The sequence below is a fragment of the Leuciscus leuciscus genome (assembly GCF_965113295.1).
Source record: "Leuciscus leuciscus genome assembly, chromosome: 4".
In the NCBI taxonomy this organism is placed as follows: domain Eukaryota; kingdom Metazoa; phylum Chordata; class Actinopteri; order Cypriniformes; family Leuciscidae; genus Leuciscus; species Leuciscus leuciscus.
Genome location: NC_138728.1, coordinates 11834166 through 11906254, shown reverse-complemented (window position 1 = coordinate 11906254; position 72089 = coordinate 11834166). Strand labels below are relative to the sequence as shown.

Genomic DNA, 72089 nt, shown 5'->3' with positions numbered 1-72089 from the left:
TTGTTAGATTTTTTATTATATTATTATACAATATTATTAATTTAATTAAAAAGCGCTTTTAAAGGCCAGTGAAAGCGTAGGCTACTGTCAGTTAAGTCCTATTTGGACGCTAATATTGTTTCTCATGGGCTCGTACGGTATTTTAAACATTTACAGGGGTAAGTCTGTGATTTTAGTGCCGTCCGAATACATAATATCAGTGTTTTTCCTCACCCAACCCGCGTAAAAATCCCTGGCCAAATAAGTACCTACTGTTTTTTGACAAACAGGTCGTGTGGCGATTTAATTGCCGTCTGAATCCACATCTCTGAGTTTACAAGAAGAGATTCAAAATTCAATGTTTAAATCCTTTTTGATCTCTGCCAAACACCGTACCTAAGATGCACACTTTTATTACTGAAATGCTGGAAAGTATTTACAAGAACAATATTTCATCGCAGCTCCACCTCAGTGAACAAAAAATGGGAAAGAGAAGAAAGCACATAAAAATTTGAAATGGTTATTATGGCAGCAATATATGATACAATTTAAAAATATGTAGGCTAGGCAATTTATCTGTTCAATAAAATACATTACTCCCCTGTTGATTTAATAAAAATGACATCTCACTTTTACAACATTTCCAATCTCCGAAAAGCTAAGCCGATGTTGATTCTTGTTTTATTACGAGCTCTATCACATTCTCTTTTTTCCAGCAGGCTCTCCACTGTTCTGCGTTTTTTTTTTTAAACGGGTGATTCCCTTGAGATTCGAGATTTAGGTGATCCATGTCTCGCTCGTTGTAACAACTAACATATAGCACTCCCACGCCATACTCGCATCAAAGTAGCCTGAGCAACTTTAATAATCGAGACACACACGGGCAAGTGACGTATGTACGCAATTTCCCATTAAAACCATCCCAACAGTCTAAATTATAAACACTTATAATAGGCTTACCATAGTGAATCAGGGTAAGACAAAAACAAGTTTGGAAAAAGGATTGATGATTTATTGATTTAAATACTATTTAAAAATTAGTTAATCTTGAACAAAAAAAGTTGCAAAGTGTACCTTTAAAATGGCAGTGACTACACCTAACAATGCTGTGCTCCTTTCCTTATATAAGAAAAAATCATAAAATATGCATTAATCTTTTATGAAGTGGTGGTCTCTTTTTTTTCTGAGAACAGAACATTTATTTTTGAACTCAAAAACATTGCAGTTTTGACAAACTATTTGCAATTTCTTTCTATTCTCTACAGATGATTCTGAGGGAGGTGGACTCCTTACTCTATGTGGACACCGATGTCCTCTTCCTGCAGCCTGTAGAGCTGATCTGGGACATGTTGGCGCTCTTTAACTCCACTCAGTTAGTAGCTATGGCACCAGAGCACGAGGAGCCACGGATTGCCTGGTACAGTCGCTTCTCCCGGCATCCGTATTATGGAAGAACTGGGATCAACTCTGGTGTCATGCTGATGAATTTGACCCGGATGCGAAGGGCACATTTCAAGGTGAGGTCAGCTATTCCTATTCATCTCAATAGCAGGAACACATGAAGAACTTCATGACCTGGAGGCCGCCATCTTTGCTTCATAGGCAAACCAATCATGTGAGCTGGAAATGTCATGTGACATTCTATATTACTATATTAAAACTCCTGGCAGCAAACAGGTGGAAAAATATATTTACAATATAATTCAAAATGATATGATTATTAATATAACAATATAAAATACAGATAAAATAATAAAAATCAATATAAAGATATGTATTTTAAGTTTGGGGTCGGTAAGCTATTTCGAAATATTTTTGAAAGAATTCTCTTGTGCTCAACAAGGCTGCATTTATTTGATCTTTCTTTTGTGTGTGGTAAAAACAGGAATATTGTGAAAAAATTATTACAATTTAGTAACAGTTTCTATTTGAATATATTTTAAAATGTAACTTATTAATGCGATGGCAAAGCTGAATATTCAGCATCACTACTCCCGTCTTCAGTGTCACATGATCATTCAGAAATCATTCTAATATGCTGATTTGGTGCTCAAGAAACATTTCATTTTATTATCAGTGTCGAAAACAGTTGTGCTGCTTAATATTTTAGTGAAAACCATGATACATTCTTTTCAGGACACCGAATAGAAAGTTCATCAAACTTTTTATTTTATTTTGTTTTTTATAGAAACACTTTTGTAACATTGTAAGCCCAGGTTTCACAGACAAGCCAAGTCCCAGACTAAAATTAATGTTTGCTGTTTCAGTTACTGCTCTTAAATTCCTCTTAAAATATGTCAGTGACTCAGTGCCATTGTTTTGTCTCAAGATCCACACCAGTAATGATTTCTTCTAAGGCATGTTTATTAAAGCTACTTAAATGTCCTAATTAAACTAAGGTCTAATCCTGGCTTAATCTAAGCCCTGTCTATGAAACTGGGCCTTAAAGGGATAGTTCACCCCAAAATTACATTTTGTCATTTACTTACCCTCAACTTGTTCCAAATCTGAATGAGTTTCTTTCTTTTGTTGAACACAAAATAAGATATATTTAAAGAATGCTGGTAATCAAACAGTTCAAGTTCTTATCAGTTCTTATCAAGACTTCCATAGTAGGAAAAAAAAATACTATGGAAGTCATGGCTACCATCAACTCTCTGGTTACCAACCTTCTTTAAAATATATTTTGTGATCAGCAGAAGAAAGAAATTCATATATATAATGTTGTAATTCCATTTTAGTCCAGAAGAGGACGCCAACTGTCTTTTTTTTCTTGGCCTTTACTTGACTCTGTTTTTCTTTTCTTTTTTACTCTTAATGGACAGAATGACATGACCTCTGTTGGTCTTCACTGGGACGAGCTTCTCATGCCTTTATTGCAGAAATACAAGCTTAACATTACCTGGGGTGATCAAGACCTGATTAATATCATCTTCCATTACAATCCAGGTAAGCCTATCTGGATGTCTTCTATTTCTTGTATCTTTATTACCTTTCAAGTCTCTGTAACAGATGTGTGTTCTCCCAGAGATGGTATTTACCTTCCCCTGCCACTGGAACTATCGTCCTGACCATTGTATCTACGGCAGCAACTGCATCCCGGCTGAAGAAGAGGGTGTTGTCATTTTGCACGGCAACAGAGGAGTGTTTCACAGTGACAAACAGCCTGCCTTCAAGGCTGTGTATGATGCTTTCAAACATGTGAGTTACTGTATGATTTTAGAGGAGTTTAACACTAACGGAAGAATGGAAGTTTCTTAACCTTTTGTTGAGTTCCAACCAACGTGTATTTCCAAAGCTAATGAATCACTCTTCTTTACTTTTTCTGGCAGTACACATTTGGAGAGGATCTCGTAAAATCATTCTTGTTGCCGCTGGAAGTGGCCCTGAATGGAACCACACACACATACTGTGGGAAAGTTAGTTATTTCTTTACCAGAGGACTTGGAAAGTATGTAAAGAGGATCCAGAGAAGGACTCCACCTGGTGGCTGAGATGTGATACTGTCACTGTAGCTGAATAACCCAATAACGACAGAAATGTATTCTGGGAGACTGGATAAGAACGTCACCGCCTTTCCAGTCGTATCTGTGCAATGTTAGTGGTGAACGTTCAGTTCGAAACCTTGAAGCTGATGTAGGACGTGCTGAATGATGAAATGTGCATTTAAACCTTTCAAATTGCCATTGTCATTTCACTTTTTTTATCCTGGTTAAAGGGACAGTCAACAAAAAAGGGAGATTGACATCATTTATTCACCTAAATGTCATTCCAAACTTCCTTTCCAGGAACAAATGAGGCGAATTGACGTTCCTCACACTGTATGACTTCTGAAGACTTTTTAGACAAAAACTCACTTTTATGATTGTTTTGTAGTGCTTTTTGGATGTGCTGTTCCTTTAAGAGTGTTATTGAATGTACTGAAAGATGTAATAGCATTAATTGGAAAATACTTGAAAATGTAAATATTCATTTTACATAATGTTCATATGAAATAAAACTATATATGTCTTTAATCAGATTTAGACTTTTTTACTATCAATATCATTCTCCACTGAAGAATTACATCAGTAAGGATATATTTAAGGACATATATTTTTTAATATATGCTGAAGTGGACATTTCACAAGATTTTGCATTTATGATGTGATGCATATTCATGAAAAAAAAAAGTGTAGGGAAAAAATCGACTGGATCTTAATGAAGGGCACTTATTTCATATGGAGACTAAATATAATATACTATCAAAATTGTAAATGTTTTGGATTTTATCTTTAAATACAACTTTCCTCCACCAGGGTGCAGCATTTATTCAGGTTTTTACAAACACAGATAGTGTCTTGGAATGATTACCGTGGCTTTGTTCTGTGATAACATCACACAGCAGTAAATACTGAACAACTTCCTAACAACAACAGCTTGATACAGACTTTTTCAAGTGAACAGTTGAGGGAATCTAAAAACACGCCTCAAGATAAATTCTTGGAGTATAAGAAAGGAGGAAATAACCCCCTGGAAAATCTATAATGGGATCATGGATTAAAATATCATTACTTGGCAAACCTTAAAGCAGTAGATGTCAATGACACGGGAAGACCTGATTCATTTCTAATCCAGAAATAGTGCTGCATAAAGACCATTTGAAGCATCAGCAACCTGTGCTTGAAGGTCGAGGTGACTTCACAGACTAATAGGACACAATGAGACATAGTTACATCTCATGGATCAATGTGTAGCAACAAATAAACCATGTCTGGACCACCTGAGGCACAAGAGCTGATTTACAAGGATGTTCAGGTCAAAGGCTAAACTTGATACAGCAATAATGAGGGTATGTCGGGGGTCTTCCTCTTAATATGACAACCTGGATGATGGTACTATGAGTCTATTTTCCAACATTTAAAAGAGAAAATGAGTGAGGATTAATCTGCATCAAGTTTCAATTCACCTCTTGCATGAAAATAAACAATATTACAGGCCTCACTGGGAGATAAAACACTTTTAAAATGAAAATATTACCAGTCTACCAGTATTCATTCATTTAGATTTTTACTTCTTCATTTAATATTTTTTATACTTACCCATTTTTTATTAGTTGAAGTTGACAAGTTTTTTTGATCAAACTAATGTTAACAAAGATTAAAAATACTGTAATAATTGTGTTGCCCATTGATAGTTAATGCACAAACCAACTTTAACTAATAGGACCTTATTTTAAAGCATTTTCATTATATATATATATATATATATATATATATATAAATACTTTAATATGTTGAGTTATTACAAATGATGCAACCCAGTTCAATTACTGAATAGTCTAAACAAACTCCATTTATAGGGGTCTCCTTTCATAGTGTGGCATTATACTATTTACATCCATGTTCACTCTTAATCGCTTCAGTTCAGGGACAGGAGAGGCATAGAGGCTAAAACAAAAGAAATGTGTTGGTCTATTGTCTCATCTGTGTGTCCTCCATCAAACACTCCCTGTCTGAATCAGACCCTCGTTTACAATGGATCCTCTATCTTTGCTTTCCTTTCCATCGTTTCTCCCTTGGACAATATTTACCTCAAGTGGCAACAAATAGATGTTTTTTTTCCCTGCTCAACAGAAAAGCAGCCTCTGGTTTGGTGAAAGACACCTTATCTCTCGCTCCTATTTCCCCCCAGTGAGTTTTTCAATTAGGTAATTACAGCCATGTGAAAGGAGACTCGGCAGAGAGCCCCGCTGCTTTGTGGGAGCACCTGTCCCCCACAGACGCCAATTACCTGGCACGTGAACCATCTCCATTGTGTGGCCGTTCGGAGGGGTCCGAGTCTGCAGGACGTGCAAACCAGCCAATACGCCATCTAATCAATGAGCAAGCGGTGTCTGGGAAACGGGCACAGAGAAAGAGAAATAAACGAGCAGGTTGCTTTTCTCACTTGCTTATGCATTTGTATTCAAATTGGAAAGCCACAATCCCACAGTGAAGCTTGGAAACACATTTCATGACTGATATCAACATTATGCTATGAATTTATCACAATATTTGCTATAGGCTAAACACTGCTTTGGCGTCATAGTCTTAAAGAAACAGTTTAATGAAATGAAAACATTTACTTACACTAAAGTCACCCCAAACCTGTATGAATTTCTTTCTTTTTTTCCCCCGACAAGAAAATATTGAAAAACAGATAATGCAGTACTAATTTAATTCTAAATCAGTGGTCTTCAACCTTTCTGACGACAATATTTGAAAGACCACTAGCCCTTGTTTTCAAAACTTATTACCACACTTAGTTTCTGTAAATCAAAAGAGGAATATTATTACTGTTGTTATTAAAATAATCAAATTCCAGTTGTTTTAGGAGCTGAATGTTTATCAGTGATCAGTTTCTTCCTGAAATATTTTAGAGCTTATCTTGTAAAAAAAAAAAAATATATATATATATATTCTTTATAAAAATGTCCATGGAGTTTTTATTACTTAACATGACTTTAACAATTCTATGTTCATATATATATATATATATATATATATATATATATATATACACACACACTCACCTAAAGGATTATTAGGAACACCATACTAATACTGTGTTTGACCCCCTTTCGCCTTCAGAACTGCCTTAATTCTACGTGGCATTGATTCAACAAGGTGCTGAAAGCATTCTTTAGAAATGTTGGCCCATATTGATAGGATAGCATCTTGCAGTTGATGGAGATTTGTGGGATGCACATCCAGGGCACGAAGCTCCCGTTCCACCACATCCCAAAGATGCTCTATTGGGTTGAGATCTGGTGACTGAGGGGGCCATTTTAGTACAGTGAACTCATTGTCATGTTCAAGAAACCAATTTGAAATGATTCGAGCTTTGTGACATGGTGCATTATCCTGCTGGAAGTAGCCATCAGAGGATGGGTACATGGTGGTCATAAAGGGATGGACATGGTCAGAAACAATGCTCAGGTAGGCCGTGGCATTTAAACGATGCCCAATTGGCACTAAGGGGCATAAAGTGTGCCAAGAAAACATCCCCCACACCATTACACCACCACCACCAGCCTGCACAGTGGTAACAAGGCATGATGGATCCATGTTCTCATTCTGTTTACGCCAAATTCTGACTCTACCATCTGAATGTCTCAACAGAAATCGAGACTCATCAGACCAGGCAACATTTTTCCAGTCTTCAACTGTCCAATTTTGGTGAGCTCGTGCAAATTGTAGCCTCTTTTTCCTATTTGTAGTGGAGATGAGTGGTACCCGGTGGGGTCTTCTGCTGTTGTAGCCCATCCGCCTCAAGGTTGTGCGTGTTGTGGCTTCACAAATGCTTTGCTGCATACCTCGGTTATAACGAGTGGTTATTTCAGTCAAAGTTGCTCTTCTATCAGCTTGAATCAGTCGGCCCATTCTCCTCTGACCTCTAGCATCAACAAGGCATTTTCACCCACAGTACTGCCGCATACTGGATGTTTTTCCCTTTTCACACCATTCTTTGTAAACCCTAGAAATGGTTGTGCGTGAAAATCCCAGTAACTGAGCAGATTGTGAAATACTCAGACCGGCCCGTCTGGCACCAACAACCATGCCACGCTCAAAATTGCTTAAATCACCTTTCTTTCCCATTCTGACATTCAGTTTGGAGTTCAGGAGATTGTCTTGACCAGGACCACACCCCTAAATGCATTGAAGCAACTGCCATGTGATTGGTTGATTAGATAATTGCATTAATGAGAAATTGAACAGGTGTTCCTAATAATCCTTTAGGTGAGTGTATATATATGAACATAGAATTGTTCTATGTTATATTATATGGAATATATATATTCAAGTCAATATTTCTTAAGAAATCACACTTTTAAAGTTAGGCTGCATCAGTTGTTGAAGGGGTGAATTAAACTTTTTTGATGTTGTTGTTGTAATTTTAATGATTATTTCATCTTATTTTAAATCATTCAAGGTCATCTTGAGGTTTGAGGCCCTTTTGAAAGGTTGCTGTGGCCCCTTGGTTGAGAATCACTGAACTAAAATATCAAACTTCTGATTTGCCAAAGTGTTAATGTAAATGCATTTGGTTCTCAAGCATTTATTGGAAGCAAACAGACAGAACTACAAAAATATGTGGGATGTGAAATCATTACACTTGTGTCTCATTAATAGTATTATTCATACAACAATGACAAGAAATGAATTTGAATGGGTTTCCCAAAAGGTCTGTCCCATTTACTTGCTCTCGGGAAACACAGCCCAGATCAGTACAGTACAAACCCCCTTTAAATCTCACCAACAGACCAGCCTGACAAGGTTCGAAGACCAGCAAACCTTTTAGAGGAGAGTTTGGCTGAATAACTTCAGAAGCATTAATAAAGTCATTGAAATATCTGTCCATATATCTATTCATCCATCCATCCATATACATTTGGAGTGGAATTGTTATCTAGAATCATAAATAGTCATGAGATTTTTTATTTTTTTTATTTGATAAATATCAGCATTTACAGTTTTCAGTGAAAAATCATTATAGGTTGACCACTGAACATTTACTTATTAACTAAAATCTTATTAACTAGCAGTAAGCCTTTAAAATTAATAATAGTAATTTTTTTAAATAAGGACTAAATGAGAGTGGACAATCACCAATAAGTGGAAGAAATGACCAACAATCAACAGGAAACAAGATAAAATAAAAGACAAGACAAATCAACCTGCATCTCTTACAGTGGAAAACAACCTTAAACAAAACGAAAAATACAAGAAATATGATTAAGCAGTTTCCTGCAATATGTCTCAAAAATGTCAGTATTCATCACCCTGCTACTGAATTAATGTATGTGCTTATGGTGACCTGAATAAAGATCTTCTCTCTTACTGTATTTGGAGCAAGAGACGCCTTGTCTCCCAAGTGAGCCAATTTACGCTGGAGTCCACTTCATTGTGTGCCGTATCGATTCAGTCTGAACTCTTTTTCCTGATAAAGAAAGCCAATGAGCTGGATGCAGATGTCTGCGGGGTGAGATGCAAGGAAATCTCATTCAGGAAATGAAAGCGAAACTCAACCTGTGGGCTTCAAAGTGGCAAAACATGTCAGTCAGCTGTCCTTGCCCAAAAGGCAGTTCAAAGCATTTTTTTTAGGTGGATGTCAATGAAGAGAAGCATGTGTGTGATTACAGTCTGCAACAAACCCATCATCATGTATATGTTACACTAATGGAAATAATTTTTTGTTGGGAAAAAAAAGAGGACCATTCCTTCAGGATGCTATAGTCATGGGTGCTGTGGCTGGTACCTGAGCAGAGGAAAATACCAAGGGCATCTTCGGGGAGACAGATACACTTTGATCTGAGTTAGAGCTGAGAGACACTAGGTCTGACAGGTTATATAACTTTCGCTTTTGTGGCTTAGTTCGTGACTGACTGCGTGTTGGGGCTGGGAGAATGGAAGAAGAAAAGGGAGGAAAATCCTAATCAAGATTAGAAGTAAAATATAAACATGTAAATAGTAATGAACGGATACAAATGTGATGTTTATGTCCTTGCTAAGTTAAAGTAAATCAAAAAGAATATTTTTTGGTATATTGAGTATAATATTCTCAGAAAAATGGTACACAAGCTGTCCCTGGGGCAGTACCCTTTCAGAAGTTCATTTTTGTACCTTATTTACCCCTCAAGGATGCATATGAGTACCGATATGTATAATTACCTGAAATGCATAATAGTACCTAAATGGTGCATATTAGTACCTTATTGTTGGGTGTTGCCAAAGTGACAGCTGTTGTATAATTTTTCTGAGAGTGAAGCATATCACACCGCAGGACCCTGCTATCACTTTCCCAAACATCAAACTACCAAATGGTTTTCAAACCATTAAACCTTGAATGCACTTTGGTAAAAGCAACATCATTTAAACTCTGTAAAGCGAATGGTGTTATGAACACAAAGTCTAATCATGTCTGATTTCAGCTGTGGATCCATGTGAGCGATGGGGAGGTAACGAAAGTGCTGTGCTTGCCAAAACGGTGAGCATTTGTGTGATTCATAGGATCATTTAAAAGAAAAAAACACTGCAAAATGTGCACGTGCTCTCAGAGACTCGGACCCTTTCCATCTTCACGTTAGGCAAAGGTAATTAAACTGTCACGTTTGCATTGCAAAAAATGCAGGAGTCACCACATTCCCCTAACGTCGAGGAATATCTGTCACTGGTGGATGACTTCTAAATGGTCCATTTCCTTATCTGAACCTTTGATTTGTGCGAAGACCCGTGTCAATAAAGCCCTCCTCCGCCTCTGATGTTGTCTCAAAATGAACATCTCCAATTAGACACAAGCAATCATTCATTTGATGGCTTACCGTTTACGTTCATTGTTGCAATATGTGCGAATGTGTGTGAGATAATTTGTTATACCTTGAGGGAAATCTAACTCTTAATCACTGCATGAGAATAATTACGCCTCCTTTGTGTTTATGCTGATAAACTCATCATAATTTGGCACTGGCAACTAAGGCTTCATCAAATTTTAGACAAGACAGATTAAAAACAGATAAAACCACAACCCGAATCATAAAAAAAAAGGGTACGCACGAAGAATAATGAATTGTCATTCAAAACACTTGAGTTAGCGGTTAGCGCTAGCTTAGCTTTGTATTTAGATCTTTTTTTCCTCAATGCGATTGACTCAAGCACACAAACAATAACATGAGACTTTGAGGGGCTTTCTGTGTTCGTTTGTGCCGGGATATACGAATTCTGAAAGGCCTGTGTAGGCCTTTGTTTCCGTACTACGCGCTACTATGCCGTCTCCCCACTCATTAAATTATACATGAATAGGAAACAATTGAGCCATAATTGATAGGCCTCTCCGTTCATTCTCCTCACAGACACACTTTATCAGCCACGTAGTGACAAAAATCACAAAGGCTGTCTTCTCCGCCACCTTTTCAGTTCATTCAGACTTGGACTGGTACCATTGTTCTGGCCTGGGGCTGATAAGGCACTGATAATGTTAACCGGTTATCACATTTGCAGAAAAGAGGGCAAAATAAAAGACCCAAGACAGCCGGCGAATTAGCGACTTTGATGAATCGTCGGTTTGAACACGAGAGATTAGCATACTGATTGGACTGATTATTTGTAATTGCGGTTGGAAGTGAAAGCGGGCCGCACCGGATCGTGCTGGTTTCTGTTATAACCAGCTGAAATCATGAGCTTTGTAATGATGTTGAATTAATCTTTCTTATCCTCCTCGCCGGGTTAATATTATTGCAAATCAGGGGTTTTATTTGAAAAATTGAATTGTGAAACTGCAACAGACGTTTTTTTTTTTGAGTACACACTTCACAAGCTTCTGCGAGGTGGACACATGGCAGAGTCTGAAGGGGCGGACGAGACGCACGATAAGGGAAATCTACGTGAATTTGTGCAAGTGCTTTCACCTGAGGTAGAGCAAGTGTCCTTCAAAGCCATCTGTTAGCATTTGCAGCAGCTAATTAATTTGTCCTTCACCGGATGTGTCGGTACAGCCAGGAGAATACAGATCCTGACAGATGCTGAACACTAGACAGTCCTGACGCCCGGGAGATTCCATGCACCGTCTAGAGGATATCGAGACACGGAGCAAGATTAATCAATCACGATAGTGCATGAAGTTGTTTTGACGAAAGAGACACACAAGCTGAGGTAAAGCCGGGCCTTCCGCATCGGGTACATTTGCATAATATTACATTTCTTACGCAGCTGACTAGTAGCAATCATTTCTTTGTAAGTTCAAGATGATTGATGTTTGGTATTGATGCCCCCATCATCTCAGATACCACTAGAGAATCTGGCCAAGAACATTATCATATATTACTTTCTTTAAACAAGCTATAGCTCTGCCTGCAGTACAAACCAGTGTAGATTGCTTCCCAGAATCCATTTATAAACCCTTCCATCTCCAGTACTTCAAAAAGACCACGGCAGATAACACTAGAGACAATGGAAAGAGGAAAAATAATGTCTGCTGTTCAACACTGCAAGTTGTTGGAAGAGTTCCGTGTCTCAGTGGAATTTAGCAGCGGTTCGTTTGTAAGGAGCGATTCTGAAACACCTACATTTTCATATTAGTGCTAACATCTAATATATATTTAATCGATCAAATTAATTAAATGTGTTAATTATGGGTGATATTTACCATTGTGCATCAGTTAGGTCCTCAAATGCATAGACTCACCCAGGAATGAAACAAATGGCAGGATTCAAAATAGCATAGGCCTACTATTTATGCCATGTCTTTATATGACAGAAATAGTAAAAGTATACCATTTCGAATTCAGCCATTGTCTTCATTAGTGAGTCACTGATTCATTAATTCACCAAAGCCTGAAATCATTACTTAATCATCTCATTTTAATAGAAAAGCTGGGACAAAAATGAACCAAAATATAATAATAATAATAATAATAATAACAACAACATCTAGGAAATATAACTATAGAATAGTAAAATATAACTATACAAGCATATTTATAATATAACAGTATAAATTGTTCATAAAGATTGATGTTTCTAATGCTGCGCATACATAAATACTTTTACTGTAAAATAAAAGTTTCAGCATATCTCCAAACAATGGTATAACCTGCATGAAACCTCTTACATGAACACTTTCGAATAAGGAGAACAGGCTGAATTATGCAATTCAAAGAGAAATCGTTAGAAAATTAGAGGTGAAAACTCAGGTCTAGCTCACTGGAGTCAAAGCATAATTCTGTTTTGGTGGAATATCACATTCAGAATAAGGAACATATGGTTCACAAGACCCCTGCAAGTCTCTTCCCAATATTTATGCAAACGCACACACATACGCTAGTTCTCAATCTCTGTATGTAGGTCTTGCTATATTTGTTCCAGTTTTGCTTTCCACAGCACTTTTTCTGAATAATTACTCCCTTTCGAGTCATGAGCAATACTCGCAGCAAGCTCACTGGTTCTTAGAAAGAAAGTGTATTGAGGTCAAAGAAAGCCTGGAGATTAGATCTATGCAGATACATGATTACATTTTGCATTTATGAAACGAGACTTACACAAATGGATAAAAAGTGTGGAAGAATTCAAGGACCTTCCATACATCCCCAGGCCTGGAATTGTTTTGAGTGAACAGCTGTTCTCAAAAGACATTTACTCTAATGAACGGTACATCATCATTATTGCAGTGCACTGCAGGCTGTTGTTGCATGTAGGAAGTTAAAGTGAGAAGAAAAAAAAACCTCTTCTAATTTACTCTAATAGGAAGTAAAAATGTTGAATACAATAACAGTCTACGCCTCAACCATTAGTTCAACCAGTTTAAAAGGCACCTTCTTTTATTTCTGACAGCCTGAGGTCATGAAACATAAAAATGATTACGACGTTAAACAATCTCTGCTTACATGCTTTTAATGCATTATCTAATAATAAAATGAGCAACGGAATAGAGTCATCATCTTGCCTTAAGCCAGTGATGAACCAACGTCTTGCTGGAACAAAATGCAGGTATCAATTATGAAGCTCATTTACTAGCATGACTGGCATTATCAGATTCTCAGTTGATAAGAAACAAACTATACGGCTCATAAAAACACAGTCACTCTATAAGCTAGATAAAGAGATGAACAGTTTATAAAATATAGGTTTAATTTGGAAAAATACCTGTTTATCACAGATTTTCAAATGGTAGGGGAATGTAGCATGATCCACTAAAACCAGCAGATTTTCCAGAAAACGTACCTATATACAAACTATATGTATGATGAAAGATATGCCGCTCCTCGAATAGAAAAAAAAAAAAAAAATCCATTTATAGTCCCATGATGGAGCAGGTAGCCACTACAGGTGCAAAAACACACATGAGTCTTATGTGCCCTAAATCCTTCTCTTTTCACTGGGTTTTGCTTCCCTTTTTGCAGCCATTTTTGCAATTATAACCAACAAGGTCAAGTACCACATGTGTAGCTTATTACATGAACTATGGCTATGATTAGAGCATTCTGGGAAATGAAGTGTTCTTATATAATGGTCCATAAAATAAAAGGTAATTTAGTAAATATAAAGAAATACATAGGCTATAGATTAATTACAACATTTTGAGGAAGAAATTTCAAACATTTATTCGTATTCATATCATCAAATGTGTCTGGAAATACCCCATGTGTGTATGATAACATTTATCATAGCGTTAACATGATAACATTAAAAAATATAGAAACTACATTTAACCCTTAAATGTATACCTCGGATCTTTAGTGTTCCAGGACATCATTCACTACCCTCCTCCTCATTAATTTTTTTTAAGTTAGACATCAACCTTCTTAGTATTCCTCAATCAATTCATTATAAACAATATAACGAGAAAATAAAATATTTTTAAAAAAGCCTATTTTACCATTCATTTAAAAAAAATAATTACATAGGGTCGCTAATGACCCGAAGTGTGTAACAGTGTAAGTATACTTTTTCTGATCAGCAATAGTTGAATCTTTGATGACTGAATACGTGCAGTTCACCTTTATTCCACAAGGTGGCAATGTCAGATACACAAATGATGAAGTGACGTTTCACTCATAGTTACCACAGGCAGAAAACAAAAGAATAGGCAGTATCATCAGCAAAACTTGAAATGCTTCAGCAATTTATTTCAGAGCAAGTACTGAACGCAATCAAATATTGTGTCACTGTCACTTGATGGTGGATCTGGCGAAGAAGCTGTCAGCGATCAAAATATTGATTTTAAAGATGTTGAAATTGATAGTTTTGAGAATATGTTTGAGATTGTGAATATGAGACTGGGAAATGACCTCTGACGAGGACAGTGATGATGGTATAAAACATCTGCTCAAACTGAAACCTTCCAAGCTCCAAAAGGTAACAAAATATGCTTTATTTTATTCTTCTGTAATTGTAACTCTAATTTCAGGAGAGTTTTATATTATCGCAAAAGGTAGAGTTCCATCTGTGTAAATTTAGTTCTGGGTCGCTAAAGACCCGAATATGTAATAATGATTGGCGAAACATTCATGCATTTTAGGGTTAAAACAGTCTTTTTTTTTCTACTTGAAATAGACCTCTAATTGTACTTCTTTAAAGTTGTTTCAAAATTCTACATGTTTGTGATTCATTCAATTTAATTGGAATTTAAAAGGCATTGTTAATTCAATAAATCCTGTTAAAGTTTTAATATGTGACATGGGACCCTCTCGGCTGCCCATTAGCTTGCATCCTATGGAGCCTCTTTTATTTTTTAATTAAAATAAAAGCTTTTCCAAGTCATATATGCACTGATCTCATCTTCACTCCTAACACAAGAAGTTACTCAAGAACACTCCACTTAGCACAACAGTCTGGAGCCGCAAAGTAATGTGGCGCCAAAGTAGGCCTATGTTCAATACATTGGATCCAATGCAACAAGTCTCATTTGCAGACTTGCTTGCATCGACTGACTTTTGGTTATGAATCCAATCACAAACAGAACTTTCATTGAGTTTAATTAGCTGAATCAATATCTCCATGTAGGACTGTTCATCTTTCTGTCAGATAATCTGATTAGTCGGCACATAGAGCGGCTGGGCGTTTACTTATACACTCACATCCTTTCCTCAAATGAATCTTTTATTGATCACAGAAGTGCATGTCTGACTCTTGCATTATGCATCCTGCAGTTTGTGCACTTTTGGAGTGATTTAACACTGCATTTATTGTAGGAAAAAAGTGCCATATTTCAATTAAATTCCTTCTAGTTCAGAAAAAAACTAGCATAAGGGTTAATATTTTCGGTGCTCTGCTAAAATGTTGATTGCATATCAAACAATGAGATAAAATAAGTCAATAACCTGCCACAATGTGAACTATCAAACATCAGTCTCCTTTCGGCAATAAAAGTCTGGCGATCACACTTCTGTATCCTGTAAAGTCTGAATCAGCCAGTTCAATCTTTTTGAGTGGATCTCTTAATTTATTTTCATTCGCTCTTCATTTTTTCATGGCTTCAAAGGGATTTCAAAAGGATTTCTATGAGAGGGGCGCCATCTGCGCTCCTCAGTCGGAACAGGAGTGGGCACTCAGACCTCACACCTCCATAAAGTTTTTCACAGAGAGAGAAAAAAGTGGAAGACCAGACATTTTGTTTATAAAATGAGTCTCACTTACTGCACCAAAAACACTCTGAAGAAAGGAAACTCCATATGGCTGATTGGCACATGCCATTTCATGCTTATTAGATCCAGCACTCAGAATATTGGGGAGTGAAGCTGAACAATGTGCACCGCAATAGCAAGTGCAATTATTTAAATCAGTCCTCTTTTAAATCAATATCAAAATTGTATGTGTATAAATACATAAAGGAAAGTATACATTTTAGCATATAGTTATTAACATTTTTATATACGTTTGTCAATGGCCGCGTCCGAAAGCTTAAAAATCCAGTGTTAAAATCCAAAAACGTCGGAATCCAATGTTAGTTTCGCTTCCTTTCTCTTGAGGTACCTTTATATGATCGATTTTTGAAGGGAGCATAGATGTATCCTTCGTTGCCTTTGATATCCCACAATCCTCTGCTTTCCATTCCATGACAGTTGAGCTAAAAAATAAAGATGGCGTCTGAAAGTTGCGTTTGGTGGTCAGATGTAAATGTGTCAATGTTTTCCACTTTTGATTTAATTTCTAATGAGAAATTACTATTGTAGTCATTAAATATTTGCTTAGTTATCACCAAAACTCACACTATTTTGTTGTAGATCATTAGTCTGTTATGTTGCCTCAGAAATCAGTCCAAAATCTGTTTCTTGAGGTGCTTTTGTGCGCAAATGGTTCAACAGTGTAAGAGTTTTTAAAAATACAAATGTTCCATTTAGTCTCTCAATATGAGCTCATAAAGCAGCATGCATAATAATTATAATTAATTATCAAAATGGTGTTTAGATGGAGTACAGCATTTCACACCACAGGACGTCAGCTACCTAAATGCATTCATCTACAGTAACTAAATACCTGGATGTGTGCTTTTATCAGATTTGAGTTCATAAAAAAGACCCAAAAAGGCCATAAATGCTCATTTAATTAAATTGAAACCAAGAATTTCTGTTGTAGGATAAGCAACAGAAAGAAACACGTTCTCTGTGTTGCCATCCTTTGCTCTCTCCGGCGTTTTGAGCAATTCTTTTTAAGGCCTGGCGAGCTACAAAAGAGTCAGACAACAATGAGAGGATCTATGAGGCGTGCCAAGAAAACCTCTCACCTGTGCTGGATCAATACAGCTGAACTGAGCAGCTTTTTAAGAGAAGAAACCTGAGCATCTTCGTGTAAAGGAAGGGAGAAATTATCTTTTGTCATAAAACATTACTGTTTCCTTTCTGCTCCAAAATCCATCCATCTGCCAGATTTCTGCAAAACACGACCTATTCTAAACAAAAGAACAATAATGATGCAGCGGCACAATACCAAAATCGCATTAGTTCCCATTAATATCAGTGTGTTACTCCAGATTTCCACTCTGGATAATTGCTTGAAATGGCATTTGAAATACAACAAAATCGAGGTAAGAATACGTTAAATGTTGCATTCTTTTGAAGAGAATAAAAAGAAGACAACATGAGACTGATAAGTGTGTCTGTGTGTGTGTGTGTGTGAGCTGCTGGCATGTTGTCAGCTCAGCTAATTATTACTGTGCTTCTCCTCCTGTGCGCTCACGTTTTTGACTGCCAAAACTTGCTGTGCTAAAAACTGCACCTTAACAAACCAATGAGAGCTGAGGGGCCGGGAGGGGGTTGATTGCACCTGCTGAGATCTGAGCGTGGAGGCTGAATGGATTTTCAATGGGCCTTGCACTACATGCAAAGTTATAAATGAATGCCACTGCATTACAACGGGCATAAAATGAAACTTTCCTCAACTGTGTCACTGGACATGCAGTCACTGTCCTTCATGTTGCTAAAATCCCCAACTCTCATTGACAGCGAATAACTTCAGGTCATTTCTCTGCTGCCTACGCTTTAGGACCCCTTACCAAACCTGCCAAGATCTACAGCTGTCCTCGTCTATTTTCTCTCTGTCTCCTGTCTGTACAAATGATCCCTTCTTGCCTGCAGAAAATTATTCCTTTTGTTCTCAGTGTTTTCCTGAATGTGAAACATGAATCCGTAATGCCGCGTGGAGGATTAGAGTCGCTGCTGTGTTCAGGAAGAGCACTGCCTTAGTTTCAGGTTGACTCCATCTCCATGCACAAACAGATGCTTACTGTGGGATTAACACCCGTTGTTCAATGAATCTCAACATGGGCACTGATGTCTCACAGTGTAAGCCTTCAATTATGCCAGACACTGTTTTTGTCTTTTTCAGGACTCAGATATGGTAGTTTCAGAACAGAAGACTCACAGTGAGATGCACAAGAAAACAGTTGCCGTCCAAATTAAATCATGTAACATTATTGTAGTATAACATTGTAGTATTATTCTAGTTTTAGGTTTCTGCTTTGACCTGAATTCGTCTTATCATCTTTCTTATTTCTTACAAACTCAGGTTTTCTGTGTTTGACAGCTTGTTAAGAAATGCCAGACAATAAATGTTCTAGCCTTTGTGTCCATCATCACCAAAGTCAGATGTCCATATAGAAAAGACACACTACTGTTCTCCTCCCACCCCGTCAACTCTCTGTTCTTTTGTCTGTTCATCTGCCCTCGTTTTTTGGATTCACCCCATTATTTCTGTCATGCTCTCTCATGTCTCTGCTTTCCCAACGGGCTTAGAGGGCTCTGAGAGCTGGAGCTTCAAAAAGCATGCAAAAGGATGTTGCAGAGGGGAAAAAAAACTATCAAATACTGCTGAGTTCAGCTCAAGTTCACCAAAAAAGAGGAAAGTGACACTATACACCTCAGAAAAGAAAAATCATTAGACAATATCAGGAGAGAAGTTGTGTCAGGTAAGTTACACCATGTATTCAGTCTGTCTAGACTCAACAATTCATATTCTGGCTGTCATTATTTTCTAACTGTATACTTTTTTTTTGTGCTTTTTTTCAGTGGTTCTTTCAGTTTTTTCAAACAATATCTACATAAAAGTATATATTTATTACATGGCTCCCTGAAATACTTGAATCTGATTGGTCAGTTACAGCATTCAGTTCAATATTACATATTACAACATACCCCGAGGGTATGTAAGTATAAATGATGACAGAATTTTTCAGTTTTTGGTGCACTGTTATTTTAAAGTATAGATAAAGCTCTTCTGCTAGGTGAAGTGTGAACATCACAGAAACTGACAGCAGTGCTCTCCATTATTCTTTGTAGTAAAGTAGAGAGAGAGAGAGAGAGAGAGAGAGAGAGAGAGAGTGAGAGAGTGAGAGAGAGAGAGAGGAGAAAAAAAGGCACTTGCTTTGATATCCCTTCTCCCGTTTCACAAGTCTCCGCTCTGTCGGTCATAATGAGCATTTATGAATAAATAAATGTGAAAGAGAACCATAACGAGGTAAACGTCTGGCACACATACATAATACAACATTCTTTCGCCATATTCAGTCTGAGAGAATATCTTTCCACATCAGGGCCATAACGCAAGATGAGAGCAATTTCTGTTGCTGGTAATCAGGAAAACATCATAAACGCGAGAGTTCAGCTTATAGGCAGAAGTTTGAAAACATCAAGATGGGAACAACATGGGAAGAATCTAATGATTTAACAACTAAAAATGGAGATGATTAATGATGAGAAGATGGATCCACACACCTCTACATGCTGAAATATTCAAGAGCTCCCATGGCATGATTTTTGTTGGCTGATTTATCAGTAACACAAAAGAGCCTTCTATCAACTGCATCACACAGGTGGTTATGGATACATTCTTACAATTAGAATATTGTAAATGTTTACTCAAATTAAGGAGACTGACCCCAATAGTACAATTAGGATGTGTTCAAAGGGGTCTCAGTTCTAGTGACTCAATGCAGCTGAGATTTTTGGCACCCGTTCATTAAATTGATGGTAGTGTTATCACTTTGAAACAGAGACAGACAGGTCTTTACATGCAGCACACATTCACACCAAAGATGAAAAACATTAGACTTCAAAAAGCCTCTAACCTCCCTCACACACAAACCATCCTATAACAGCCTCAGGCAGCTTTCATAAATTCAGAACAATCTGCGTAAAAATAATCTACACATTTCATTTAGATTATTGGTTTTTAGAGCATTTGTTGTCATACTACAAAATAAGTAAAAAATTGTCTGGTCTAAATATCCTTAAAACAGTACATATCCTTGAGGAGCAAAGTTGCATAAGACATGTTTTCAGATTTGCCACAACTGGAAAATAAAGTCATTTAAACATAAATGTAACATTGTTTTGTGAGGTTTAAGCCAAAAAATAAGACTGAGCAATTTGCTAATTGTGTATAAGTAAACTTCATAATATCTTATTCCATTTTTGCTTTTGTTTAGATATTTTTAACAGCAAAATACTAAGAACATGATCTTTTTTTGCAGTGCAGTGTTTGAAGGGCTGATGGCAAGATAACCATTTATATATTCAAGCAAAGAATTACATATATTTATAATCAAACAGATCTGATTTTAATGCTACTGTCTGACAGGATGTCAGTTTAACAATGACAGGTGTGGTATTTGGGTGAGATGCGAACCGGACAAATGCCAATTTTGTCTGACTCTAATGATATAATCACAGTTTATCTCAGAAATGCGGTTCTTGATCTCGAGCTTAATTAGGTCAAGCCGTCAATCAAGAAAAGTAATCAATCAAAGCCGAAAGTTACAATTATCTCTGTATGTTGAACAAAACTAGAAAATCTGGAAACCATTATTTGAGAAGAAAGGATAACAAAAATGTTTAACTTATATAACAATAATTTATTATCCTTTGTTACCCCATGTAGCACACCTAGAACAAGTAGACCCGGCTACAAAGATGTCTTACACATCAAAAAAAGACTAAAAACATGACAGCAAGATTACTCAGGGTGTCTCTTCACAAACTGTGGTAGAAAAATGAGCCTCTATACAAGGCACAATGAGAGTGGTAGAAACTCCATGTTTAGCGCTTGACTGAGATACAGACTGGGTCATTTGGCATTATAAAGATGGAATAAAATAACTTATTAGACTCAAAAATATAAATAATGTTCATACAGAGCAGTACAAAAATTGTACGTATTGTATACAATACCATTAAAATGGTAACATCGTGTGGTATGTCAAACAACTCTTGTAAACCCATTAAGCGGCAAAGAAGACCTTTACCCATGAAGATCTTGTAAAGAACAGTTACAGATATTTACATTTCAGATTTAAAAGATGTAATGGCAGCAAAAGCCGAAATTCAAGTAATGTATTTTATATCGCATGAAAACTTGCTATTTATAAAATACAAATGCATGAAAACACTACATTAAATGACAATGTAGTGTGTAAAATCCTATTAAAACCATCTTTATACATTCTAGTATGAAAACACAGCGAGGTCTGTAACGGTAGTGTCAACGTGTCAGTGTATCAAAAGAGTTTTTGAACATTCACATTTCTTGAAGTCTTGAGTTTAGTTGAAATGAGTTTTCACAAAACATGAAAAATATCTGCATCTTCACCTTTATAAAATGGCTACTTGGAATGAGGCAAGTACATAGGGTCGAGACCGCCTGTGGTCACGCTCTTCACTAAACTGTGGTGACTGAAAGGAAGGCGTTGTGAACTTTGGTGCCCTCAGGTGCTCGTGCTCCATGGCTCATGAGCTCTTGAATGGTCATCCAATTGTCAAGGATCTTCTTGTTTCGTTTCTTCAGCATCTTCTTATGGCTGAGCTCCAGAATGCTGACTTCCCCACTTGCCGTCCCCATGGTCTCCCTGAGGCACTCAAGCCGGCTCCTCTGCATGAACTCCCTCCTGCGTCGCTGTTCTCTTGCCCGCGCCAGCTGCTGCTTGCGTTCTTCTTTGCTCCAGTACCGCCCCATCTTCAGCTCGCTGACTGCGTCGTCATCTGTTGTCATCCCACCGCTGCGCTCCTCCCGGATCCGCAAGGCTCGTTCACGTAGGATTCGGTCTCGTGCGGGCCGACGTGCGACATACCTGGTTCCGTCTGCTCGCACTTTAACTTTCCATTCAATTCGGCCAGGTTGTGAGGGTCCAGGCCGTCCACGGAGGCTGAGGAGGCTAAGCTGGCTCTGGGAGTATTCCAGAGAGGAAGAGGAATGTTGTTGTAGGAGCTGTAGGTAACTCTGGTAATGGCGTGTGCTGGGTGGCTGGGTTGATGTGGTGGTGCTGTGGTAGGGCGAATGGTAGTGCCGAGCGGTTGCAACCCTATTACGGTTTCTTTCTTTCTCACAGCGCTCGTCATCAGCAGGAAGCGCTGGGTCTGACTCCGAGGGGTTGCTGGGGCTTTGTTCCAAACTGCTGGAGAAGGCCTGGCTGGGTCCTTGTGAACCGGGACTGGTGATGGGGGTCTGTAAGGGTGGTGTGGAGCTGGTGTATGTATGGCCACGACTGTAAGAAGGGCTACTTTGGCTGGGTAAAGACAAAATGGGACTATTGTAGGGACTCTGCAGGTGTTGGGTACTCCGCAGGTTCCTCTGATTAGTCAGGTGGACTCGACGCTGTAGCGAATGGTCGGGAGATCCTTCTGTTCCCAGTGGAGTTGAGCGGGAACTTTCCGCTGTATTGTAGGCACTAGAGCTGTCTTTATCTCTAAACTTCTCACTTTGAAGTCTCTCAGGATGCTCGTTAATATCTGCAAGCTTGCCACGGCGCAGTCGACTTTCCTTATCCGTTCGGGGCGAGTCGTGCTTGCTCCTGCGCAACTGGTGGGCTTTCATGATGCTCTGGCACTCAAGTTCAATGCTGCGCAGCTCTTCGTTGAGCATGTGCAGCTCCCGTGCCACTCCACTTCCACCCTGCTCCGTGAGGCTACACTCGATAGTACTACTTCGTCTGTAGACCAACCCGCATTCTCCACCATTACGGATCTGGCACTTTAGCTCCAGGAGTTGCTGGAAATGGTCACATTCCACCCCATTCTCGCTCAACCTGCCCTCCTGACCCTTCTCCTGCCTGGCTAAGCTAACGGTGTCCATAGGAACCAAATGCGAACCCGCTTCCCACCTGTCTCGAAGTTGTTTTTGAGTCTGTGTTTGGGGATGAGAGAGAAATTCATATTCAGAACTCTCCTCAAAGCTGCATTTCACACCACTGTCCTTCTCCAGAATGGAAGAGGAACATGTTGCTGTATCTGTACTTGCGGAGGCTTCCTCGTGTCTTTTTGACTGGAAAACATGAACAGATACAACCCCTTAATGCATGTCAGAACATAAAGACTTGGTGCTAAGGAACTTTTGGCAAGTATGGTCATACTTACCCACTTAGCTTCCTTTTTCTGCTCTTCTAAAATCTCCATCTTCAGCTCCTCTAGAAAATCCTGATGGTCCTCATCGAGCCAGCTTCCATCCATCTAAGAGAGACAAACCCAACAGTGTTAACCAGTTCTGGACTAACCATTTGGCTGGTTACCACTACTCAGTTAGTGTCAGCTAGTAAATGCCATAGCTACACTATTTGGCAGCAAAATGCATTTTTGACAGCCTTTCAAAATATTTTTCACTGTTTTCTGCCTTTGACATCACAACTGGGTAAACTGTAGTCACTATTGAAGGGTTTAACCATCAGCCAATCAACATTTTACTGATATCATTTCACATAGTTTTAGAGAACATGGCATTTATGGCTCAGGTGATTGGCTCATAATAAATAAATAAATAAAGCCACACAAATAAAACTGTGGTTTTAATGTGGGATAAGATTAGCAACTATGTCCACTAGTCTCACCTGTCCTTCAGGTCTGGTGACGAGTAACACTATGGATCTGGAATTTTCATTTGAAAGGAGAGCAACAGCCTCTTCCCTGTTCTGTACGTCATGACCATTTATCTGGAAGAAACATGGACACAGAGAGACAATTACATACACACAAAGATAATGACAGAGTGTCAGGAATTTCACACCAGAAGCACACTTCATCAGTGACAGAAGTGGAGTAAAATTGCATTTCCTCATACACACCAAAACTAGGCTCCCTTCGTGAGATAACAACCTTCAGTCAATTATGCATTTACTGGGGGAGAGACTTTGAATCGATTACTAAGACTGTCGACTGGGCTGCAGGAGCCACAGCATTTATAAAAAGCGTTGTGGCGGTACACGCCCAGACACACAATTAAGCAGCCTCTGACAGGTGCCGTTCATCTTTTCTTCTATAGAGTAATGGCACTGTCAAAAGAAGATAATAGGGGTGGAGAGAGTGAGACAGACGTGCACTGAACCATTGTATTCATCTCCCTCAATGTTACATCCACAGATGCCTTGCGTCCTTTGTATCTCGTTCTTTCTGTATCTTCTTTTGCTCATAAATTCTCCAAACCCCTAACCCTACTGTCTCTGCTGAATGTCACACCAGCTTGGTCTACATTCTGCAAAAGCAGATCCAGTCAAAACTGCTATTTAAGAGAAATTTATCATGATGATCCAGTGGCTGACTTCGTTTGTTCAAGATTTGTACAGACACACACACACACACACATACAAATATCTACAGTGGGAAGTCTCAGACCACTAGTGAAAATCCATTATAAATTATATATTATATTATATTATATTATATTATATTATATTATATTATATTATATTATAAGTAAATAAAGAACAATCCAATAAAAAATCCAATTCGATGTGTTTCTGGACCCACTGTATCTACCAAATAAATAATCAAAAACATCATCTGGATTCATAGGATGGTTGTTAGCGTGAATGAGCGTGTGTATAGGTGTGTAACAAGATTTAATGTATCCCACCTGTAAAATTCTGTCTCCCTCTCTGATGCGTCCATCCCTTGCAGCTATGCTGTTCAGTTCAACCTATCAACAGTACAATAAACATGGCATCAATATGTAAATTGTCATAATTCATCTCAACACACCAGCAATAATTCCATGACTTGTCACAAAAAGAATTCATTATTGTAACAGATTAATTTGCATATCTGTTCTATAATGAGAAAAATCTATTCCTTTCAGACTATTTACAAAAGAAGGCAACATAATGCTCCCATATAATATGTAAGAATTGGAAGTGAATACTGCACAGAATATGTAAAGGATGTGGAAATATTTTTCTTTTCCCCCTAATTTTTACAAGATTTCTGATTAAAGGTACAATATGCAAGAATTTTTGCCGCTAGAGGGCGCTACATTCCAAACAACAACAACGGCGTAGCTTGATGACGATGTGAAGGAGCGTGGAATGATGGGAACTGTCGTTTTAAACTCCACCGTGGATGTAAATCAGTCAGACGGGAATCGAAAAATCATGTTCATGGATGATGAGGCTAAGTTCTATTTTTATAAATGTTGCGTTTAATGACATGCTTTTTGTGGCGAGGGGGGCGTGGTTCAGCGCGGTCTGTGATGGGAGAGAAAAGAGACGAGCAAGTAGGTCAAGTGCAAATGCACCTGTGTCTTATTGCAGTGATCGGCGTGGAGAGACCGCTTATAAGCCGCGCTGGAACGAGAGAGAGACTGGAGAGAAAATTGGACGCAGATGAAGAAAACCGGTGGATCCAAGCTCTCATTTTTGAACTGTTTTGTGCCGTCGCGGTTGCCACGGTGAATGCGCGTTGTGCGCGGCTTTTGTTTGTTTTGCTTTATTTTAATAAAGTACGAGTCCCAGTCACGACGACGCGTCTTCTTCCTTCCTGACTCTTAAACCTCATCACACTTTTATTTCATTAAAATGAATTAACCGCAAGAAAAGTAAGGTTTAATACTTCATAGATGTTACTGTATTTGTTGAATTCATTGTTGTGATAACGCTGCGCAGTTTTACATGTTCTAAACAATTGTTGTAAAAGTACATTCGAACATGCCCACATCATTTGCCAAAATACTGATTAATCTTTATGTATAACACATGCTATGTTTATTTACATGGCCATAAACACCAGACGTGATAAACAATGTCAATAAACTAAACACAAATCTAAAGCAATAATACTTTCCTTACATAAACATAACTATTACCGAATGCTACATTTGGAAAATATAAAATTAAGCATGCTTTGTCGACAGAACCAGCTGCAATCGGTAAAGAATAATTGTGTCCCATAACGACTGCAAGAAACAAGCTAAAGTTTGTAGCTTGATAGACGCTACAACTACAACTTCCGCATTTGTCCAGGACTCCACGCAGTACGAGCGGAAACCGAGGGTGACGCGGATATGACGCAATTGACTGGCGACTCCCAGCTCCCCCCTGCTCTAACGCCCCGTTTCCTTGGTTAAAATCGCAATTTTCTCACGATTTAAAAATAGTTGGAAACATTTGGGATATTGTAAGTAATCAACTTAACAAAATATATAACACTGGCCTTGAGATTTTGGGATATTTTAATGCAAAATTCTTACATATTGTACCTTTAAAACAACCATATTCTTTATGCATTGTAAGAATTTACATAAGAACGAGGCTGAAAACATAATTGCTGTACATTATACGCATAAATGCATTTTTAATTAGCATAACTTACTTCCACAGACATGTATTAATAGAACATTTCTGTAGGTTGTTTATAATACATTTTTCTGGAGATGATACGAAAAAGAGAAGCAGTTCCCTCCTGTTTGATGTCAGGTGCTCCACATTTACATATCCCTGAGCAAGAAATGGTGTAAGAACAGGCAATATCTGTACAACAAGTAGAATTCTCCCTGTTGAAATGCAGTCCCTGTTTTCAGCCTTTGTTTTCCTTTAGGTGTGTCAAGGTGGTGAGAGTGAATACAGTGCCGTTTTACACTCCACAGGAGACAAGAGGGGTGCCATTTCTTACTAATTAAAATCAGCAATTAAAACACTGAAAAAAAAGAACTGTCTGTATGCAGAATAATTTTCCAAACTTGACTTGATCTCTTCATGCTTGACTCAGTCCTGGTAGACTTTCGTCTGCTATGTGAACTTTGGAGAACAGGAACATTTTCCATATTAAACACTTTTAATTTCAGTGAAGGAATATACAGTGATGTGGAACAATGAGAATGGATCAAACTCAGCTTTTATCTTTTAATTACTTTTCACAAAATTTAAATTGATGTTAAAAAGGGTTTGGTCCGGTTAATTTGATTGCCTGCATCAAATTTGATGCTTAGTGCCACATCTTACAGGTGACTTCAACAGAGATCACCAAATTAACATAATAACATTTGTTCTGAAAGCATTATTCGGTTCATTTTCAGTAGATCTTTGTCTGTTAAATTGAACTGGTGCATAAAAATCCACAAAATAGAGTCTGAAACTATAAAGTCAAATTTTTTCCTTTGCAACAGTTGTTTTGTCTGTGAAAGGAGATGATTAACCTTCAGAAAAGGTTGAACTTCAGCAACATTACCTATTATAGTGTCCATCTATGTCTAGTTTTACAACCCACACACTAAACATTTTGGAACCATATAAGTAAATTTAAAACCCCCGATTTCCAGCAATAAACTTTAAAAGTAAATGTGTAAAATAAAAAAATTAAATAAAAAAGTACCCACCTGACCAACGAAAATGGCTGTATCTTCTTCATCATCAGTACGATAACAGAGAGTCAGGCCCAGTTTTTCCTGGCTGTTCATTCGACAGAGCTCAACCTCCTGTAACAAACACACAAAGCACACACACACACACACACGTTAGGTTTCGTTATCTTTGTGGGGACTCTCAAAGACATAATGATTTTTATACAGTACAAAATATATTTTCTATCCCCTAAACCTACCCTGCAGAAACCTTTGTGCATTTTTACATTTTTAAATTAGATTTTAAATCAACCACTATCCTTGTGGGGACATTTGGCCTTCACAATGTACATTAAACAAGTACAAAGCTCAGACTATTAACTTTATGCTGATTTTACAGGCAGATATTTTTTTATGAAAGAAACTAGAAAATAGCTCAACTCAGTACATTTCTCTTCAGTTCAGTTTATTACTTAAAAGATAAAAGCCACCAATAGCTTCTAAACTCCAGCACGAATAGCATTGTTTTAGAGTAGTAAAGTCATCTTAAATGTTTGGCTTCGCATTAAAATGAAACAATGACCAGTTCCTTTGGCTACAAATGTGTCCTACAAAAGGCCACCGTGAAATATGATATAATCAAGCAGGCCGAGGGGGTTATATGTCAAGACTGAAGCCTGGTGCAAGTGACAGCGCTGTATTCGAGAGACATTCACCTGTCAAAGGAGAGCTGTTAGCCACAGCTCAACACACCACTGACACCGGTCTCAGTTCAGTCAAGCAAAACGGCTCATTTATCGGTCGACGCTCCTGACCGAGCACTAGCATCATACATCAAAAACTCCACCCTCCACATTAACCAGATTTACCACTCCATCTAGGGTTTTCCCTTTTCTTCCACAACCATATACAATGAACTGTCAAGTGTTCATATTTGGCAAATCATTTCTAAAAATGCGATACCAACATGCTCACGGCAACGTCTGTGGTGTGATATAAAAAGGCTAACTCTTTCTCATATTTCAGCTGAATCTGGGTTACTGTCAGTCCGCACAATGGATGCAATTCATCACCAGAAGCTTTAATACGGCTTCATATTGATCTGCTCTATAAGCTCAGTGATACTTCATATTTTCTGCAAGTCTATTGTTCAGACCACATGCTCATCAAAAAGGATCAACCGACGTGCCGAGCAAAATAATCCACACAATCTCCCTTAAACTAGTGCGGCAAGTGACGGAACTGGAAAATCATAGTGATAATTGAACAGATCATAGTAGTAATCTAGGATATGTTCTGTATTCAGGGAGCTAAAGCGGTTAGTTTCCTCTTGGCCCTGATATGAAAAATTTGCTTGTGATTGACTGAAGTTATCTTGCATGGAAGGGGTTCATCCAGACATTTATCACTGCTTATGCATACTTCACATATAGCAACTTCAGCACTGTGCAATTTTGATTTTCCAAGAAGGAAATAGTCTCAAATTCGCCTACAGATGTGGGATATTTATCATAGATACATCCCAAAATCTCACTCTTTTGAAGAAACATCTGGTGACAAGCTGTTTTTGTACCTTCAAACACTCATAATAATATTAATGATTCATTAACACACATGCATTTGTTTTCCAAAATGAGCAAGCGACCCAGTAGGAAAGAACATTAATGTCACTAAAATAAAACTAATTACACCTCAGTGGAGTGTAATGCCCCTGTTTATTAGCCAGAGGAAAAATGGCATCGTTTGAAAGCTCTCCGGCTCTGCTACTTTAACTCATTAATAGTGAAGGAATCTGCCTTTTTGAAACTCTTATTTTTAAAGTTTCACAATTAAATGAACCCAATACATCATTTGATCATATAACTCTTTTAATTCATATTCTTTTATTGATAAAAAGGTAACACTACTATAGCTTCATTTGTTAACATTAGATAATTAACTACATTAGTTAACATGAACTAACTTGAACAATACATAGATACAGCATTTATTAATCTTAATTAATGTTAATCTCAACATTTACTAATACATTTTTAGATCAAAAGTTGTATCTGTCAACATTACTTAATTCAGTGTAAATTAACAAGATTTTTTATTTTTATTAACTAACATTAAAAAAGATGAACAAATGCTCTAAGAATATCTTGCTCATTGTTAGTTTATAATGGATTAACTGTAAATGAGACTTTAATGTAAAGTGTTACTGATAAAATAATAGTACCTCATTTTTGGATAAAATGAACAATTGTAAATTATGTTAAGCATGCAATATTAAATATGAATATTTGTCAAAATGTAAAAAAAAAATTGTGTGTGTGTGCATTGTATCAACATGCATTAATGTATAATGTAGTGATGTATTTATTCATGCCATCATTGACCATTTGTCATCGGGTCACCCGAGATGAATGTTAACACCAGGTGTATATCACCATAATATACAGTATATATATATAAAAGCATTTTTCTTTCACTTACCTCACACTCGAATTCAACTGCCCTGTCCACCTCTGCCTGAGTGCTGGCCACATATTCTGGACAATCATAATATTCATGCTCCATAGTCTGAATGGAATGACAACTAGAGAAAGACAGAACAAGAGAAATGAACTTTATACTAGGCTAAGATTTATTTCTGCAATTTTATTTGCAGAACTACAGACCGACCCGCTACACTTCTAAGAAGATAACAGAATTTGTTTGTAGTCAGGGGAAGCATGTAATTACAAACAATACTCATTAATCTGTTAACACATCATGCTGGGGTACAATTGCAAATGCACTGTTCCAAGATCCTGAGCAATCTGTGCAAAGCACATACACAGACAAATGAGCTGAATCTTTGATTTTGCAGAGTTGTAGCCAGACAAACAGATTAGCAGCATAAATAAACCCAAAGCAAAGCACATGCACATAAGGAGCCAAATAATCAGATGTGGCCTATCATCCCCAGACACAAGTCTTATTGGACAAACTCAAGCAGTTGAAAAGCCGTAAAAGGGCATTAAACACCAAGAGAAACCTCTGTGCCAGCACGTTTGATATTTTAGCACTCCATTAGGTTTTAATCACCCTGTATACTACTCATTACAGGAAATGGATAAGGGAAGCCACTACAATAATTACACATAGGCCCTGGCACGACTTTTATGACAGCAGTGGGGGATATTTCGTGGGGGGGATGAGGGGGGGAGGGGGTTATGGCTGTTGCCTGGTGATGAAGAAATATTTGATAATAACATGTGCTGATGTTAGTATGCATGGTCATCTGGTTAAGAAAGCATCACTCGTTTAGGTAGCATTTGTCAATTGTAAATAAGTAAATAAATAAATAAATAATATATATATATGTGTGTATAAATTCATAATATCATTTCTTGTAGTAATGACATACTATAAATAGTACAATTAACTTTACAGGACGAGGATTAGGTCTGAATCTAAATGTAATTAACAGTGTTGGCAGCATACTGTACCTGTCCGACAGCAGGAATGGGCAGATGTCTGGCACAGGCGGGGTAGTGGGTCTCATCTTAGCCAGAGCCATGATGTGCTCAAAGGTGATGTCCGTCTGAGTACACACGTCCACCACACACACTTCCTGTAGGCTGTTCTGGTTCCGGCCGGAGGGTCCCCGCCTCAGCACCTGCACCACAATGGGTTCCTTTCGCATGGCCTCCACCGTTCCCTCATGTCCAGACTTGGAAAATTCACGTCCATTCACCTAAAGAGAAGAGAAAACCACAAATCTCAATAGATTTATTCACTATTCCAAACCATTTATTAAAAATTATTATATTAGTTTTATATTCATAAATTAATGTTTTTTTTTCAAGAGAGTTCCAGATTCTTAAATGAGATTGTGAATGTAGCTCTGATATATGGATTTCATAAGTGACCAAACAGTCTGCGTAATCACAGTGACATCTGATATGTTGCACCTGACACCTGTCAAAGCCGCCCCATCAGAATTCACTCACCCGCATCAGCAGGTTCACTGCCAGACCAATTAAATGAGCTTGTTATGAGCTCAAAATACTCAGCCTTTCAACCATTTAAGATAGAATCATACCCGAGGGAACACACAAACCCCTTTACCTTTATGCTGTACGTCTGCGTTATAAATGACACGTCAATACCCTACATGCCGCTGCTGAAAAATATTTTTGTGATTAGTCTTCCATGTGTGAACTTACTTTACTGGTCCACAAAAATCAATAAAAAGTTAGAAATCAGTCAAAGTGTGTCAGAACGAGACCAGAAAGAGAAGAGATAAACCAGATAAAAGATATATCAAATGTATTTAAACTTAGTGAACAGACAGGGATATCAAACCTTTATTTGGTCCCCAAATAGCCTTAGTATTTTGCAATTCAATGCAATAAGATTTGAACTTACAGGTCAACTTATTTTGGACTCATCAGCTAATAAAAAAAATAGGTCACACTGTCCACAGTGAGAGTGCAAGTGCACATGATTTATTTTAGACTGAGCAGTTTTCCTTAAGCTATGTGGTTCCTGTGAGGCAGAACAAGAAACTAGTCTAATTATACAGAGCTTCCTTAAGATTCCTTATCCTCACTTCTCATTGCTCGTGGGTGCCACCAACAAAGAGTGGCCTTTAGACCTTTTTCATCTCTTCTTTTGTTTTAGGGGAGCGCATAGCATTTGGCACCTCAGGCTGTCAGGTAAAACTGCTGTTGAACAACCTCAACATTCGACACAACATGACAGGAACCTTTGCTCTCAGACATTCATCAAGTCACACTTGCATCCTGCACTGTTCCTTATGGGAAGACTGAAGAGCAAGTTGGATCTCACCAGATGGGCCAATTAATCCGGTGGTAACTAGGGAACAGTCCAACAGTGCAAACTCAACAGATGTGATCCTCAACTCTGAGAATGACACTTGTGTCTGGTTAAAGTTAAATGTATTTAGGCACAACCAAAAGGTCTGGTGAAGAAATAAAGGAAACCAAAACATTACACCAACAAAATAATACACCAAATGAGATACCAACACTACTGAGATATCACTCTTAAGATACATAACGAAGTCACTGAAATTACTGGACTTTAAACATAAATTAAACCGAAAATAAGCATGCTAATGTTGGTTTTCAAGGCTGGCTACTTCTTTTATTACGATAACAGTTGGTCCTTCCAAAGAAAGTGGTATAGAATCAGACATAGTCAATGAATAGCCACCAGAGTAGAAACAGCCAATTGATTTCTATATCTTGTCTAAAAGATCAGCAGGTGAAGAAACTCTGAAGTTCATGTTGGTGAACGTTGATCCACAGCGATATTAATTTAAAGGTCATTAACGTCAATGAAATGTGGCCGTCGCACACCAACAAAGCTTCACCAACCCACCTCCACATTCCTCCTCAATACATGACTCTGAAAAGGTCAGGTGCCAACTGGGTTTGATAACAAGGTCTGGAGCTGGAATGTACCGCAGTCACCTCAGACCTGTCATATTGATTTCAGACTTATAATACCATCTCTGCCTCAAGAGGACCATGTAGACCATCTGAATGCTGAAGTGGACGACAGAATCACAGCAAACATCAGTGGTGGAGGGTAAAATGTGTGTGTTTATTGTCAGAGCTGTCATATTTGGGTCAGTTCTCGTCAGGTGACACATATCTAGAGGCTTGTTTATTTTCTCCCAACTGAACGATTTTGCACAGGTGAGATAAGCACAAAGAAGTGATAAGACTGCATGTGTGTGTGTGTGTATGCGCGTGTGTATGTGTGTGTTTAACACATGTGGCATGTGAGATAAGAATTGGATGAGAACCTCTTGGCCATACAACCAAACAGTGGAAAATGGAACAGCTACAGGCACAAGCACACACAACCAGCATTACGTCAACCCAAAATGTGCCAACGGTTGTTTGGCAAACTGACTGTGGTAACAAAGGATCTAAATAACAATAAAAGCCCAGTGAAAAACGCTAGACTACAGTCTTTTATATGGCACATTTGTAAGGGAGTCACACTATGAATTTCTTAACACCGTGAATCCAAAAGGAATAAAAGAATGAAAGCATAATATAGTGAAATCCCACCTGGGAAGTGTCAAGTAATCAGAAAAGATTCTTCAGGGTATTATGTGTGAGCAAAAACACAATATCTGACTCACGCTCCCATTCACAACCCCAAAAGCATCTTATCTTCGTATTGAGCACATGGCGAAACACCCAGTCACCCATCTATTCACTGCAGGTGCTCAATGACAATGCCACAAAGAAGTCTAATTGAAAAAGAAGACTTTCTCATTATTAGAACTTATCATTTCTATCAAATATCCGAATTTAGCATATTGCTTTAGAGCTCAGACTCTCTCTTTCTCTACACAGCTGCAGGAGTCTATAAAACGCCCATCGTCGACAACCATCATCTCGCTTTAACTGTGGAAAAGAAACCACATAGACTCTGTCACAGTCTGTTATTATTCTAGTTCATTTTCTTCCTTAGATTTACTCAGAGACTGATAACTAACTCTCCATGTCGTTAACTATTCAGATATTCAAAAAGAGACTATTAACTATTTGCATATGCTATTTTCCATGTCGTCTCTGCACTGATTAATCAATGTGGCAAGAAATTAATGAGAGGCAATTAGTACCCTGACGAAACGCACGACTGAGTGAGAGATCAGTAGAGAAAAAGAGAGAGAAAAAAGTGCAAAGACTTTCTGTATGAGTGAAATTTGGTGCAAATTACTGTTGATGTGTGGCAGCAAAAAGGGAGTTTTGTCTCATTACAAGTATAATCCAAGCATACTAAATAGACTGTAAACAAACAACAAATTGAGCATATCAGTCATGATAATAACTCGGGGTAATTAATTAAAATCACTACAGCTACGCCACATACCCACATTATTCACCATTATGAACTTGGTGTGAAAATGATTCATTTGACAAACCTTAACTCTTTCCCTGCCATTGATGGAATTTTTTATATTGTAATTTTTTTGTAATTTATGACCGGCTATGACAAATGACGGCTATGACCGTCATTTATGACAAATATTCCGGCTATCCATGTTTTCACAGGTAGGGGCGCTATTACGCATCTTCAGTTTCTTTTTTTAATGAAACTTACCCACATTCAAGTGTTGCAAAAAAAAAAAAAAATGAATGAAGCTTTTAGGGAAACCAGTTTGAAAACAACTATTTCTGCAATTCCTTTGGTGATGCTATTACAACCTAACACCACTACAAACTTAACCGTTAATTATTCTTAACCTAATTATACTATATAAATAAGATGCAACTTCTAGAACACCATAAGCACCTGCGAGCACAGCCCCTCCCCCACTTTGTCATTTTTCAACATACATCACATATGCACAGTATTCCCACATCAGTATCTGTGATTACACAGTATCACCATAGAGATTCAACCTTCTCTGCTGCCATTGCTTATGCATGTGCTTTTGTGTTAAATTAAAATTCCTCTTTAGGGACAAAGAATTACTCCTCAAAGAGGTTTTCAGCAGCAATATGCCACTGACTTGTTCTGTGGGAATCAGGCAGTGGGAGTTTGACTACACAACACAACGCTGACAGAGTTCACCCTGCAGGGAAATGTCTACCTTTCGCAACATAATTAAATTCTCCATTAGCAACAACCTTGGGTTGATCCTCCAAGCTAAATAAATGCATCTCATTCTTCTCTATTTTCAGGTACAAAAATAAATAATGCATTTGAAATAACAGGCACATATATCACAGAGAGCTGTGTGTATGTGTAACTAATGAGTCCTTCAGCAGAACCCAGCCATGGATGACATGGGTTATGACAAACTGTGTCAACAAAATGCTTATTTAGCCTCAGTACATCAATACAATAACCTGATGCAAGCACTCTCCATAAGCACGATCATACTGCATGTTGTCATGGACTACATCATGTGTACTGAATCTAGATGTAGGGAATTGGTTTTCCATTACTTGTCAACATGAGTGTGAATAAATGAAATGTTCTCAGATTGAGAACAGATTTTTGACAGGGTTGTGTCTCTTTGTCCACATGTTGCCTGCTCAATTTCCAGGCCTTAAACCTAAGTGCCGCAACATGTCCGGGCTTGTTGCTCTTCCATGGTCACTTATATATTTAATTAGGGTTTCTTTGGCACTTGAAATTGGTTTCCCAAAAACTCCTCCCATCTGCCATTGGTCAGAAAAACATATAGTCCCGCCCCAAACTCATGCCATTGGTGGAGCCGATGTTTCTATATTGAGCTGGTCAGGATGTTCAAAAAAATGTAAGCAATTGCTGAATTCAGAACCACATAGGACCACATAGGACAGAACCACATCATGCTACTCTTTTTACCATCTTTCTATGGCAGAAATAGTATGAGTAGTACGAAGGTATGTGGTTCCAAATTCAGCAAATGTTTTGATAGGAGAAAGCATTTTCACACTGAAAAAAATGCACACTTTAGCTTTAAATACCAGCCTTCAAAATCACTGATCCTTATTGAAGCAAAAAAAAACTGGACCAAGGCCTGAATTTAGCTATTGGTTTTGCTGTGCAGTCGAGTTCACTTCAAGGTTCACCAATAAATGTCAGGGCGAAAATGCTGTGGAACAAGCCAACATTAATCATAACCACCACGAAAATAACACAAGGCTATGCAATACAACAATACAAGTAAGAGTGACCTAAGGTGCAGGGCTACACTTGCCTTTTTTTTTGTACATGCTGACTCTCACTTGACCTAATGCTGAAAATTTTGATTGTTCCTGAAAGGCAATGAACCTGGTGTCTTGGCCTTAAAATGTTTGAGAAATCAGTCAAGCGAGCCAAGGAGAGTTATGGGTACTGCAGTCAGGCTGAGAGAGAGAGCAAGAGAGACAGATCTGAGGGTGATTTGTGGTTTCAGTGGGTATGCTTCATTATTTTATCTGATTTCGCTGGCAGGAGTGTCCCACCATGCCTTACTAATGACTTTAATGAAGGACTCTGCTCTTGAGAGATACCAGCTCTGTTCCAAAGCCTATGAGCTAATTCACTACATAGGCAGCATAATAAAAAAGGCATGGGACCTCATAAGTGACAGATTTGGAACGCTCTAGGCAACTCGATATGTTAAACAAATTAACGAACATTTGATTTCAATAGAGTTTCATATCAGCTTGTTGCTGGATAATATAATAAGTTTGTAATTACTAAAAAACAATTTTTAGTTCATTTCAGTATTGAAATTAATTTTTGACCTTCCTCTGGCTTCATCAACAATGCAATGCATTCTGTGGTTGCCTTCAACGATGATCATACTATACTTTTCATTCCCTTAACTTCCTTTCATATGTATACGAATGCAGGAGACAGGAAACACAGTTCAAGCGAATAAGTTTTGCATTTCGCTGTGTTTCAAAGTTCAAGTTTGGTTTTGTTTGTTTATTTGTTTATTTATTTATTTCAACAGGGACAATGTGCAAAAAACTTTAATTAAAGATGCTTTGCACCAGATTTAGCTTGAGCTAGTTTCCATCTGCAGTCCCCGAGCAGGTGAATTACAATACAAAATATACAATATAAAATGTAATTAGTCACTCAAATACAACTATTAATTCATACATTCAACCATTCCCCATTACAACCATCAGTCCAAGTAAATCATACCAAAATTACTACAATAAAACAGCACTAAAAGTGAACTCTGACCTGCAAATTTGTATCATGTGTGACCAACAAAATATTATTATGCCACAGTGTGACCTTTTAGCTGAATTAAAAGAACGCAAACTTTAAATCTGCAGGATTGCAGTGTTGCAGTAGTAGATTGCATATGTTAAAACATTTTATGTTAAATCAACATTGATTGTTTGATACGTTGAATTGTGTGGTTTTTTAAAAAAATGTATGTGACCGTTGCAGTGTCCGTAGAAATTGTGTGTGCTTAAAGTCTAGTGTTAGGATTTTAAAATGAAAACTTTTCTTCTCAGCTCCTAACACGGGGATCAAGTTGGATAATGTCCTCTGAGTGAAAACTGTAGTACTAGTGTTCTAGTAGAGACCAACTCTCTAAATAGTGCCTTGTCTTCCACGGTGAACTTCATGTGTCTCCCTCTCTAGACTGACTCTAATAGACGTGGTGCGTCCAGTGCCAGAGGCTTATTGTCTGTTACTTCCTCCTACACACATTAGACACAGATTAACCTTACATCTGCCATCATTACAGGCAGGAACACCACAAACAATAGCGATTTGAATGGATAAACACACACACACATGTTCCAGGGAATATTTCTAAATTAAATCAAGGGAGGGATACAGTAACTGCTTTCTAATCTGATGTATGTGAGTTCAAGAGGAGGTCAGAGCCTTTACCACAGCAAGTATTCAACAATGCATAAAGTTAATTTCTGAATTCTTAAGTTAATATACTAAATAACCTGAGTGTGGCCTAGCACATCAATATGACAGAAAGGCTTCTGTCGCTGTGCTTTTCGCCTATAAAAGCACAATTGTTGTTGCACACTTGCGTGCCATCTCTTAACGAAAACATACTAATCAAAGTCCCTCCATCCACATGATTATGTGTGGATCTTTTGTCCTGCATCCCACGTTTGTGGATCCAAAGCCTGATGAATGCGTCTGGCAGTTGCGCGTGGGTTGGCACGGGTCTTCATGCTCTGCGTGTAGTTAATGCACCACTACAGGTGTGGCACATGGCGCCCGCCACCACACGGCCAAAACCGACATCTGCTCCCCATCAAATCTGAAGCCGGATGTAAAAAGATGAATCCAATAACCAGATATTTTAATGTGAAAACCTGTACCTTCTGAGTAAAACCAGGTACATTGTGCGAGCAGTTTAAAGTGTGAACGACGGTTTTAAATCAAAATATGTCAAACTTTTAATGAGCTACCAGCCATGAAATTTTTTTTCTTCTCTTCCTTACTATGTGTGTAATTCCCGGATCTTCATGCCAATTAGCATTGTTTCTCAAGTGTGGAGTTGGATTTTTGGCTCTCAAGGGGAGAATGGGAAAAAATAATGCACGTCTTCACACCTGAACAGTCTTCAAGAGCACATCAGATGTGTGTGAATGGACATCCAAACACGCACGCTTGCTTGAAGATTGTCTCTGACGCACATAGCCACATAATGCACATCACACTGAGATGTTTTGCAGTGCAATTTAGCTCTATTCAGCCTGTCGACAGTCAGTCAGCTCCTGCTTTCACAGTTACTCAACGGATGACTTGGAGTATGAATTGGGCGTAATTGGCTAATCAGAATATGGAAGAATTTGAATGAGCAGATAAAAAGACTCAATATTTTTCTTAATATAATGCAAGGATAAGGGTGACTCATTTGATTCCATTCATTATTCATCAATGTAGACTTATTCAATTATTCAATTATATTAATTATATTATTTTATATTATATTATATTATATGTTGAATAGTCACACTTTTGACTCCTCTAATTATTTCTAATGTAGATTTATTGTCAATTTATTTGATTTATTAAATAAATACAGCAGAAAAAGTTTATTTGAAATAAATAAATGTTTGACTCCATTAAATATTTATCAATGTATATTTACTAATATAATATAATATAATATAATATAATATAATATAATATAATATAATAACAAATAAATCGCTTTTTAAACATTTATGGAGTTCATAGAAATTATTCTCCTTTAAGATGAGTTTGAAACCAACATACTTGCTTGAATAAACAATAATAATTCAATAAGCTTATAACCCTAATATCCTTAATATATAGCCCCTGTGACAAATAGACCCGATCTCTTCTATATGCTTTAATAGGCCAATGCTGCATATGAAAGCGCACAATAGGACATAAAAATGCAAATTTCCAAGAAACGATCTGCTCTAAGACTTGAACCCTACTGATGTTACAGAGAGCAGATCTGGTTACTGAGCGGAGACACCACGGTTTGCCCCACAGATGGGCCGCTTGATACTTAATACGCAAACGGACGGCGCAAGAGACCTCCGAGAGCTGCTAATGACTTTCGAAGCACACTAGAAACCCAACTCAAGTTTGATAGTGTCACAGTATTGAATGAACATACAGAACCTGTCCAAGACGTGCAAGTTTGGACTCATTGAACCTCGCCCCTAAACCTACCCATCACTGGGGTTTAGACAAATCTAGCCACCTTTTACAGATAGTGTTGGATCTACTCGATTTACACAATTGCATACCAGTCCAAGACATTACAACCAAACACAGATATTAATGATTGGGTGGGTCTTTTAGAAAATAAACAAACACATTTTTCACACTCTTACTGGTTTAGAATTGTAATTTTTGATATGTAGCCTATCTGATGGTCTTGAACATTTCCACGTAAATGTCATTTCCACCACAAATTTTGCATCGTCTCTGAAAACGTAATCAAACATTGAGATTACCATAATTTAGGTTAGTAAATGCTGTAGAATTAGGCTATTGTTCATGGTTAGTTCATGTTAACTAATGTAAACAAATGAAACCTGATTGTAAAGTGTTACCAGTTAAATTTCAAGTTTTACTGGAAAAGGGTGAAATCTCAACCTCTCAGACATACAAGTTTGTAGTTAAAGAAACCCCTGACTACAGGTTCAACACTTGCACTCATAAGGAATGTTTGACTGATATCAGCTTATCATTGTTGTTGAATAAAGGTTGTCGTGGTGTGCTTGTGTCAGACTCAGAGGAAATGACCCGGGCCAGTTTGTGTCTCACACTGACAGACTGTTACTCACACAGGGGGCCGGGGCCAGCCAAGAGGAACAGACAGGAGCAGTGACCTCCCTGTATATGTGTGTGTGTGTGTGTGTGTGTGTGTGTGTGTGTGTGTGTGTGTGTGTGTGTGTGTGTGTGTGTGTGTGTGAGACTGATGAAAGGTGAAATGTGTCCAATCCTGTATGCTACTGCCAGATGTAAGACAGCATGTCTGCAATGACAAGGTCTCTCTCCATTCTTCATCTCCATATAACAGTCCATTCAAGTCTATTAACAGTGTGAAGTTGACTCTGATAAACATTGCAATTTCAATATCCCATAATTCCTCAGCCTTCTGCTCACTGTTTTCTCACAGAAAATGTCTCACCTTTGGAAGAACAAAAGAAGAGAAAGAAAGTGAGTCGGGGGAGGGGTATCATCCCTCATTCCACGTGCCGTACAGAAACAAAACGCCCCTGAGATCTATTTCTGTGCTTTAACCTTGCACACACAGATGCTTCATTAGCCTATTTGATCCTTACCAAGTTACTGTGATACTGGACTGAGCTGCAGTGCTCACAGATTGTTTTAATATTGCAGATACATCACACATAACCAATAAATTAACTGAATTTGACTGAAGAGCTCTTGAACTGTAATTCTCCACGATACACTGGCAGCTGCACAACAAACATGGTATTTCCTCCCTGGGTCCTCGGCCAGATGGGATATTAAGAATTGTCTAGCTAGAAATGTACCTGCTAATTGTATGTTAATTACAAATGGATCAATCCACAATCCTCCAGTGCACTATAAACCTGCTATATAGACCCAATCAATGTAGAACAAATCAACGCAAAACAACCTAATTTAAAGTCAATGTGTCTTGCCATTTGAAACCCATTTTAATAGCTAGATGTATTTAAGATTGAAATCTAATATTAAGCATGGAAACACATTTTTTGGTTGGTTTTATCCATAGGAAATCAATTGTTATCTACCTTGTCTAAATAGCTTGATAAGGTGGCACTAAAAACTAAAATATACAAGTGAATTAAAGCATCACAACATTGTTGTGAAAAAAAGAAAATTGTGTTAAAAAGGTTTATTTTTATGCTAGATCCATCACACTTGTATTTCTTTCATGTAGCACCCATGTGTGACGGAGGTGTAATCAGCCCCTTTTGACTTGGCAAGTGGGCCGACTCAAAGAGGACTACATGATGAAGTAAAGACAAAACTCCATAACTTCTTATAATTACCAATCAGCTCTGAAGCCCAGCACTAATTACACACCAGTGTGTCTAGGGCAGACAAGCAGGTCATCTCCTCTGCGGTTCCAGACAAAGAACTTTTATTATCTCTTCTGCTGAAATTAGACTATGATTGTTTTAAGATTGAAAGAGAGGCCAGGATCAGTTTAAGGATATAAAACGACAAGTTTGGGAGAAAGGAATATGATGTTCACATTTTTTTTTAAAGGGTAACTAAACCCTAAACCAACTTTTTTTAGTTAATGATCTGTAAGAATGGGGCTTTATTAGTGCTGTTCATTGATTCGAGTAACTTTTTTGACATTTGGGTATAAAGTGTTTTAATTTTACAATATATGGTGTAAAAACGTCTGAGTGCTGCCCTCTTAAGGTTGAACGGTGGCTACTGCAGTTGAATTTTCCTATTGGATGTTTGCGGTGGCAAGTGACGTAAGCAGTGGCAGGTGACGTAAGCAGGTTCCAGCTCACCACGCCCCTGGTACGAGCTCACCACGCCCTTGGTACGAGCTGGCGTAGATTTATCTGTAGGCTATTGTACAGTGGTCAGGAGGGTACGTAGGTGTAGTGTTGCTGGTTGCAACAGCACTGCTGGACTGCATAGCTTTCCAGCAGACTTGGAAATTAGGCGCCAGTGTTTGCATGCACTTGGCCTGGAAGACCGTGAGTGTGAAACCAGCATTTTGCGCGTGATTGCTTCTCCAACGCAATAGAGGTGGAAATGGGCTTCTCCACACAGCTCGCGCTGAAAAGCGACGCACTGTCAAACGCTGCTCCTCCTGCATGGACTCCACCACCGCAGCGGCGTCTTGATGTGAGTGATCATATATATTTTAATCACAATTTATGGTTAGGCTAAAGTTAATCCTTTGGGGTCGACAAACGCGTCGGCGCATTTTGATGAATTTTTTCACATAGCGGCAAAATATGAATATGCCTATAGAGAGCGCGTGCTATTGACATCAACTCGATAAAACTCATCAGATGCATGTACTTTACGTCGTCTTGCGACCCTGTGAGTCACTCTCCATTTTAGAGAGTCTGACAGCAGGTCTCAGGTGCACGCCCCCCCCGCTCACGGTTCATCCCCTCTATCTCCGCTGGTGTCTGCCCTCTTTTCTAGCATTTTTCAAATATTGCCAGTGGGTGGAGTCGGGCTCTGACCAGGGGTTTAGTTACCCTTTAATGCATCATCATCATCATCATTTTTAGTTTGTTTGGACTTCATAGTTTTAAAATGGAATTAGCAAATGAGTCTGTTCTGAAAGGGAAAAACGATGCTACAGTAAACGCAAATAATAAAATCCTCCTAAATGCAACCAAAAAGTGCAACCAAAAAATAGAGTTGTGAGTTAAACCCTATGCAATAACTATCCTCCAGAATGGCTGATGCAAGGTAGATTTTAGCAAAGCAAGCTCGGCCACAGGTGGTGTATAGATATATACATATATATATGGGAAAAATTGAGAGGAGAAAGAAGGGCAGATAGTAAAGACCTTCAATCAGAGAGTCTGGCTGGTCGAGTGGGTTTGCTATACGTATGTAAAGGTCAAGCCTGCACTTTTTAAAATGAAATAACACAAAAAAAGAAAAGGTCACCTCATCATTTCACTTGAAATAGTCATAAAGGAAGCAGATCAGACAAAAGTGTAAAATCTCATGAAACTCAATCCATTGAGCGGTAGAGACAGTCACAGCAATAACAATGACTCTGTTGGGACTTCTTTTTACAGTCAATGCTATACAACTTATAGAAAATCCTTAGAAATGAGTGCAACTTTACACCAATATATTAAAATTGTGTCCGATACCAACGTCGAGAATCGATAAATAGACAATATTAACATGCTATGCTATCTATACTGAGTAAATTAATAATGTAGCACTAAAACTACAAGTGAATTTAGGCATCATAACATTATAATGAAAAATAAATATTAATTTTGTGGTATGCTACAGATTACCTTTAACAGTGTTAATATATAATCAGTGTTTTAAAGATTAACTTGAATGTTAGATTATGACAAAGGTAGTCTAAATAGTTATCCGAAATGTGATGCATCTCTAACAAAAACAAAAGTTTCAGCATTAAATGTCCCAAGCACACAATTAGTTAGCCTATATGACAGACTTGCGCTGCACATGTTGCACTGTAATTTCCTTTTTGAAGTAATTTCAATCATATTTCAAGCAATTCAAAACCATCACGGTGAACGCATCTGAAGTGTCTCAGCTGAAGGAAATAATTTTTTTATCGGCATTAATATATCGGGCAAATTTTCTTATTGTGCCGATAACGATAAAAATGAACATATATCGGCCGATACCGATATGGTGGCCGATATATAGTGCATCCCTATAATGAACTATCATACATCATGTGTGCTTTTGAAATTTGAGATTACCTTGTATATATATATTCACATGAAGTGTAAAAAAAGGTATGCAGTAAACATGAAACCATACACACAGCAGTAGGTAATATGGTGCATCTGGTAAGGAAGATCAGTGGCTGTGTAAATGACATGAGACAGAGGTTTAGATGAGGTCATCTGCTCTCTTTCCAGATCAGGATGAAAATATGAACTCAGCATCTGTTATTTCACTAAGGCAGAAAATCACCTGGACCACTAAGAGCGTAAAGTCTATTTTTAGCCATAATTATGCAATCATTCCATGCATGCTAGAGCCAAAAAGAATGATATGGGTTTTAAATGGGATTTCCATGATATGCACACACACATCCACACATGCTTCGCCTGGGCTGGAGTTGGCAGGGTCTGGTGATATGATCACCCCAGGGCCTGTACTATCTGACAGGCTTATCATCCAACACGCTCACAAGATCAATCAAAACTACATGTTTCTCTGTCTTTGCCTTCTTTCGCTCCACACCCATCGCGTTTCATCAGCAAGGAGCATCATTCAGAGAAAGGCTCCGGGACGGGAAGATGGATGAGATTGTTCTGAGAGAGAGACAGAGGACGTGGCCCAACAGTGACGATGCCAATAAGAGAGACCTCGGTTCAGGCAGGAGTGTGAAGCATCCTTACACACATACACACTCGAAACTCAATCTAACACTCTTCACAAAAGCCAGTTCCTTTTGGCAAGTCTCTCTAAAGGTTGTCCTCCATCTGGAGACCCATTAAACTTGAAGGCTGTGATACACTGACTGCCCAATTCACTCGCACAGATCCATATGGCTGTTAGCGCTCTCGGGACCGACATTTCATCTGACCCTCGACGGCCAGGGGGTGCAGAGGTAAACTTGTGCCAGCTTTTTCCATGTAAATTAAAAATCTAATTGAGAGTTTGGAACAGATTCTTTAGAACAAGGTGAATTACAAATAATTCTCAATTTGGCCCATGCAAATTAAAGCTGAGGATGTGATTTCTTCTTGTAAATATTTTCTGTTTTTCATTATATCTCTGAATCTGTTGGATCTATAGATGCTAAAAATGAATGTCTGAGTGAGAGTGAGTGAATGAGTGAGTGGGAGGTGAAATCTCTCAGTCTCCTCCCATGCTGATCCACAGACTGGAAATTACACAGAGCATCTGTCCCCATACGGGCTCCTGACCATGGCCATAAAATGCACTGCTCCCATGAGCCTCAGCACTTCAGCTGAGTTTAGAGTTTTAGAGATTACCGAGGAAATAAATACATTAACATCCAGTTTTGATTTTAATAGTTGGCTGACTCTTACACCTTGCGAATTTAGCCCAGCAGTAGATAAATTCTTAGCATGAGAACAAAATCTTTAAGTAAAATCAAAGTTACCATTTGTTAACAACATTAAGTTTATTGCACTTTTTTGACTATTTTGGATTTAATGCTGATGAAGAAAATGATGAAACTCTGAAAACTCATTAAATTGAGTAAGACCATTTATAGTGTTATATAATAAAATAGTTTAAAATATATTCATTTATTTAAAAAAGAAATTACGGCTACACTGTAAAAAAAAATCCGTTAAATTTACGGTAAAAAACTGGCAGCTGTGGTTGTCAGAAATTTACTGTAAAAAATACGGTAGCAACATTTTAAGTTTTACAGTCTTAACTTAAATTTACTGTAATTTTTTTTATTTCATTATCTGATTTAATATTAATTTACCGATCTATTGAAGTACTAATGTCTGTTTTATACTATTGTAATACACTAACAACCACCAATCTCAGTGGTGAAGAGAGGGTTAGGCTAACCCTAACCCACATAATGAATCAAAGCTCATCACAAGCAGCTTTTCCACAAGTTGAGAAAGTTAATACTAAAATAAAGATGCGGCACAGTGTCATTCACACAAATACTAAACACCATCATGTTAACAAACATAAAATAAAAAAAATGCAATAAACATTAATTTAACAACATTAAATGAAACATAAAACCCTACTGTACATAACTGATTAGAAAAAAACTAATAAAAACTATGAAGAAACACAGTTATTTCAACAAAAATACATAAAATGAAGTGAAGTGTCCCGCAGGGAATTGTGGGAATATCAATTTACGTTTTTTCACTGTAAATTATACAATGACTTAAAATGTTATGATATTAGACTGTAAAATGACATTAAATATATGATCTATCACAGTTATTCACCGTGTATAGTAACCAATTAACAGTTTTTTACTGTAACAGTCTTTTACTGTTAAATCCAATGATTCACATAATTTCTTTCCATCCTTTACTATTAATGTTTACGGTTTGTTCAATAAAGACATGAAAGACTAATTTTACAGCCATTTTATGCAGAAATCCATGTAAAATAAAGGGTTCAAGTACCTTTTCCCAGCAACTATATATTACATCCACCATAATGTAACCTATTATTATTACAACTGTCTCATGGGTATTTGCAGTCTTGTTTTTTACAACACTGCAGAAAATAACACTTATTTTTTTCCTCAAAAGCTGTCATTTTGAAAGGTTACCTGATATAATTTAGTGTTTACCTCCCCCACAAATCATGTCATCTATAATAAGACTTTAAATGACATCACATTTTACATCATGATGGATAAACAGCAGCCAATCACAGAGCCAGTCAGATCTGCCAGCCAATTTAAGGTGAAATAGCTCAGATCTTACAATCCAAAACCTGATATTGCTGATGGAACACAAACACACAGAAGTCCTCTGAGACTGAGAGTAAGAAAGAGCGAGGGAGAGAGAGTACGGGAAGTCATTGTAATGTGGCTAACAAAGAAAGAAGAATACATTTCCATGGTGAGCCCGTTGAGGGGCGAACACTCACACTAAACTCATAAATCTCACAGACCACCGGGGCTAAAAAGGCTGTGCTGCCAAGAATAGTGTCAAAATTGTCAAGGGGCGTGAAATTGCAGTGTAGGCGTGTGTTTGTGTTTATTCATGTCCGCTTGTTGTTGTGACTTCAAAAGTAACACGGTGCAACATCTTCTATGATTTCTTCTTGCGAACATAAAAGCTCAAAAATGTAAATTGCTGAATACCAGAAAAGGAAACATCTGAGGCAACACTTCCTTGACACACTTTCTTTTCCGCTTGGGAATTTACTCCACGGAGAGTAGATCCAGATTTCCTTTTCCTTTCAACCTTCCTTAGTACCTTCATCCTTCCTGGAGACATTGCACTATTTCTTTCTCTTCCCTTTCTGGTTTTCTTCTATCGAGAGTTGCATTCGGCTGCTAAAACACCAAAGCGACCAACATGTGACATATAAAAAGTCATCTCATGTCAAGAAAAAAAGCAAACCGTAACCCGCCAGACACATACACACGATGTCTAGGGTATCAAATGTCTTGGGTGTCAAAGCGGCAGCACGCCACTGGAAAAACGATGCCAGCCCCTCTTCACTCTATATTGCCACAAAATAGCAAGCGTGTGTACAAGATTCGCAATCATAGGCAGTACCTCACTGCTGACAAGTCACTCTAAACACAAGCCCACTGTTTTGAACCAGAAGAGATCAAACTTCTTTAACCTCAATTCAGCCACCGACAGGGATAATCTCCCAGATTGGCATCCACACAGACAAAAGGCACGTTTTAACATCTAATTAGGGACCAAAGACATTTTGTACAACAGCTTAATGAGGCTGCGATAAGAGTATCATGAAAATATTATTTTGCACGCTTGATGCTCGGAAAGGAGCAGGGTCTCTGACCTCCTGTGCAGCACTGGAACATGGGTAATTCTCAACTCAGAGAGGAGCGGAGCCAGAGGTTGAGCCAGTCTCAGACTAGCATCAACTTTGAACATTAGTGATGACCAAAAAGCAAAACGTTTTCCCATTGTAGCAGTGAACATTGTGCTATTGTGCAATCTGTTGCGTGTCCAATGGGTGCCAACTAAAGGTTTGGAAATATAGTGATATTATTCAGTGATATAATATGATATATCATGATGAATGTTCCTTCTGCAACTATTTGAAATGGTCTTTATTCAATTCTGGAAATCGCACCTTATCCAGGCTTGCTTCCTTCTTGCAGCTCTCACTTGCAGCTACATACCGTAAAGACAAGTTTCACCAGTGTGTGCAATCCCAAATTCTCATCCTCCAAGCATCTTGTACAACAGTTGGACCCAAATTAACAAGAATACTAGCACAGTTGTAAAGGGTGTGCGCTGCAAAACTTGCTTTGATCCCAGACAAATGCTTCCAGGTAAGTCCCCAATGCAGTTGGGGATTCATCACACACAACAAAGAGTTCTCCTAAAGAACTCTTCCCACAAAACTGTGCAGATCTATAAAATTGAACAACTTCTAGAATCAAACTAAATGTCTTAGAAGACACTTCTCAAAACGGACAGGTTGAAGACTCATGGGCAAGCATTCCGACATGTAGCTTTGGGCAACCAGAGTTTGAATCCCAACTTGTTGTCCTTTCCATTCCCGCCCACCTCAATCTCTTCCACTTCGGTTTCTATCCACTCCCTGATTGTTGTTATCAAATTAGGGCAAAAAGGCCAATAATAAATCTTTAAAACACTACATTTTCCCCATCCAATACTTGTAGGGGTACTTGTAGTGTCCTGTCCCTTGAAACAACTGGTCCTACATGTGTTATTCTCAAGTTGCTTTGGATAAACAAGTCTAAATGAATACAGTAAAGGATCCATTCTGAATCTGAATGAGTTGCAGAGAAAAGATTGTGAAGAAATGTCTAGGGAAGGTGAAAACTTGTGTTTTAACCCATGGAAATCCCATCTGATCTTATAACTCAACTTCACAAGGGTCTCAGGATATTCAAGAGTAGGTTAAACAAGTCGACTTACCTGGGCAATCTCGTAAAGCAGCTTGTAGTGCTCCTCTCTCTTCTGCAGCGTGCACAGGTTACAGCCCATCTCGCCGTCGCGGGTCCCCCAACAGATCTCTGGCAGTAGTGCACGCAAACAGGCACCCTGGGGATTTCCCTCAAATGTTGAGTAACGTCTTTCATCAGTGGGTACCTTTCACCCGTTCTTCTTTGTGTAAAAATCACGCATTGACCAGGCTGCCTGATGTAGCAGAATTCCTTGTGTATGACTGTGTGTGTGCATGCATCGTACCCCCTCGATCTCCTTGTGTCTCTCTCATCCACACTAGCTGACTAGCAGTCATCCACACACGCTGTACTAAACCCCTCTTCATAGAGACACACCCCCCTTATCTCTCTCTCTCTCTCTCTCTCTCTCTCTCTCTCTGTCTCTCTCAGTGCACATGACTACACCTACTCTAGCTCATGAATAATAATGAGTATCTGTTGGATATTCATTAAAAGATGATGTAGAAGGTGCTGTGACTGTGTTAACTGGGTATTTATCACAATAAGGCATTAAATAAGATAGTAATGACCACCAACTAAACAACTACAAATACATCTCATATTCAGGTAACCCTAATTTATTGATTGATTGATTGATGTTGTTTTTTTCACAGTCATTAGAGAGTATGCAGTTTTTTCAAGAATAGGGATCTGACTTGTGAATGGAGAATAAATACTTTCGGTTTTCAATATTTTCAGTCAAGTGTGAATTATTGTTGTCTAAAGGGATTTCAACCATTTTGTGAACACTGTGTCCAATCCAGACATGATGCAATATTGCAATAACAGAAAAAAGTATGTCCTTTATGTAAATCAGAGTTTTAACCAGCTGCGATTGGTTTTTATGTCTGCTGTGTGGGTCAGCCTTGCCGACTGAGAAATATCATATGTATATTAATCATTTAATATCTTCTCGGCTGTGACTGTATCGCTTTGTGTACCAGATTTGGCCACCTTTTATCTGCCTGCAACCTTCGGCTGCAATTTGCCTCCCTAGTGGTAGTTGTAATGAACTTTCAATGTGTTCATGAATCACGTTGGAAAACAAAGCAAAACGACAGAAAGCAAAACAACCATCCATTTAAAAAAGGTATCAGGACTTGCTCAAGTTGGATCCGAAAATCGTATATCCCACATAATAGTCTGTCATAAGCATTAAAATGGCGCTAGACAAACTGGTTGGGTCACTCTGTCATCAATTGCATTATAATTTACAATATTTTGGCCATCAGCCACCCTGCTCTCAATATCAACACTGACATTTTAAACTATAGTATTGGTTGACCACTGTATACATAAAGCCACATATCCTGGACAGGGGCAAGAAATCAACTGAAAAACCCTCATTGGATGACCACTATTCTGAATATTGCAGGGGGACATCTGCAACTCATACTCTATGGTGATTATGGTCCTGCTGTATTTACCCACACGTGTCAGTGTTTGATAAATTAGATTAATGTTGAAAGACAATGGTCCAGTAAATATGCAAAAGAAACGGGAAGAGACACAGACCTCTATTGATTGTCCTCAAATTAGTTTCCAGATTCACAGAGAGAGTAAAAGAGAGACACGCTGTGATGACAGTATACCATAGAGGCAGTTGTCCACTGGCTGCGAGACTGCTCTCTTGGGAAGCAATAATCCGATTTGCAGAGCTTTAATTTCACTCAGTGGGTTTGGAAAGAATCTGAGCCAACTTTGCCCAAACAGGAGTTTCTCCCTTCCAAATACTCCCTCAACAACCCTCCACAACGTGTGCCAGGAGATACTGAATTCTGGAAGGTGCTTACTAACTCCATTTCCCTCCTTTCATGTTAACTCTTTCCTCGCCATTGACAGACTTTTCCATCATTTATGAGACAACGCTTCCCCCGCCATTGACGTAATTATATGGCTTTCCGATTTTTACGCATCTTCTGAAAGAGAACAGAATCTCCGGATCAAAACAGGCAAAAAAGAAGAGTTAGAATAAAAGTTGCTTTTTTTAAGCAGCAGCTCTATTCTTTTGATATATTGCATGTTCAAATATTCATGCAACAAAATATTCTGGGGGCCATGTACGTTCTGTTCAAAAATGCTGGCGCTGGCTGACTGGCAACTTCTTTTGAAAACGCTAGAGAGGAAAGAGTTTAAGAGGCTCCAAACAGCCTATAATCGGAGATGGTTGATCAAGACATTAAATAAAATAAATAAATAAATCACAACAATTACTGCTAATAATAATAACCACAACAAAAAAATACTACTATAATATTGTTTGAAAGGTAAAAGCTATAAAACAAACCATGTTTATTCAATCACAAAACATCACCTACTACTGGTAATGAATCACTAACTAAACAGAACCATGAACCATCAAAGGGTTTCTTTTCCATTTAATCAGATTCCATTTCATTCAATGCCATTCCATTCTATTCTATCCCTTTCCACTCTAATTCAAAGTTCTAATCCATATTCACCAAGGAGGGAAAGGTCATCTGCAGGGATCAGAAGGCGCTGTAGCAGATAACATCAGCTGGTGACACCACGGGTCACTGAAGATGACCCCAAAAGGTGACATCATCAGGGATAAAAGTGCCTAGAGATGCTACAAAAAGGTGACCGCACGTATCAATTGGGTGTCTGAAAGCCCTGAAACTGCTTAATAGTATGTCTGAGTTAGCAAAAACAGCTAAAGCAATGCCCATCAATTGGTTAAGATTAGCATTCATACCTCTACTCTCATTTGATCTGCGCTTAAGACAGCAGGGGTGCGTGATCTTTCATGTATACCGTTCAGGCACCTTGAGAACTGCACTTCTGTTCTTTTGCAAGCAAGGGCAGGGGAAGATGTGAAACACCCTTCAGTGTCATTCACACAGTTAAGACGAGTCATCAGTTTAGAGATACAAAATCCAGCAGACATCACCATCTGGGCCTCTGATTCCTTCGAGCATGATACAAGTTGTTCATAAAAGTCCCATGTGTTAAAATAATAAATAAATGAAGTTAATTATGGTCTAGAGCCATTAATCATGCAACAAATATCTACTGGATGGTCTTTACCTATAATTAGGGATCATTATGAAGACAATACTGCATTACGTAATTGATATATATTATTTAAGGGCTATTTGAGACCCTCAAGTGTTGACGTATGTGAACACCTTTAGATGACCGTTTACACAGTACATATACTGGAAAACACAGACTAAAATGATGCACCCTGAGCAGGTGGTGTTTGAATGGAGATATCAGCATGACTGAGGGCTAATGTGCCATGTATCTCAATGCCCAAAAAACATCAATTATTTAAACCTATGAATCATTAATTGGAGCAAAAACACCAGTATAGCTGTTGTTAGAGCCCAGGTTGAGGGGATGAAACGTGAAAACACTCCAAATAGAGATGCTTCAAAGAGCGATGATGTTGAAAATGCATGAATACTTTAGGCAGCAAGAGTTCTGGATGAATACAATAAAAAAAAAAATCACAGAACTCAAGACTATCTGTTACAACAATATGCAATATTAACTTATGAAATATTAATACAGTAGGCTACCACAAAGATGGGATTCAGGATCTACTGTAATTTAAAACTAGATGAGCCAGATGTTTGTATTGTAGTGGTCTCAGACTTTTAGATCCAATGCATATTATCTAGTGTTCAATTTGTCAATTTTTACATAAGCACATTGTAAATCATGATTTAAAAAAAAATATATATAAACATTTTATATAGTTGATTATGTTTAGCTGGTCTCTGATTTAAATTCAGTGAGTTATAGTTTAGTTATAGCTTGCACTTGCTAAATGACACAAAGCCATTTAGCAAGTGCTTAGTTTAGTGATTAGATTAGGTAAAGTCAATTTTCTACCTCACAATAAAAAAGAGATCATGAATCGTGTGCTAAAAATGTAATTCTTTCAGTTGATACAAAAGCATAGACAAATACTTGGACTTTCTGAATAGTGGTTTAAAAGTTTTCAACAGCAAGACCAACCAGAGTATTGCAATCCAGCCACAGTTGGAGCAAAACAAATAAAACTGATTTCAGATGTGTCCTACGGCCCGCCCCCCACCCATAGATGCAAAAGGACCCCAGGTCCTGTTATATGTCCTGATTCAAGTCAAAACTGAAACTCATCTGCATCACACAGCTGAGTCTCACTTTACGTTGTGGTCAGAATGACCGTCCCATTCCCATACACATTCAGACATAACCTGCCCTCACGGACCGCCCCAGTAGTGGCCCTAGGGCACGATAACCCAGCAACATAAACACACACACGCTGCTGGAGCCCTATTCCATCTCTGATGCTTTAACTCAATAGACCACTCCTCATAAAATCATTATGGGGCTTCCCTGGTGCCCCCTCCGGCTTCCACTCTCAGGTGGTCAGATTGGAAACAGCACTGGAGGGCCCCTTTACAGCCAAACAGCATCTGTGCCAAACGTGAGATGCCTGCCATTAAGAACTGAAATAAACTGCTCGCCATGGCCGAGATTGCTATTCGGTTTCATTTCAACAGCAGGGCTACCGTAAAATAATGCCGTCCTGTGTCTGACTCCATCCTTTTCTCTCTAGCAGTCTTTTTAAACTCATCTCTGTCTCCCTCTCCTGATTAGTTGAACGTCCGCTTGGTGTCAGGTTGCTCATGGCCAGCTGCCTGCTGTTGCTTCACGTTTGCCCCACATTTATTGTCTTAAATTAGATATTTCACACTTCCTACGCGGAGCGATTGTGAATCAATCTCACGAAAAACATGTTCTGGTCATATCACACCCAAAAAGAAGACTATATAAAAAAATATAATAGGCTATAATATAATATAATATAATATAATATAATATAATATAATATAATATAATATAATATAATATAATATAATATAATATAATATAATATAATATAATATAATATAATATAATATATGTAACAACAACAATTATAATTATTATTACATTTTTGTATATTATATTATATTATATTATTTTATATTATATTATAGCCAATTATAGCCTATTATAGTATCGCCTATTATATTGTAATAGTAGTATTTAATAACAATACTTTTTACTTAATATGATTTAATATTATATATTAAAAGTATTTAAATATTTATATATTATAATACTGTTTAATAATAATAAATATTAGAATTATGATTACAATTTTAAAATAGAATATAAGGCCTTTTTTTTACCCTACTATTAAGATTATTTTTGCACTGTGCCATTATTTTAAAAGACAACTACAAATATTTTCTCAATTAAATCTTATTACTGTATCTTTACTGGATGTTTTACTCATAATTTTGTTTGTCATTCTCATTTCTTTATATTTTGATGGAAAATATATGTAATAAATGCAAATTAATCATTTATGTTATGAAATTATAATTAATATTAAAAATTAATATTACATTTAGAGTTAGTCTATAGCTTTATGAAATATAAAAAATAACACAAGCCTATGGTATATCTTCATATAGATAGCTAAGCAAACATATGTCTACACCAGCTGTTCATCAATAATGCCATAGCTTATAACTTGATTATTGTTGTGCATGATAGATCAAATGGGCAGAAGCTACAACTCAAGTAAACAAACAGGACAGTGTTTCTCTCTCTTTCCTAATCTTCCTCTCAACTCTTTCTTCCATCTGTGTGTCCAGCGCAGTGAATCTGATATTTATCAGAGGTGTGGTTAAAAGCCAAAACAGCCTAATCTAAGCCTACCCAACAGAGAGAGCTGGAGGCTTGGGGTCAGATTTGTCACACTCCAGCAAGCCCCTCTCTGGGTTTAAAGGAGATATTCAGATATTCACATGTACTTCCGTTTAGTTCCAGCTGGTCGTGATCTCCTCTTCCTCCTCACTGGCCGGGTGGTGCGCGTCTGTTCCTGCGATAAGACGACACTTCCATTGTCTCTTCCTTCCTCCCTGGACACTCTTTTATCCACAACTCAGCCGTATAAGCTCAAACACATAAGCTTTCCCCCTAAAAGCTAAACTTTATCACACCGAGGATTTACATACAAAAGAGGCCTTTATGTTGAAGGTAAGCAGAAGGCGACAATATGCACAGTCAGCAGGGGCTTGAAGTGGCGTGTGGCATCTCTCCTGAGAGAAAGTAAAACAGTAGGAGGTGCATTAAGCTGGATGTGTTGGATTTTAAGAGCTCAGGTCTGGTCAGGAGCTGTAGTGCTCACTAAATTCATTTGAAACTCTTTCTCTGGGACCAGCCAGCTAGCAGGGGACAAATCAATACTCCACATAACAGTCTGGATGGAACAAGGGCTTCGGATCCTGTGGATCTGGCTAAAACAGATCTATACGTCCAATCTAAACAAATCCAAACACACAGCTCTATACTATCAGACGGCCCATTGCTGCAGTAAACAGCCCAATAAAACTTTTACTGGCCTTGTTCCCCAGGGCGAAGTAGCATCTAAATGATACAATGACCTATCTGACACATTTGTGATCCAATTTTACTGCCATCATGGGCCACAGTAATTGTTGAGGAGCATGTAACATGGTTATGGTTAGCACTCCTCCTTGTATGGTCAATACAAAGCTAGTTTTGACCCTTCATGCAACCATTTAGTTTTACACTTTTTTTACACATTGATCAAATAAAATATGTTGAAGTGCATCCCATTAGCACTAGATTGTTAAAAAATATTAGAATAAAATAAAAATAAATAGTTATTGATTATATATGTCTAAAATAAATAAATAAATACATTTTAATATAAATAAATACATTTATAATATAGATGCTAGTACCAGGCTGGACTCCCTTTTGCCCTCAGCACTTCAGATTCTTCACAGAATGGATTTAACAAGGTGCTGGAACATTCCTCAGAGATTCTGGTCCATATTGACATGAGTGCATCACGCAGTTGCTGCAGATTTGTCGGCTGCACATCCATGATGCGAAACTCTAGTTCCACCACATCCCAAAGGTGCTCTATGAGATTGAGATTTGGTGACTGAGGAGGCCGTTTGAGTTTAGTGAACTCATTGTCATGTTCAAGGAACCAGTTTGAGATGATTTGAGCTTTGTGACATGGTGCGTCATCCTGCTGGAAGTAGCCATCAGAAGATGGGAACACTGTGGTCATGAAGAAATGGACAACAATACTCAGGTAGGATGTGGTGTTTAAACAATTCTCAATTGGTACAAAGGGTCCCAAAGTGTGCCAAGAAAATGTCCTTGTGTCAAGAAAATGTTTCGCTGCCTATTGCACAAAAAGCCCATGGTTAAAAATATGAAAATAAAATATATATTCAATATAAGAAAGAAAGAAAGAAAGAAAGAAAGAAAGAAATAGCCATACGGCTGTGACATTGAGTGAAGCTTGACCTAAGGTTTGAGCTCATGCCCTTCTTCAATATGCTAATAGTATGGTGTGGGACACTATCAGCTTACAGGCCCATCCACAGCCTCACTGAATACAAACACACACACACGCGCGCGCGCACACGCACACACACACACACACACACACACACACACACACACACACACACACACACACACACACACACACACACACACACACTTAACCTTATGGAACGCACACAAAATCATTCAATAAAACTAGACACTTCTGCAGAGAAAGAACCTATTGAAATGTTTTTGTGCTGCAAACAATGGCAGCAAAAGGAAAGAGCCGAAGGGGAAAGCGAATGTGGCCCTGGGGAATTATTCCTCATTTAAAGATAACCACATAAAAGCCCCAGACTCAAAATGTGAGTAAAAAAAAACAAAAAAACAACATCATTTAAAAACAGTAAAATTTCAGGACTTGAAAAAGGAGAGCTTAATATTTTAAAGCTACGGAAAGATGCTAAAGCTTTTCGGGAGAATCTCTTAACATTCAAAATTACAACCTTCTTCGGATATCAAATATTACAACTCAACAGATTTTTGAGAATCAACCATGTCTTCTCCAATAACCATGCACTTTACAACTGAGATTCGCAAATACTATGATGGGTAAAGTGCGACAGTAAACATTTTATTGGAAAAGCAACAAACGCACCATAAAACAAAACATCTTTATTACCAGTCCAAAAGCCCTCAACCTGAACGAACGTGAAGTTTTGCTAAGAACCTTGTAAAATAAACAGAATTCCTCAAGCAATGGCCTACCAAGCAAACCCATCTCCAAAGTTGAAAATCGATATTTGAGAAGGGCCTAGGCAAAGATGCTTGCATGGAAATCCACTTGATGGAGTGCAGGCTGTTATGATTTTTCTTTCTCTCTCCCTCTTCAAAATTGTTCCCCCAGCCTTGTTGCGGTTGTCATAGCAACCCTGCTGTATGACGGAGTTGGTGACAGAGAGGTGGAGAGGTGAGATTTATCTCAGAAATGGGTTTTGGAGCTGCAACGGTGCTCCTCGCTTTCCTGCGAGTGCTGCGTAAAGCATGAATACGTTTATTTAAAACAGGCCTGACAGATGACATATGCTTATATGGCCATATCTTCACATGCCATGGATGGTCGGAGCGCTTGATGAAAGGAATAGCTTTTATCCTTCTAAAAGCACGTATAGAGGTTGACTGATCCAGAGACAGCAGAATAAAGGCTGTAAGTGACAGTTGTTTTATCTCTGAGGTAGTGATTGCTCCTCGTTTTATCGTCGTCGAGACAGATGTCATTGTGCATTTGCCATCAGCAACAATCCCCTTAACAGTGAGTGTGCTGTGCATCTGCTCTTGTTATACTTTCCATATAATACATCACATTCACAGAAAAAATAGTTCACCATCAAAAGAAAACTATCATGTCCAATGACTTTTATATCTAACTACACTGTATTTTAAACACACACACACACACACACACACACACACACACACACACACACACACACACACACACACACACACACACACACACGTACATTCACATGCATACATCCATGCACACATGCATACTGTACATCCCTACACATACATACACACATACACACACACACACACACACACACACACACACACACACACACACACACACACACACACACACACACACACACACACACACACACACACACATAAATACTGTACATACATACATACATACACACACACACACATATTTTAATCACATAGGGATTCAGTGCTTTGAATCCCATCAACAGCCATGAATCATCCGGGTTTTACACGGTATTGGCTTCAGAGCAGGAGAATCAAAGTTCTCCCCAAATGGTCTGCCAGTCTCTTCATATTAAAGGGATAGTTCACCCAAAAATGAAAATTCTGTCAGTAATTACTCACCCTCATGTTGTTCCAACCCCGTAAGACCTTCGTTCGTCTTCGGAACACAAATAAGGGATTGAAACTTGCCGGCCCAGAAAAGTTATTAAAGACATCGTTAATATATATTTACATTTACATTTTTATTCATTTAGCTGACGCTTTTATCCAAAGCGACTTACAATTGCTATATATGTCAGAGGTCGCACGCCTCTGGAGCAACTAGGGGTTAAGTGTCTTGCTCAGGGACACATTGGTGTCTCACAGTGGATTCGAACCCGGGTCTCTCACACCAAAGGCATGTGTTTTCACAATGGTGTGGATGCTATCCTTAAAGTTATCTTTAGTTATCGTCCTTGGTGTGAACGGTCCTCCAGTCTTATGTATATCTATTCTTTTGTCTAGTTCATTTTGCAGCTTATTGATTCTAAAAACCACCTAATTAGACATGAAGAAGCCCTCTGATCCTCTTTGAAGCACTTCCAAGCAGACATGACCCCGATAACACATAGAAAGTGTGAGAAAATCTTGCTTAATAGTTTAAATAACATTTTTCCCACCTCTGGCTGCCTCTGAATCACTTATGACCCATTGAGTTGATGTTTAACCACCTATTCACTCACTATATTCAAGGCTCTTACTCTAAAGACCTTCAGAAGAGTTACAGATGGCAAGCAATTACCCTGGAGGACAATAAGGCATGAAACCTCACAAAAGCTGTCACTGTAAGAGCAGGTATAGACTTTGTGTTATCACACGGCTCAGTGCAGACACATATCACAGAACTCTAGTTCAACAGACATTTGATCTTAAGAACCGTGCCCATTCATGCACAGCATACTGCAAACCATTCTGCAACTGATAAAGTAAATGCAGTATAGGCGGCTTAGTGGTATTTTGCCTTAACGCGATCCTTTACCTTCAAATACCTTCAGCGACATATTTTCAGAAAGATAATAAATGACAGTACCAATGCAACTCCAGTTCATCAATTACTCTCACCATAGGCTCATTTGACTCAGTCTGCTGCCTTATGAGAGCATTAGAAGCCTTCCTATTCTTTGTGTCTAATTAAAACCTGATTTATAACATAGCTGGAGACCTCACAGACCATAAGTCCCAGGGTCAGGGGCGGTCAGTGAGACGCCCATCAACCAGGAAGTGAATACCTCACTGATCTGGGAATGACATATGTAATGGAACAAAGAATTGTGGGATCAGGTGCTTCGGCCTGAACTGTACATGGGATTTTGTGCACCTGCAGCCCACCCCCTCGATTTGGTCCCAGGACAGCCATTTGCTCATTGGCCTGTTACGTCCAATAGCAGCTGCAGTAATTGGCTATTTCAGGGCCGTGAAGGTTGAGCTAGCAAGGGGAGACAGGCCAAGCAAGCCAGATGTCAGTAACAAACACAGCCCTCATTTATCAATTACCACAACCAACATGTGAGTGACATAATCACAGTCTGGCCATGTGTCACCAAGAACATCTTACATATTTCCTGTTGAACATGTTTTTGTTTTTGTTTTTTGCAGATATAAAGATTAAGCATGAGAATTGTAAGTAACTATATACTTAAATATATACTAATCAATAAATAAATCAATAATAAATCAATAGATAAATTAAATTATATGGGTATTCGATATTATATTCGAATATTCTGTTTTTCTCTCATATCATAATTCAGACTGTAAGAGTTTTTCTTATATTTTACATTTGGAAAATCATTTTTATTTAATTTCTTTATTTTTTTTATTTCAGATTTCAAAAAATGTAATGAAAAAAAATGGGGGGAAATTACATAAAACAATTTCCACATTTTAAATGTAAAAAATTAAAATGGACAATTAAAAAAACTGAAATCTGAATGAAAATGACTTTATCCCTTAATTTCTGGCCTGGTTTTGGCATTGCTTCTTGTCTGCTTGAGTAGTTTGTCTCAGCTGACCGCTTCAACACAGCACAAGCTGTCGTACATGATAAAATATCCCTGATTTCCAAAAGGCATTGGGCTTTTAAATTAAATTTTCAGCTTTGGTGATAATGCCTCCATTTGTGTGCATGTGTGTGTCGGGGTGTCTGTTATCGAAGGTCACTATCACTATAGTCCTGCTGCTGGTCAGATGATCAACTTTTATGACTACTCACAGAGAACCAGCATTACTAAGAGATGGAAGGAAAACACCATCTCAGAGTCTCCTAATTAAAATATTAGACTCTCAGGAATAAGGGTCTCCAGTGATGTCAAACAGATATAGCCGCTTTAATAAGCAAGATTGTGATTATGGCAAATGGCAGAGCCCTGCTTTATTCTTTCTCTCATTAAAGACGATAATTGCACCACACATCAAATAAAAACAGGCAGGAGGGTATAAGGGCCTAAGCATGTTTAATATTGTTACTTTTTTCCGGTGCAATTTTAACTTGACACATTTGCTAACAGCATAGCAGCATCCATTACGGAAGGCTTGATAAATTACGGAGGTCCGAATTGCAGTGGCAGAATAAATTTCAATTACTCCATTATCTAAAATTGGATTTCTCTGAAACCCACAAATACACACGGACACATGTATCCACCCCCCGAGCGCACAGAAAAAGCACAGATGCAAAAAAAAAAACATTCACTGAAAGGTCACCCAGAATCGAGACTTTGATGTGGTCAACAAAGTTGGTCAAAATCAAACGATTCGTATAAAGCATTAGCATCTCGCAATTCTTTGAAGATGAGCAAGTGTCTTTGGACCGCCGCCTGTGCTGTGTTTGATTGTGAAAACTGCTGGTCTCTCTATAATTTGGGGTTATTTCCCAACAAGCATTGTCCACTGATTATCTGCTGGAAAAGCAGTGGATCTCTCGGATAAATCAATTGCTAAAAGTACAGACTACCAAAAAGAACAAAAGTACATAGTGGATTTACAATAAGGATAACAGGTTTTGTTTTGAAAAACTCATCAATGGCTGGGAAGCGTTGTGCCATATAAATGACGTAAAATCTCCAATGGTTAACAGCCACTCTACATCTACTTGGAACATCCATGAGAAGAGAAGATGAAGATGAGAAGAAGCTATGCCAGATTTGTGAACAAACTCAGTTGAACCAGAGTCTTTGCACCCAAATAAGAGGAAAAAACACTTGAAATCTGATCTGGCAGATTTCTAAGGCACAAAAAAGACAGACAGATAGATAGATCTTTAACTGAAAACGAGATACACAACAAACTCACAATAATGAAGCTGGATGTGCACAAGGTGAACCCAAGAATCAGTAACAATTGATCTTGGACCGAAAGCCATTGCTTTTCAATACAGCTCCTCCAAGATGGTTAGTCTGACTGCTAATCTTCACTAAAAAGCTGTCTGGATTGCCTCCTGAGAACAGACAACAAACTTGCAACTAATGGTGTATCTCCTGAATGGAATACAGCTTTAACCACAAAAACATTAACAATTAGGCTAAGGTTAAGGATAGACGGATGGGAAATCTATTCACATGCCTGAGACCACACTGAGCCTAAAGTCCTACAATAACATAAAATGGGAAGGAAACGGCAGTGCAGCTAATGTAATCAGATAATTAGCATAATTAGCATTGATAACAATAACCAGAATTACCAAAACCAACACCAATTCATTCATTGTATTTGAAAGGAAAATGCGCTGTAAACGGTAGACCAATCACAACAGACTGGGCTGTCTGGCCAATCAGAGCACTGTAAGCTCGTGGAAAGGAGGGATTTAGAGAGACTGATACATCCATAGAGTCGTTTGAGAATCATTGAAAAATGTGGTGATGTGCAATGTATATTATGAGAAAATTTAAGTGTTTAAAATGTAAAGCTGTTGTAGGAGACTCCAATTCAAAACCAGGAGCCTTTAAAAAAGCATAATAGGGGCACTAAGTTAAAACATACTGTATTTTTTAAAGATTTTTTTTTTTATGCCTTTTATCAAGAAAGTTCGACGCCCTGGGCCTTGAACTCGGGTCGCCCAAAGCTAAAAAAAAATTAAAATTGTCAGGTCACTGACCACTAGGCTATTGAGACTAGATTTTTTTTGCAATTTGATAAATATGGAGTGGATGGATGGAGCTTAAACAGCATCAATTTGAGAAATATTATCCTAGAACCTCAGTGTGTCAGAAATATGGGGGGAACAGAATCCGACGGCAAAAAAACAGCTGTCGGAATCCGTTCCCCCACTCCCATTATGAGAGGTGTTGATTTAATGGCTTAAAAAATGCTGATTCTATTTTGTGTGTGGATGGAGCTTAACGTGCATCAGTTTAAAGATTTTTATTTTTTTTTTGCCTTTTATTATGATAGGATAGTATAGTATCTAGAAAGTTTGACAAGCCGGGACTTGAACTCGGGTCTGAAAAACAATGAATATCAGTGCAGAGTGCACTGACCACTAGGCTATTGGGTCTAGCATTTAACTGCAATGTGATAAATATTAGAACCTCATTGTGTAAGAAACATAGGGGGAACAGAATCCGACGGCAAATAGTTCAGCTGTCGAAATCCGTTCGACGTGTGTGTGGATGGAGCTTAACTTGCATCAGTTTAAAGAATATATTTGTTTGCCTTTTATTATGATAGGACAGTATAGTATCAAGAATTTGACGTGGCTTATTTGATGTGGCAGTAGTCTATTTTACAGTAAAAACTATAATCCATCCAAAACTAGTCAACGAAATGTTGTCTTTTTCATATTTCGTCTGTAACATATCGTTTTTATGATATATTAGGCCATATAAATGTTAATTTGCAGTTTAATAAGTTGCTTATACAAAGACATTTTATTTCAACATATTTAAGTCGATTTTTACTCATCTCAGGCTAGCAATATAGTTTGGTAAAAGCTGTTCATTCATTCACACACAGAAACGCGATTTAAATTTAAACAGTGTTTTTGTGGTTTACATACACTATTCCATATCGCTACTAGAACAAAGCACTTTAAGGGATACTTCACCTCTGGAAAGATAATAATAATAATAATAATTCATTACATTTAAATAGCGCTTTTCTCAGCACTCAAAGCGCTTTACATAGAAGGGGGGAATCTCCTCAACCACCACCAATGTGCAGCATCCACTTGGATGATGCGACGGCAGCCATATTGCGCCAGAACGCCCACCACACACCAGCTTACTGGTGGAGAGGAGACAGTGATGAAGCCAATCAGTATATGGGGATGATTAGGAGGCCATGATGGACAGAGGCCAAGGGGCAAATTTGGCCAGGATGCCGGGGTTACACCCCTACTCTTTCGAAAGACATCCTGGGATTTTTAATGACCACAGAGAGTCAGGACCTTGGTTTTACGTCTCATCCGAAGGACGGTGCTCTTTGACAGTATAGAGTCCCCATCACTATACTGGGGCATTAGGACCCACACAGACCACAGGGTGAGCGCCCCCTGCTGGCCTCACTAACACCTCTTCCAGCAGTAACCTGGTTTTCTCAGGAGGTCTCCCATCCAGGTACTAACCAGGGCTGCGTTTCCCAAAAGCATCGTAAGCCTAAGTTGATCGTAAAAACGATCGTACGACTGATCTTAATATTACGGTCTGTTTCCCAAAAGCATCGTAGCTTAAGTAGCACTTGAAAATCTTCGTAGAACTACGAGTGCTCTGGAGTAATCGTACATCCCCAAGTGCATCGTAAGAAGACAGATTTATGAGGACACCTGCAGGACAACCGGCAGATTACACTTTTATCTAGATTTAACAGATTACACTGCAAAGTGAGTACAAATATAAGGTTTTGATTGTACTTTTTTATTGTACACTTTATTGTACTTTTTTTTTTAATGAATGTATAAATTAAATAATAAAAAAGGGAAGAAAAAATACACATCTAAATTAAATTAATGAACAAAATAAAATCATAAAAGAACGAAGCAATGTGGGAAATATACTTCAAAGACTGGGCAAAATATGGATGAATAATAAATAAAAAAATCGGTCAATGACTTGCTGACGTGCACGAAAACCAGCCATGTATTGGGCATTTCTTGCGGACCTCCTTCCTTGATCTTTGAACACCCCGGGTTGCAGTTAGTTTGCAATGTCCACCCAGATGTTTTGTTTTTCCTTATTTGTATGGTGTCCTTTAAATCTGTTAAAAATAACATCTTTGTTTCGCCTCTAAAATTAGGCCTACATTAATTTAATCTTTTTTGAAAGGTATCTTTTCTTGTTTGTCTTTTTGTTCATACATTTTGTCAGTAGGCTATCTCTGCCTGAATGTAGACTTTAGACTTGTCTTGATTGCTAATCCACAGATGATGATTATTAGGTTAAACCTAATAATTAAGGCTAAACGTTCAGAATACGATTCCATATAAGGTTGTATTTCAGCACTTCGCGAATGGACAGCGACTCTTAAGTAGCACGTAAAACGCGTTCTCGCGCGTTCATGTTAAGTGCACTTTTGGGAAACGCTCGTGGAATTGCTGCGAGCGTTCGTAACCTTGCACGTAGAAAGCGCTCTTAAGAGCTAAGATACATTGTTATCGGGAAACCCGGCCCAGGCTCAGCCCTGCTTAGCTTCAGTGGGCAACTGGTCTTGGGCTACAGGGTGACATGGCTGCTGACAATGTGAATGTGTATTTAAAATAGGTCATTTATGTATAAGAAATGTGAAGAAATTTTTGAATCTGGAGCTTTCTAAGCTGAGAAAAGCCAGAAAATGTATTTTTGGCTTATGTGGATGAAAGACAACAACTCCCAGAATGCACTTGCTTCGCTGCTCTACGAGGCCACTCCCAAGCCACGCCTCCCGGTTAGAGAGCGCAGTTGAAAACAACAAAGTTAGGCTACTAGTGAGTCTCCGTGACGAGTTTGCCCGGGATATCGAGATCGCCCAAAATGTCCGGGATTCGGCTTTTGCGTTCTACAGTCGCCATTCATCATGTTTACTGTGGCGAGCAGGACGAGGCTGAGGGCTTCGGGAGAACGGCGCGAGGCGGTGGCGTCATTAATGAGACGCACCAGTCTCCTATCTCTCACGGAGGAGCGGGAATTTTCTCAGCAATGTTAAAACGCACATCAACTGATCACTTGTTTAGCGTTCATGTAAACACTACATTCAGATTCACCAATCGGAATGAATTCAGTTAGATTGAAACAAAAGGTGTGCATGTAAACAATGAATGGCGACTGCAGAAAGCAAAAGCCGAATCCCGGACATTTTGGACGATCTCGACGGCCGGACATGTCCGGGAAAAAGATGATGGTAACCCATAATACTCAGCTTTCTCCTACTACTCAGCTTTCTCCACAGAACAAGAGCCTGCTAGCTTAGCTTCCAAAGAAAGACAGCTGAAACTATGTGTACATTCTGTGAGTGAGATCCCACCTCCTATGGGCGGGTTGAAAACCGGCGGGACAGCTCCTCCTACTAGCTGTAGTCTTTAGCCTCTGGCCAGAAAATCCTCAGATGACGCAAAATGACGATTTTTGCGTCATCGGAGGATTTTTTCCAGACAAAAAATACATAAATCTCTCATCTCAGGGGGATATGAGGGTGGAAAGCATGGTAATACCACAATACTACAGGTTTTCTACAAATACAAAGCTTAATGCTAAATCCTGAAGTATCCCTTTAAGAATAGCACTTACTATTCAATCCTCAGCTGGACCCGTTGCTCCTCGAAATGAAAATAAACCAGCACTTCTGAGGTAAATTTTCCAGGATTATTATTACGATATTATTCCTCACAGCGTCGCAACGTAAAGTACACTAATATGATTAAACTTGGTGTATTTTATCGAGCTGATGTGGGCGTTCACGGGTTTGCATGTATTGCCTCAGATCATTTGCGTTTGAATAGCGTGCGCTCTCTGTGGGCGTGGTCACATTAGCAGATAACGAGCTGTAATGAGCTGTACTGAGAAGGACTGACATCTCTCTCTTTTCATACAGATTACATAAATAGAGAATATTATTTTAGTTTTGAATTAGGTAATTTAAAAGCAGACAATTAAATGATTATAAAGATATATAGTTAGAGAACAGTTTATTTTTTCATATTTCTTAAGTCAGTATTGACTATAATGATGGAGTATTTTAAGTCTATTTTGCTGCTATGTGAAAAAAATCAAGCAAAACGCGCTGGTGCATTTGCCTACCCCACAGGGTTAGGGCAAGTCACTGTACAAGCAAAACCTTCTCTTTTTTTTACACTGGTCAATTTTTAGTTTTTTGCTTCAATAACATCTTACAAACTCCACCTCTTCCAAAATACAAGGACATGTGTGTAATATTAAACTAAAGCCATGCTGGGGTATAGTACCACAAATAGTGAACCATACTGGCACCTCTGACATTCTGTGTTCAACATAGCCTGCTGTGATTCAGGATGCACCAATTCTTATCTGGTATACTATATAGTACAGAACAGATGCATGTTAGGATACTGACTTGAACATTTAAGCTGTTTATGTGATGCAGACAAACTTATGGCTATTTAGAAGTGGTTTACTGCAGACACAGCCATTAAACAAAACATAAAATGCACTGAAATTATGGAAGGCAATATGACCTTTCATTCCACTAGAGATATTTACTGTAATTGAGTGTTATGTTGCCTAAGCCATGAGACATCTGGTTTCATTAAACACACTGAGGCACTCAGCAATATCATTTCATACAAAGCAAACACAATTTCGCCAAGAAAGCGGAGTGTTTACGATGATTAAAGGTGGATAAATGTGAGCAATTCTAATGAGAATAAGTTACTGAGGAAAAACTGATGATTCACCTCAAAATGGTATTTTGACCTTGTCATGGTTAGGGCTTCGGAATGCCATGGGTGGGACGGACCAGATGTTGATCGTCCTCTCTGGAACAGATTCAGCTTCACCCCTAAATCCCAACAGGGTTACTCTTGGGCCAGAGGTCATTGGATAATCCACACACGAAATCTGCCTATATTCAAACTAGAGGTATGAGGCATGTGTGATGGGATAGATGGAATGGGACTTAGGCATCTGTTACCTGATATATATATATATATATATCTTTTAAAACAAGACCCGATAGCTATAAAACATGTATTTACATGCAATAAAGCTTTTTATTAACAGGCTCCTACCACATCCAAAGCTGAACCTTATGAATAAAATCAATTACATTATACACACACTCTATTACGAACAGTCCCATATATCTCCAACGACTCACAAATAGGCATTATATTAAAGTGCGGGCACTGTAATGCATCATTGTCTGACATAATTAGCCTGACATGGACCTTATGACCTCTACACAATGCTCTCAAATACCATGAGGTCACCAGCACCTGGTGTGTCCTAGTGAAGCGGTAATAAGCAAAAAATATTAAATATTAAAAATATGAATACAACAAGGTTCAGTTGTACTATTTACATCCAACATAAATTAACAATGCTTTGATACTTGTGTGAGTTTAAGAGTTGTGTAAAGCTAATTGCTAATACTGGTCCTTCTCACAACTCCCTGCCAAAGCCATAGAAGCAAACACCATAAGCATATCTAGCAAAACGACCTAGAGGTGTGGAGCAGCTGAGGGAATATATAAATATATATATATATAAAAAATATTTGTTATCATTTCAGTTATTAACACTTGACTGAATGACTCTTGAAATAGAAGAACTTTACACAATCTCATAAGTGTGTTTATATGAGATTATAAAACATAATTGCTATAGCCACCATCTAAAATAATACTGAAAGCTTTATATCGTCATAAAAATAGTTATGGCAGAGATATAGAGATATAACAAACATTATTTTTGAAGTTTAGAGGGGTGATAATTGTCCAGCTGATGCAGCCAGATACGTTTTAACCTGATTTATATATCGAATAAACCCGGACATCTATATGGTGTATAGCGTTTGCACTTTATAGAGTCGAGGCCCGCGTTTAATGGAAAGTGCTCAGCTCACATCCATGCTCTCGCTCTCATTTTCTCTGAGTGATTAAGCTCAATTAACTCATCTCATTAAGGTTAATGATCTACTCCACCATTCTCCATTTCATGCTCTTGGGTGGAGGGGCAGCATAGACTGAAGTTGACATCCGTTATCTTCCAGTGAAAAGGGAACAAATCATTTTCTCTCAAATGACTTCTGTATTGTTTTCCTATAATTATAGAATGTGCTTTAATTATTTGATTCTGCTGTCTCCATTGCTCCTTTATTGCAGAAACATTGGTGGAATGTTGTGTTTTCTTCAGCGGTGGCCATTTCAGTCAATGTAGCTTTTAAAAACCCAACGCTCGTTTATAGGCTTTGTTTGGTACAGCAAAATTTGCACACCCAGTATAGAAGTATAGTACTTGTGCTATTTTTGCAGTACGTTTCCAGGGCACAATATGTACATTTTCAGTATGCACAGAATGAGGGATAAGCTACTATATTTGGCACAAGGTGCAGTAATCCTACAGAATTAGAAAAGTGCAATGCGTTTGACTTGACCTTCCATTTCCAGTGTAAGGAATGAACCTGAAATGATTATTACATCTCCTTGACCCATTATTTGATTAGAATGACAAATATTAAGCCATTATATATATAGGCCTATAGGGCTGACAAATGACAAATTATTATATATAAAAATTATTATATATTAACTTTTTCATTTTACAGTGAAATTATACAATAATAATAATGTTATTTCTTATAAATATTAGTATAGTCATTATACACTCACCTAAAGGATTATTAGGAACACCTGTTCAATTTCTCATTAATGCAATTATCTAATCAACCAATCACATGGCAGTTGCTTCAATGCATTTAGGGGTGTGGTCCTGGTCAAGGCAATCTCCTGAACTCCAAACTGAATGTCAGAATGGGAAAAAAAGGTGATTTAAGCAATTTTGAGCGTGGCAAGGTTGTTGGTGCCAGACGGGCCGGTCTGAGTATTTCACAATCTGCTCAGTTACTGGGATTTTCACGCACAACCATTTCTAGGGTTTACAAAGAATGGTGTGAAAAGGGAAAAACATCCAGTATGCGGCAGTCCTGTGGGCGAAAATACCTTGTTGATGCTAGAGGTCAGAGGAGAATAGGCCGACTGATTCAAGCTGATAGAAGAGCAAATTTGACTGAAATAACCACTCTTTACAACCGAGGTATGCAGCAAAGCATTTGTGAAGCCACAACACGCACAACCTTGAGGCGGATGGGCTACAACAGCAGAAGACCCCACCGGGTACCACTCATCTCCACTACAAATAGGAAAAAGAGGCTACAATTTGCACGAGCTCAACAAAATTGGACAGTTGAAGACTGGAAAAATGTTGCCTGGTCTGATGAGTCTCGATTTCTGTTGAGACATTCAGATGGTAGAGTCAGAATTTGGCGTAAACAGAATGAGAACATGGATCCATCATGCCTTGTTACCACTGTGCAGGCTGGTGGTGGTGGTGTAATGGTGTGGGGGATGTTTTCTTGGCACACTTTAGGCCCCTTAGTGCCAATTGGGCATTGTTTAAATGCCACGGCCTACCTGAGCATTGTTTCTGACCATGTCCATCCCTTTATGACCACCATGTACCCATCCTCTGATGGCTACTTCCAGCAGGATAATGCACCATGTCACAAAGCTCGAATCATTTCAAATTGGTTTCTTGAACATGACAATGAGTTCACTGTACTAAAATGGCCCCCACAGTCACCAGATCTCAACCTAATAGAGCATCTTTGGGATGTGGTGGAACGGGAGCTTCGTGCCCTGGATGTGCATCCCACAAATCTCCATCAACTGTAAGATGCTATCCTATCAATATGGGCCAACATTTCTAAAGAATGCTTTCAGCACCTTGTTGAATCAATGCCACGTAGAATTAAGGCAGTTCTGAAGGCGAAAGGGGGTCAAACACAGTATTAGTATGGTGTTCCTTATAATCCTTTAGGTGAGTGTAGTTTGTCTATATTATATCATATTATATAATATTATATTATACTATATAATATTATATTGACACATTGTGCAGCCTTACTAACAAGTGCAGCAAACCTGGAGCTGGAAAAAAGAAAGAAAAAACCTTTTAAATCGCAATCAATTTCCCCCCAAAATCATGCAGCCCTAGTCTATACTGAATAGTACACAGAAGCACTTCACTAATATTCCTTTCCGAACATAGCATTGCCCTTAGCAGAATCCACATATCCCAGCATGCACTTACGTATTCATCTCTATTCTACAGAGGATCCTGAGCTGGAAAAATCACCTATGCAACCATGAATACTTGAGACGAATATTTAATGCTTTCTACAGCCAGTGGCTAAAAATAAAATGTTACAGATTGCAAAAAACATGAGTTATTAAGGAGCAGATTAGATTACTGTGCTTTCAAGGACATCGTTATTCTTCCCACAAGCAGAGCAGGTGTTTCTAAAATGCACCCTGCCTCAGATGCAGGGAGATTTGGGAGTTTTCCTCCTCTTCGTAGTGAAAAATGTGAGAATATTTCATTAATTGCTGGCAGGTCCACTGGGAAAACAACATTTTAACGCTCATTAACAGGGCATAATGGTGTAGAGGGCAAATCCTTTCTGTAGTAACCTGTGAGGACGTGAGGTTGCGTATAACACACAGAAGAACCTATAATGACAGACATGAGCTGGAAAAGGCTCACAGTGTTTTATTAACTAATCCTGAACAACATTCATCCTCATCTTTTCCCCAAGGTACCATCTTTCCACAGGGGTTGATTTCCTGCTATTTTTGTGTTCTGTTTGAACCGAGGACATCCTTCATAAAGCTTCGCATTATCTCTGGAGACTCCTCTGGAGCTGTCAGTGAAAAATACACACTTTGTTGCCAGACAAAAGAGCGTTTCAGGGAGCATTTTTTCTCTCTGCTGGGGAGACAGTGAAATGGCGAGGAGATTGTTACCTCCAGCACTGTCATGCTCACTAAAAAGAAAGAACGAGAAAGCAAAGAGAAAGAGAAAGGAAGAGAATGAGATTTCTGGGGGGGCAATATGCCCCCTGAATGTGAAACAATAGCTCAGTTCAACTGATACTGCACAATATCAGGGGTTCGATCCCTGGGTTAAGGCTTGAAGCCCCCAGAGAAAGTCAAAACAAAAGGCTGGATCTTAAAAGTACATGTAGAAGCATCTATTTATCTTTCAGCTTGGTTTTCTAACATTTCAGTAACCACAAAAGTTAGTCTGGGCTCATTTTCATCAGGTAAATAGACACTTTAAGTGCGAAGGTAACCATAGCAACAGCAGACTCCAGCACTTTTGTTAGGATCATTATCAGATAGTTCATCGACAAAACATAAATACTGTCATTGCTTATTGTATTATTTATAGATTTATAGATTTACATTTCACTCAATGGTAGTGTTTTGTTTAGAAAAGTTGTGTCCACAATTATACACTATGCACTTATACGCACGTAAAATTGGGATACTCCTAAAATCTTTAGGTTTGGTTCATATGTGCTAACTAATTTGTGCCTTGAAAACTTTCCTTTCAAGAAGTAATTCTATAATTTGTTAGAATGTTAAATGTTAGAAATCTTATTAGCACTTAAAATGGAGGAAACTCGCTACACATAGGCTACAAATAGCATTTCACATATGAGCAGCAGACTCAACTGACTCCAATACAATTCGATATTAGCATGTTGCTAAGCTAACAACACAATACTTAAGCATATACACACTGCTCACAAAAACTCCTTCGATGAAAACATTTCAATGAGCATATTTTAAAATGCATTTTGGGATTACATCTGTGTAGGACACGTGCAAATCTGCCTTAGCATGTTGCTAAGCAAACAAAGCAATGTTTTAACGAGCATAAACATAGGCTACAGCTCATATTAAGTGAAATACTATTTCACTCCAAATTTCAATGGAATATAAGTGGATTTATAAATATTTAAGTATTCAATGGATTTATGAAAGAAATCTCCCACATCCTCCATCATGGATGAACATTTTCAACAGTCTCATTCACAATGCATTCTGGGATCTCCTAATCAGCGAAGAA

At 38.2% G+C, this 72089-nt stretch overlaps 2 protein-coding genes across 2 annotated transcripts in view; one reads left to right on the top strand and one right to left on the bottom strand.

The window, feature by feature from the left end:
* The window catches only part of gxylt1b (glucoside xylosyltransferase 1b), a 7097-nt gene extending 3102 nt beyond the window's left edge, over positions 1 to 3995 (top strand). Inside the window, exons 4-7 of the mRNA XM_082166728.1 lie at positions 1245 to 1496; positions 2805 to 2928; positions 3008 to 3180; positions 3312 to 3995. Of these exons, the coding sequence (XP_082022854.1) occupies positions 1245 to 1496; positions 2805 to 2928; positions 3008 to 3180; positions 3312 to 3473 (711 nt within the window). The 3' untranslated portion in view covers positions 3474 to 3995. The remainder of the gene's footprint in view (positions 1 to 1244; positions 1497 to 2804; positions 2929 to 3007; positions 3181 to 3311) is intronic.
* A 16831-nt stretch (positions 3996 to 20826) lies between these two features.
* Positions 20827 to 49077, bottom strand: pdzrn4 (PDZ domain containing ring finger 4). The gene is made up of 8 exons (XM_082166723.1): positions 48785 to 49077; positions 30998 to 31245; positions 30000 to 30102; positions 27558 to 27656; positions 24825 to 24887; positions 23803 to 23904; positions 23336 to 23428; positions 20827 to 23243 (listed from the first exon to the last, which is right to left on the bottom strand). The coding sequence occupies exons 1-8, from the start codon at positions 48851 to 48853 to the stop codon at positions 21645 to 21647; spliced, it is 2376 nt and encodes a 791-aa protein (XP_082022849.1). The 5' UTR covers positions 48854 to 49077; the 3' UTR covers positions 20827 to 21644.
* Positions 49078 to 72089: the final 23012 nt, after the last annotated feature.

Bases quoted from the DNA above. Each gene is read 5' to 3' on its own strand.
- pdzrn4 (XM_082166723.1), bottom strand. From the start codon at position 48,853: ATGGGCTGTAACCTGTGCACGCTGCAGAAGAGAGAGGAGCACTACAAG. The intron at 30,103-30,997 runs GTACAGTATGCT...GTCTTTCTCTAG, and splicing joins CCATTCCTGCTGTCGGACAG to TTGTCATTCCATTCAGACTA. The intron at 23,429-23,802 runs GTGAGACTAGTG...TGTCTCTCTTAG, and splicing joins TCACCAGACCTGAAGGACAG to ATGGATGGAAGCTGGCTCGA.